At 30.1% G+C, this 72,089-nt stretch overlaps 1 protein-coding gene and 1 long non-coding RNA gene across 4 annotated transcripts; both read left to right on the top strand.

Moving 5' to 3' along the window:
* Positions 1-27,586: 27,586 nt before the first annotated feature.
* On the top strand, positions 27,587-41,050 carry LOC139890519 (wall-associated receptor kinase 2-like). The gene is made up of 3 exons (XM_071873392.1): positions 27,587-28,499; positions 39,436-39,597; positions 39,718-41,050. Exons 1-3 carry the CDS (start codon positions 27,677-27,679, stop codon positions 40,761-40,763), a joined length of 2,031 nt encoding a protein of 676 aa, XP_071729493.1. The 5' UTR covers positions 27,587-27,676; the 3' UTR covers positions 40,764-41,050.
* A 10,913-nt stretch (positions 41,051-51,963) lies between these two features.
* Positions 51,964-53,957, top strand: LOC139890520 (uncharacterized). Of its 3 annotated transcripts, none has more exons than XR_011773352.1 (5): positions 51,964-52,015; positions 52,089-52,219; positions 52,310-52,418; positions 52,627-52,738; positions 53,692-53,957. It is a non-coding gene; the product is annotated as an uncharacterized lncRNA (long non-coding RNA). The 3 variants fall into 3 exon arrangements; XR_011773354.1 differs by having other exon boundaries at positions 52,089-52,204; XR_011773353.1 differs by lacking the exon at positions 53,692-53,957 and adding an exon at positions 53,413-53,455.
* Positions 53,958-72,089: the final 18,132 nt, after the last annotated feature.

The following is a 72,089-nucleotide window of genomic DNA, read 5'->3' on the forward strand; positions in this document are numbered from 1 at the left end:
ATCTATATATAAATATATATGATTTCATAATCATACATGTATATTATAATTTATAGATAATAATTAATCAATAAAAGATATGATATAATATTATATGATTATTAAATACTACAAGTTAAAATATAGTTATTATAGTAATATTATTATTACTTTCATTATTATCAATATTAGTTATATTATTACAAATAATATGTGGATATGAAATTTAATGCATTTAATTTGTTATCATTACTAATATTATTATTAATCTCATTACTATTATTAGAATAAATATTTAATATAAATATCAGTGTGATTATTATTATTATTATGTAATATATTTAAATATGAAATTTGATACAATTGATTTGTTTAATTATTATGAATAATATTATTATCCATGTTATAATTAGTAGTAAGATTACAATTGTAACTATTATTAATGATTATTTATTATTATCTTATCAATATTATTATTAATAAGTTTATATTTATTATAAATAATAATAACAAATATATATATGAATACAATCATATAAATACAACTAAATGGATAGATATATCTATACAAATATAAAAACCCAGTTATATATATATATATATATATATATATATATATATATATATATATATATATATATATATATATATATATATATATTTATATCTACAGAGAAATTAAAATTCAGTTCAAGGATATATAATATATAATACAGTTATATATACGTAATAATAAGAGATTATGTTCTTTATTTTTTCTTTCCTTCTGTTACTCTCGTGACCTGCTATCGAGTCACATCCCTTTTATAACAATTAATAACATCAAATTTATGGAAACATTAGTCGTACAGTTTATCAAACATACACTGCTTCTTCTTCATTTTTTTTTTAAAGTTAAACAGATTTTTTTTTTATTAAAAGGCTCGATAAACTGTATATACACTTTTTTGTGAAAACTTGAATTCGAAACATTTTTAAAAAAGTAATAACGCAGACTTGTTTGAAATCTTTCACTCAATATATCTGCAAAAGCTCAATGTCAAATTCTTCCTATTGATTCCTAATTTTGAAGTCAAAGGTTTTTGAAATAAAAGTCAACTTTTGTTCTTGAGCCAAATTCGATTTTCTTGTTTCGATTTGAGTTAAATTGATGTTTCCAATAGTTTCTAATACTGATTTGTAATGTGTTTCGTGTTATGACTTTTGTCTAATACACTCAAGAAATCGAAACACAATTTTTTTTTTTTTACAAAAGCTGCGACAGCAGCTTGCTGTCTTTCTTTTTATTTTAATTTTTTTTTGTTGTTGTTTAATCTAACTAAATCACCCAACTTAAGTTATTTATAAATTCATTTTACAGTCCAAAGTCGATTTGTTAGGTCACGGTTAAGGTGTGGTTTGATTTTGACTAATTGTGTAGAAGAAGAAGTAGAAACAGAAATAAGAGGGATTAAATACAAGTAGATGGCATATAATTTCAGAAAAATAGACTTGGAGGAATGGTTTGAGGTGTTTGTATATGAGCGGGAGGTCAAGAGTTCGAGTCTTGGTTGAAACTTTTCTTTTTACTCAAAGTTTCAAGGGTATACACTCTTAACATTATTTCTATTATTATTACTATTACTAGTAATTATTTTGATCATTATTATTATTTAATGTTATGATTATTATGATTTTAAGTATTAATGTTATTAAGTGTTATCATTGTTATTATTATTACTAATATTAATATATGGATTATTATTATAATTATGATCATTATTATTATTATTATTAACATTATTAATGAACATAATACAAAATTATTTTTATAAATATTATTATTAGTATCATTTTATAAATTGTTAGTAGTATTATTGTTATTATTCACAAAAGTATTAGTGACAATATCATTATTATTATTAATATAATTATTAGTAGAATTATAATCAAACTTATCATCATAACTAACAAATAGATATTTTTATAATTATTAAGGATTTGGTATCATTATCAAAAATTAATAATTTCATGACCATTACTATTAAATTAATCATGTTATTTAAAAACTACTGATATTATCAATATTATGAGATTGATTAATGAAAACTATCATTAATATATTTATTAATAGAATTATAAATAATATTATGATTTTTTATTAATATTAGTATTAACACTATTATCATTTAAAATATTACCTTAGTATTACTAAAGTACTGTTTTAACTAATAAATAATATATATAAATATATAAATATATTTATTACATATAACCTAACGAAACTTAATATTTTTATATATAAAATGAATATAAATTATTAAAATAAGAATTATATCACTAATAATAAAATATATCTTTGTTCAATTACAAGTATAGATATTAATATATATATATATGGATGATATAGGTTCATGAATCCGAGGCCAACCCTGCATTGTTCAGTTGTTAAATATCGTCGTATGTGTTTTTACTACAAAATACAGTACTGTGAGTTTCATTAATCCCTTTTTAAATGCTTTTGCAATATATATTTTTGGGACTGAGAATACATGCGATATTTTTTTATAACTGTTTTACGAAATAGACACAAGTAATTGAACTACATTATATGGTTGAATGATCGAAATCGAATATGCCCCTTTTTATTAAGTCTGGTAATCTAAGAATTAGGGAACAGACACCCTAATTGACGCGAACTCTAAAGATAGATCTATCGGGCCCAACAAGCATCATCCAAAGTACCGGATGCTTTAGGACTTCAAAATTTATATCATGTCCGAAGGAGGATCCCGGAATGATGGGGATATTCTTGAATGTATATTGTGAATGTCGGTTACCAGGTGTTCAATCCATATGAATGATATTTTTGTCTCTATGCATGGGACGTATGTTTATCAGAAATGGAAATATGAAATCTTGTGGTCTATTAAAATTATGAATTGATTATTTATGATAAACTAATGAACTCACCAACCTTTTGGTTGACACTTTAAAGCATGTTTATTCTCAGGTATGAAAGAAGTCTTCCGCTGTGCAATTTACTCATTTTAAAGATATTACTTGGAGTCATTCATGACATATTTCAAAAGACGTTGCATTCGAGTCATTGAGTTCATCAAGATTATTATTAAGTCAATTATAGTTGGATATATTCTGAAATGGTATGCATGCCGTAAATTTTTGTTGTAAAGAAAGTTTTTCTTTTAAAATGGAATGCAATATTTGTAAAATATATCATATAGAGGTCAAATACATCGCGATGTAATCAACTGTTGTGAATCGTTTATAATCGATATGGACTTCGTCCGGATGGATTAAGATGGGTCTTTACATGATTATTGTATCATCATTTATTAATACTTTCTCAACTCGACATCATCTTTAACCTCATTTTCATCTCGTTAAACAGCGATAACCGAATTGTATCATTGCTATAGTTGTAACAGTATATCAAGCAGCATTTGTCGCCCCCTATATAGTAGTTTAGTTCTCGGCCCATAACACCAATAAGATCTCGGCCCAAACGTAAATTAAATTCGCAGCCCAAGTTTTGTATAAAGTAAGCCCAAGAGCATGTTAAGAACATTTTTCGTTGGATTTGGGTGTGAGACCCGTTCGGTAACAGAAACAAGGGGAAAAAATTATTTAACTTGGACACCATATGTCATAGTTGTCGGCCATATTGATGGAATTGTCCCACAAATGAATATAATAACAAATGTGTGGCTTTTGCTTTTAAAAGAAAAATGTCGATCATAAATAAATGAAATGACGTGGTGTAACAGCGACCGGAAAGTTTAATGGAGGGGTCTTCTTCATATTTATTTATATCATACCATCGCCATCATCAGGGGTCATCACAGCTTATTCGATATCCTTTTTATATTCTGTAATTGGAGTTGTTATAAAGCAAGGAGGAAAGGGTTCCATTTTGTTGGCCATTATTCTAATGCTTGTCCCACATGCACTAAAACGTTCCAACTTATAATGCCTAAATTCATAAAGAGGCTTTAATATTTTACTTGATATCTATAAGTTGTGAACTTATTCAATTTGTTTTGTTACCTTAAATAGCTCAGACAGAATAGGGAAACAAAACTAAAATCACAGGTTTAAAAGGTAGCTTGGAGACAAAGTGGTGTACGTTGATGAAGAAAAAGGTGTAGCGAGGGGTGGAAATGAAGGGTGGCGGTTTGTCTTTTATTTTGAAAGAAAAATGGCTGTAACAATGATACTGGGTGGTTGATGATTCGTGGTGGTGATAGATGAAACAGATATATACGTTGCAGCAGTGGGAGTGTCAAGTTCATGATGGTTGAGGTGATTCTTGTTGACCTTTAACGAGTAGCAGGAACAAGGATAGTAGCAGCAGATTTGATCTTCGAATGAAGATGATGGTGGCGAGTCTGTGGTTGTTGATGATGAATGTGGTGGTGCTTAATGTTTGTTCACGAAGAAGAATTAGAGAGGAGAGGATAAAAAGATTGGTGATCAATAGTATGGCTAAAAATATCAAGAACAGAAGTTAAACGGGTTTTTCTTAATTTTTCTTGATAAGTTTGATTAAATTAAAAGCTGTAAAAGGTGTTTGATAATGTGACTCGTTTTTGTTTCGTTTATAGCTGGATTTAATCGAATTTTATATCAAAATCCATTGACGGAAGGAATCATTTGTACGTGAAAAAGAGAAAATAGAAAAAATAAAGAACGATAAAGTCTTGTACTGGATTTTGTATTGTTTTGCAATCTGATACTGACCTCTAACAAATTTTGGATTTGAGATCTGATTCAGTAATTCATGACATCGACTAGTATCAATAAGGAAGTCAATTTATACATTATGATGGTGATATGCAATCCAATACGTATTTATTCTGTATTTATATATGTACATACAGTATTATACATTTATATATATATATATATATATATACATATATATCAGTATATATGTATTTATCTATATATATATATATATATATATATATATATATATATATATAACTGGAATTTGTGTTTAATTCATAGTTAATAAGTATTAATATTAATTATATTATTATTAATAATAATACTAATAATAATTATTATTATTATTATATTTATAATATTTATAAGATTTATAGATAAAAATAAAAATGATAATAATAGTATTATTAATGTTAATAATAAAATGTATTATTTTCTAATAATAACAACATTAATATCAATAATAATAATAATAATAATAATTTATAATAATAATAATAGTTAATAATGCTAATAATAATATTAATATTAATTATAATAATTATAATTTTATTATTAATTATAATAATAATGACATTAACTGAAGCGACCCGTCCTAATCCATAAGGACGAATACAATAACATATGATTATATTGCGAGGTATTTGACCTCTATATGATACATTTTAAAAATATTGCATTCGTTTTAAAAGACAAACTTTCATTACATTGAAAGTTGACAGGCATGCATACCATTTCATAATATCCAACTATAAATGATCTAATCTGTCATTTACTTAATCATAATCTTTACTGAACTCAATGACTTGAATGCAACGTCTTTTGAAATATGCCATGAATGACTCCAAGTAATATCTTTAAATTGAGCAAATGCACAGCGGAAGATTTCTTTCAATCTTGAGAATAAACATGCTTTAAAGTGTCAACCAAAAGGTTGATGAGTTCATTAGTTTATCGTAATCAATCATTTCCATAATTTTAATAGACCACAAGATTTCCTTTATTTAATAATCATACACTCGCAAGTGTTTAAAAATCATTCATATGGATTGAACACCTGGTAACCGACATTAACATCATGCATATAGAATATCCCCAAAATAGAAATCCATCTGTATAATATAAACTCGAAGTACTAAAGCATACCATTTTCTAGTATGGGGGGGTGTTAGTGCCCGTAGATCTACCTTTAGGATTCGCGTCAATTAGGGTGTCTGTTCCCTAATTCTTAGGCTACCAAGCTAAAAGGGGTGATATTCGATTCAATAATCCAACCATAGAATGTAGTTTCGATTACTTGTGTCTATTTCGTAAAACATTTATAACAGCAGCGCATGTATTCTCAGTCCAAAAATATATATATATATTGCAAAAGTATTTAAAAATGGAGCAAATGAAACTCACAATATTGTATTTCGTAGCAATTGTGCATATGATGGCACTGATAAGTATAGGGTTAGCCTCGGATTCACGAACCTATATTAAGTATATATATATATATATATATATATATATATATATATATATATATATATATATGTTGGTAATATCAGTCTAACAATTTAGGTCAGGTCGTAGTGTATCACAATCCTAATGCTCGAGATTGATATGCAAAAGTCAACAAAAGTCAAATTGACCCAAGATGATTTATAAAATCTATACATGTTTATTTTATAACTTAAAAGTCGTTATATATATATTTAAATATATTTATCAGATTTTATTAAAGTAAACAAAATAATACAAGTCATTTATTAATAAATAAAAATTTATACTAAAATTTATATATGATAAAAAAATACTTTTATATATCTTAAATAATATAATTTATAAAGTTCATTTAATATCATAAAATATAGTAGTATGTATTATTAATGTAATTATATTACGTGTGATAAAAATATCTTTGTATCACATATTTGATAAAATAATATTGATAATGAGTAAAAGTTGTATTATTTTGTGATAATAATAATATTAATTATAATAACAATATTTATATTTACTAATTTTAATAATAATTTTGATAATTAATAATAATCTTTTATAATAATACCAATTTCATAATAATGATATTAATAATAATGATAAAAATGTTATAATCATGTTAATGATAATAATAATGTTAATAATACTGTTGTTATTAATAATACTAATAATAATAAAAATGATAATTTAAATGAAAATATAAATTTTAAGATTTATACTGATATTTTCTAACCATCATGATAATTATAATAATATCGATACTTTTTACTATTAACTGTAGTAATAATAATATTTTATACAAGAATAATAATCCTATTCAAAATGATAATTTTAATAAAAGATGGTTTTAATATTTAATGATACTTTTATTAATAATAATGACGATAAAAATAATAAAATGATAGTTTTGATAAAAAAAATATTAATTATTTTAATTTTAATACTAATAATAATAATAATAATAATAATAATAATAATAATAATAATAATATAATTGATTCTTAGATAATAATAATAACGATAATAATGACGATAACGATAACAATAACGATAATGATAACGATAACGACAACGATAACAATAATCATTTTAACAATAATACTTTAAAATTATAGATAATTCAATTGACGATATCTTTTAATTCGTTCATCAAAACCATATGATATCTAAATGAAAAGTTTATAGTTTTTCGCCAACTTTCCAACGACATACATATCATATACCTTATTTCAATCGCATATGTATCAAATTCATAATTTATCATAAGTTATCTAATGACAAAATTAAACATACAAGCATGCATAAACATATATACTCGAGCACTAGTCAGGGATACACTAATAATATATAAAAGTTAAGTTATGAGTGCTCACGTATCAATATTGAGATTCAATATTGCAGGAAAGTACGTGGATGCAACGGAGATGATAAACACTAGGTTGACCTCATGATCATACCCTCGGACAATACCCATAACCTCCATAGTAATAACCCATAATTTCCTTAGCTATATCCCTCTCATAAAACCCGTCTTGAAAATAATGCACTCATGACCTCGTCGTAGTATTTTATGTATAATACTACTAATAACACTACCTAATAATAATAATAATAATAATAATAATAATAATAATAATAATAATAATAATAATAATAATAATAATAATAATAATAAATATAAATATACATATAGAGAATGCAAGAGATAGATAGAAAGTGAATTGAATGAATCAAAAACTGAAACGAATTCGATTTAAAGGAGTTTCAGCCACCTACCCCCTCATGCGATCGCATGAGATCCGAGTCTCATGGCCATGCGATCGCATGGCCTTCTTTTTCCAGTACATCACGTTTTAATCTCAAACTTTACACTTATTTATATTATTTAATATATAATATATTTAATCTTTAGAATTAATTAAATATTATATTATATTCACGTGCATAGTTGACTTGTAATTTTTGCACCGATGAATTGTACGTTGTCGCTTGACTTACGTACTGGTTCCGGTTTTTCGAACGCATTTTCGTACGCTTAGAAAACTGGTACTTTACGTTTCGTGTAATGTATCTTTATCAATAACAAGACTCAAATCAATGAAAAATTATCCCACTCAAAGTATAACTTATTCATTTGAGTGTTTTGGTCATTTGCTTCTATAAATCGACGTCTCATTATTTACCAATATATATTATAATAAAACTATTTTAAATCCAAAACGTTTTACGACTAAGTTAATATTATATTTTATCACTTTGTCAAATAAAGATATTATTATTTAAAATTATAAACTTATATATTTTAGAAATAGTTACTTACTAATATAATGTTTAGTTTTTTTTTAAACTAATTATATTTCAATCGTTTAATTATTAGTTATTATTATATCACCTTACGTTTTACGCTCTAGTACATAATTTGATATGATTCATTTATGCGCCAACATTTAATTTAACTTCTCAAACATTCTAATTAACATATCTATAAATCAATCACATCAATAAACAAGTGTTACAATCGTTTACTTAACTTATCGATATTCATTTTCTAAGTTATCTATATTCCTCAATTTTACTTTTACATTAAATAATATAAAGGTTAAATAGTTTATCTTATCAAAAGTCACGAGGCAATTATTGTAAGGCATGTATTGAAATTCAACAGGAATTTCCACCAATCTGTCTAGCTCTCGCTACTTGACACTTTGTCCTTACTCAAAGATCACTTTACCATTTATTCTGAATATCGTTAAAAAGGAAAGGTTTCCTAAATCAAAGTGGACCTCTCAACAGAGACCCGTAATCATATCACAATGTATCTGAAAAATCAATCATTTGATCTTATCTTCTAATTCCATCGATAAACATATTGAAACAAATACGTTCATGTAAAGTATTATACGTCTAGTACTTTGTTAACGTTTTTAAGTTATAATATGTACACATATATACATACACATATAATCATATTCATTTATATAATGGTTCATGAATCGTCAGAATTTGGTCAGGGTTAAATGAATGTACAAAGTTTAAAATTTTTGAGATTTAATTTAACAAACTTTGCTTATCGTGTCGGAATAATATAAAGATAAAGTTTAAATTTGGTCGAAAATTTCTGGGTCGTCACATTAACAATGATAATAATAATATTAATAATGATATGACAAATCAAATGTATTAAATTTCATATAGATATAATATTATTAATAATACTGATATTAATATTAATATTAATATTTATACATGTACTAATATTAATATAACATCTGTATTTTAACTTGTAATATTTAATACTCATAGATAATATAATAACCTTCATTTAACATTTATTATTTATAAATTTTATGTATATACAATATACATATAATATTAATTGTGTTTAAGAATCATATATATTTATATATGCATATATATATATATGTATATATGTGTACATATTTATTTACAAACAATTGTTCATGAATCATCGGGCACAGTCAAAGGATAATTGATTAAATGAACATAGTTCCTAAAGTTTTTGAGAGTCCAATATAACAGACTTTGCTTATCGTGTCGGAACATATAAAGATAAAGTTTAAATTTGGTCGAAAATTTCTGGGTCGTCACAAACTATCCTTAGCCAAATTTCGGGACGAAATTTCTTTTAACGGGTAGGTACTGTCACAACCCAAAAATATCGATTTAAATTTAAACTCAAACACTTATATTTCTGACAAGATAAGCAAATTGTTGTGTTGCATTTAAAATGTTTTTATACATTTAATTACTCATTGGACATTCCCAACGATTCACGAGCATATTATTATTTATATAGAAAATGGAAACCTGCTAATAAAATATTAAATGACTTAGTTTTCTAAATATGAAACGTATAAACTTATATTACAAAATGTTAATATATATATATATATATATATATATATATATATATATATATATATATATATATATATATATATATATATATATATATATATATATATATATATATATATATTTGACTACGTAACAAAATATATTGTTAGAATACATTTATATATACAATACTAAAATATAAAATGTTTTAAATATATATAAAAAGAAAAAAATTCTTTTTCTTTTATTAAATAGATATATATATATATATATATATATATATATATATATATATATATATATATATATATATATATATTGAATAAAATGAATGAAATTAATAAATTTAATTATATATTTAAATATATTTGAAACGGGGATTAGTCACAAATTTTTAAACTTTAATTTTTGTAAAAATTATAATTTTATAAACAATAGATTTTATATAAACATTTTGAGTGGTATATATTTCTTAAAAACGTATATAATATTTTATAAATATTTAGAACCACTTTTTACAATTCGTTTCTTAGCTGCCATGACAAAAATTAATATTTTAACCTTATCCTAAAATATAAAAATTTTATATAATTTTTTACCATTTATTATTGGTACAGGGCATAAAATAACGATCCGTGATATAAAAAAAAAAGAAGATGGATAAAAAGTGTCGGTGGCATGAGACAAACGAATATGAGCTGGAATATGGTCTCATGTGATTGCATGAGTTTAACACACTCAAGCCATGCGATCGCATTTCAAACATTATCCAGAAATATTTTTTTGATCTTTTACGCATGTTACTGATTAATATATATATATATATATATATATATATATATATATATATATATATATATATATATATATATATATATATATATATATATATTTATTTATTTATTTATTCATATATTCATATTTCAGTCGAGAGATTGAGATATTACTCCATATAACATTAATATTATTATTATATTATTATTATTATTATTATTATTATTATTATTACTATTATCAAGATTATTAATATTGTTATTATTATTATTATTATTAATTATTATTATTATTATTATTATTATTATTATTATACATAAAATAATACGACGGGGTTATGCTCTGGTGATTTTCAACATAAGTTTCAATTGATTTTAATCTGAGGATATTATGGGTATTAATTAGAGGTATTGTTCGTGAATCAAATGCCAAACTTGTGTTCATTACTATCATTTCAGCTGCATACTTGTCCTGCAATATTGAACTACAATATTGATAAGTGAGTTTTCATAGTCCACTTTTTAAAATGCTTTTGCAATATATATAAAGAAGTGAAGATGGGAGTTATGAAAAATAAAGTTATGAAGGTGGTAAATATGTAGTAAAAGTATCAGACAAAATAATCGAGACAGATAACCATATTTAATTGAAGAAGATCTTAATTTTTCCTTATTCCGTAAATTAAATCCTACTTATACGAGGAGATTCTAATTTCCTTGATTACCGAAGAATCTGATCCTATATTAATTATGAAGATTTCTTTTTAATTCCTTAAATTTGAAAAATCGACAGGTTTAAATTGAAAGGCATGGCGAATATTTATTTCTTGTTGCACTCATTTGCAATCATATCTCTCGTAACTTAATCCTTTCATACATATTCTTAAATTATGAGGAATTATATACTCATTTGATTCATAATTATTTCAAAACGTAACTCGACCCAACTAGGGTGTTCATAATACTCTATATATCAATCTTATCATTTTCTTTGATGATAAATGTGTGAACAATCGAATTCATTTTAAGAATTCAAGTTATATCGGATTTCATGATACGAAAATATTATTGTTTTCGATCAACTATCCTTAGCCAAATTTAGGGACGAAATTTCTTTTAATGAGTAGGTACTGTCACAACCCGTGAATATCGATTTAAATTTAAACTCAAACTCTTATATGTCTGACAAGATAAGCAAATTGTTGTGTTGCATTTAAAATGTTTTTATACATTTAATTACCCTTTGGACATTCCCAACGATTCAAGAGCATATTATTATTTATATAGAAAATTGAAACCTGATAATAAAATATTAAATGACTTATTTTTCTAAATATGAAACGTACTAATTTATATTACAAAACGTTGATATATATATATATATATTTGACTATGTAACAAAATATATTGTTAGAATACATTTATATATATAATACTTAAATATATAATTTTTTGAATATATATAAAAAGAAAACAATATTCTTTTTCTTTTATTATATATATATATATATATATATATATATATATATATATATATATATATATATATATATATATATTGAATAAAATGAATAAATTTTATTATATATTTAAATATATTTGAAACGGGGATTAGTCACAAATTTTTAAACTTTAATTTTTGTAAAAATTATAATTTTATAAACAATAGATTTTATATAAACATTTTGAGTGGTATATTTTTCTTAAAAACGTAAATAATATTTTATAAATATTTAGAACCACTTTTTACAACTCGTTTCTTAGCTGTCATGACAAAAAATAATATTTTAACCTACCTTATCCTAAAATATAAAAAATTTATATGACTTTTTACCATTTATTATTATTGGTACAGGGCATAAAATAATGATCCGTGATAAAAAAAAATATGGATAAAAAGTGTCGGTAGCATGAGACAAACGAATATGAGGTAAAATATGGTCTCATACGATCGCATGAGTTTAACACACTCAAGCCATGCGATCGCATGGCAAACAGTATCCAGAATTATTTTTTTGATCTTTTACGCATGTTACTGGTTAATATATATATATATATATATATATATATATATATATATATATATATATATATATATATATATATATATATATATATATATATATATATATTCATATTTCAGTCGAGAGATAGAGAAATTGAGATATTACTCCATTATTATTATTATATTATTATTAAGATTATTAATATTGTTATTATTAATCTTATTATTATTATTATTATTATTATTATTATACGTAAAATAATACTACGGGGTTATGCTCTGGTGATTTTCAACATAAGTTTCAATTGATTTTAATCTGAGGATATTATGGGTATTAATTAGGGGTATTGTTCGTGAATCAAAGGCCAAACTTGTGTTCGTTACTATCATTTCGTCAGCATACTTTTCCTTCAATATTGAACCACAATATTGGTAAGTGAGTTTTCATAGTCCCCCTTTTAAATGCTTTTACAATATATATATATATATATATATATATATATATATATATATATATATATATATATATATATATATATATATATATATATTTGGGATGAGAATCAATGCAATGTTTTATAAATGTTTTACGAAATAGGCACAAGTGATTAAAAATATATTATGCGGATTGAGATGAACAATTACAAATATCCCGTAGTTGCTTGGTAACTTAGTTATTAGTGAACGCCAATAATAAACGTGAATCCTAAAGATATATCTATTGGGTTTTCCAACCCCATTCTGGAAATTGGAATGCTTTAGTACTTCGAAATATTGTACACACACGACGGCGGTGACAAATCATCTTTGCGATTTAAAGATGTGATCAGGGATATTTTATATGCATTTGTTAATGTTGGTTATCAAGCAATCAACATAAGTGGAATATTTTTGTATACTAGATATGTACGGTTATTTATGAAAAATCGTGAGGCAACCTACGGGGAGAAAAGGGTATGTCCCTATCTCTGCCAAAGTAAAAAATATTTGAAATCTTATGGTCTATTAAAATTTATTGAAAATCATTGTTTATGATAAACCTATCAACTCACTAACCTTTTGTTTGACACTTTTAAGCATGTTTATTCTTAGGTTTCAAAGAGCTTCCGCTGTCTATTTGCATATTTGATCAAGATGACATATGGAGTCTTTTATGACATATTTTCAAAGACGTTATTCAAATTATTTGAGTTCAAAAAGATTGTTATTAAACAAATGACAGATTAGTCATTTATTAATTTGGAAACATATCTATATCATTTGTATTGGATTTATATATTTTGGAATGGAATGCATATTTGAAAACTTTCGTTGTAATGAAAGTATATCTTTTAAAATGAATTCAATGTTTACAAAACATATCATATAGAGGTCAATACATCGCAATCAAATCAATGAATGATGTGCCATGTCTAAAGGGATTTAGACTGGTCGTCACAATGAAAAATGGTAGAATCAAATTTCCATGGGTTTTAAATCCCGCCTGGAATTCAATTTAGGCTCTAAGAGACAATCAAGTCGCTAATAAATTTAGTTTTGGGATTGTATGTTGATGAATATTTGAGAAAACCAACGGGTAGCGATATAGCTCGTTTGTATAGCACTTATGAAGAAAGGTATGGTTTCAAGGGAATGGTTGGAAGCATCAACTGAATGTATTAGAAGTGAAAGAATTGTCCGACTGCTTGGAAAGGGCAATATACTAGTGGTCATCAAGGTCACCCCACCATCGTTCTTGAAGTAGTTACTTCATATGATATGTGAATTTGGCATGCATTCTTCGGTGTTGCGGGTGCGAACAACGATGTTAATGTTTTGAATCAATCTTCGTTGTTGGATGACATCAAGAATGGAAATGCACCATTTACTCCATTTACTGTAAATGGTAATGATTACACAAATGGTTATTATTTATCGGACGGTATTTACCCATATTGGGGCGGTTCGGGTGATTCTACGAAAATATCCTGGGTATAATGGGACACGGACTTATTGTCATATGATGCGGGCGGGCTAAATATTGGGTCCTTGGCTAATAAAAACCATGCACTTCTTGGAAAATGGTGGTGGCGTTTTAAGGTTGAGCTTAACTCTTTATGGGTCAAAATTATAAAAAGTATCTATGGTTCCGATGGTGGGTTAAGTCACAACTCAAATATCAACTGTAAATACTCAACTTGAACATGGTCAGGTATTATAAAAAATGGTAAACTGCTTGATGCTAAAAATATCCCTTTTACCTCGTCGTTTAAAAGAGTAATAGCGGATGGCACACTAACTAGTTTTTGGAATGAAAGGTGGCTTGGTGATTTTCTTTTAAAAGATAAATATAATCGGCTTTTTCGTTTAGATCATAATCAAAACGCCTATATCTTTGACCGTGCACGGTGGGATAATTGCTCTTTATCACCCATTAGTGTTGGTCCCGTGAAATCTCTGGTAGACTGATGTGCGAGCGGAGGTGTACGAAATACTATTATTGTTTACTACAAAATATGACGAAATATTATACAAGTTTTATTAATTTACGGATGGAATATACCTAAACCTTGCTACAACACTATAGGCAGTGTACCTAATCGTAGAGTAGTGTAGTTTTTAGTAAGTCCAGTTCGTTCCACAAGGAGCTAGTGAATACGTACTATATTTTTAACAACTATATTTATATAATATATATATAATTATATATAGTAATATTATTATTATAAAAGGGGGTTTTATCGTTTAATGACCGATTTGTCGATTTTAAAACTTAAGCGTAAAGATAAATGACGATAATTAAAATGCGTAAAATAAATAAAAATATTTAAAATGATAATAAATAAATGACAGTAATAAAAGTACGATGAGATATAAAATAAAACAATTATGCTTATTTAAACTTTCGTAACCATAATGTTTGACGTTTTGATTTTAATTTATTACTCTGGGTTAATTGTCCTTTGTCCCGGATTATTTGAAACCTATTTGGTTTTTGGCCATAATAGTTCATCGGTCATAATTATAAAATGCTCGTCAAATTAACCTTATTCCCGAAGTCAAATATTCCAACTAATTAGGAATTCGAACTGTAACAAGGTTTTAATACTTTGTTAATAATTACATCAGGTTATCGACTGCGTATAATCTAAGGTTTTAATACTTTGTTAACAATTACACCAATTACCCTTGAATGTAATCCACTCCTGTTTTAATGAGATATGAATATTAATTTATTCACTTGATCAGTTTGAATAATCAATTACCTAACCCTAATAATTAATTAAATGATTTTAACAGATGTCGTATAAACGTCACTAAATAGAACATACATAATCATTTTAATAGTTATTAGATTAACTAATTTGAAGATAAGGTTCGACAGATTCTAATGAGTTGTCATTCGATTTGACAATATCCCCCATCTATTAATAGTCAATAGTCCAATGTCCACAAGTGTCGGTCTTTTGTCCAAATCCAAATTATGGTACAAAATTCAATTACCCCGTCTTAATATTTAGCCCAACATCACGATTACTTCGGCTAAAATAAGCATAGTAATAACTTATTTACGAGACATTAATTTAAAAAGGAAGAACATAGCTTACAGTGGTGATTAATCGCGCAGCGTTACCAGGGCAGAGTTCCGACTTACAAAACCTTAAAACATTTCTTACATTAACCCAAATATTATTAAACTTAATTTAAACTTAATATTATAAATATAAATATATATGTTTCTTTACAGAGGAAGAAAGAAAATATGGTGTACACAACTCGCTGAATTCGTTGCAATTTATAGCACCTGGCCTGACTTTGGGTACTATGCGATCGCATGGGTTATGGGCATGCTGGCCATGCGATCGCATGGCCAGCTGGATCAGCTCACATATTTTTTTCTAGTTTACCGCCGTTTTATTTAAATATATATATATATATATATATATATATATATATATATATATATATATATATATATATATATATATATATATATATATATATATGTATGTATGTATGTATGTATGTATGTATGTATATATATATATATATAATTTATATTAATTATATTTATATTATATTATATTCTTGTGCATAGTTGACTCGTAATTTTAGGACCATTGACTCGCGTGCTGATACTCGGTTTATGTCTCAGTTCCGGATTTTCGAACGCCTTTTCGTATGCTTAGATATCTTGTACTTTGCGTTCTGCGACTTGTACTTTTTATCAATATTTAGACGTTTCTTATCAATAATTGGAACCACTTGGATTGTATCTTGTACATTTGAGCTTTTTGGTCATTTGTGTCTTCAAATCTTCATTTGCGTCTTCAGTCTTCACACTTATTTATTTAAACGAATATTACATAAAAATAGAACAATTGCAACTAAAAGCTTTACATATTGGAAGGATATTGAGCCTAAATATATGTTCATTTGGAGCACTATCATAGACTTCATGGGGATCTCACCGATTTAACTAACGAATTGTCTAGTTTTGTTGTAAGCTGCAAGGAAAAGGATGACTGAATTTGGAACTTGTTAGTGCACGGGAATTTCTCGATGAAAGAACTAACTATGTTCATAGACAGTGCGGTTATGTTACATGATGATGTTGTTTGTGAAACGTTAATCAACAAAATGGTGCTGTTAAAAATCCTTGTATTCATTTGGAGGGTTAGAAGAAAAAGAATCTCGGTCCGGTTGGAACTAGACAAAAGGGGAATCAACTTGGATTCCATACGTTGCCCGGTGTGTGATGACAACCTTGAGTCGGTTGACCATGTCTTGTTCTCGTGTAATTTTGCCAAAGAAGTGTGGAGGCGGATTTTTAACTGGTGGGGTGTCCCTTTTCCCACAATTTTGTCTCCGGATATTCTCCTCGGTAGTTTGGGGCAACCTTCTGATTCACACATATCCAAACCCATATGGCAGGTGGTTTTATGGGTAGCTTGTTATGTTATTTGGAAAAATAGAAATTATCGTGGTTAGTAAATTGAACAAGGGTGTTGCGGTATTGACAAATGAAATCCAACTAAAAAGTTTCGACTGGATCTCAAATAGAGTAGCCAAAGCCCACATTGATTGGCTCGGGTGGTTAAACACACCTGCTACTTTCGTATGCCCAAGCAACAATCGAAGTGGTATCGGCTAAGAAAAAATTGAAGAGCTCCTTGCTTCGGATAGCCGATGTTATTTATTTTAGATCCTTTCTGCCTTCTTTCGGCTTTTGCAGTTTCTGAGTTTTTATGTTTCGAGTTTCTTACTTTGTTCATCTTTTAAATCGTTGCTAGCCGAAGCCGAAATCTCCAGCCCGCTGATGCATAAAACCTAAATGGGTAGCTACATGAAACTTTGTCGTTGAGTCCTCAACACTGTTTCGGTGTAGCTTTCCAGCTTGTTTTGTCAAGTCAGGTTGGGTGATTTTCTGGCATGCTGGTTGTTTTTCATCTTTGTGCTGCAACTGATATGTTTCGTCTACAAGTATTGTATATATTGTCGTGCTATGTACATTCTATTCTATCAATAAAAGTTTTACTTTCTTGCCTTTAAAAAAGAATGAGCCACGTGCAAAATTTAAAAGATTTCAAGAAAGTACATGTAAGGATGTCGAGAGAACATTCGGTGTTCTTCAGGGTAGATTCTATATTTTACAAATTACTGAACGACCACACCGTGTCAAGAAGTTGAGATGGATATTGTATTGTTGTGTGCTCTTGCACAACATGATAGTCGAGGATAATGGCCACATAATTACATGGCTCGAGGAAGAATTAATTAGGACTGATGAAGCTAATCCAAACTTTTATAAGGAATCGATCTACAAATCATGAGACAAGAGACAAAGAAATACGAGATAGGGACATTCATAGTCAACTCTGACATGATCTCACTGAACACATTTGGGGCCTTCCACCAAACTTTCGAAGTTTTAATGCTTAACTTTTCGAAGTTGCAATTTTTCGTTTTTTAGGACTTTAAATAAATTGTAGTTTTTCATTTTTAGGACTTTGAATAAGTTGTAATCGTTTATTTTTGTGATATATTAATTTATTTTATATTTTAAAGAATTAATAAATAATAATATTAATATTAATATTAATAATTTCCAAACGGATAATTTTTAAACCTAAACGGATACATCAAACGGCTACATTTAAACGGATACTTTCAAACGGCTACATTTTCCATTATATATACACTTTCTCAACTCAAAATCACATTCAACCACTTTCAACATTTTCAAAATCACAATCAAACACACACTTCACACACAGTCAGCTTAAAAAATGTTGACCATTGCCTAGTGATTGTCTCATTCGACGTCTATTACGGAAGTGAATTCAATAATGATTACAAAGTTTACGATTACAAGCGTTCTTCAAAAGTTTCGTTTGCAGAAATTGACATTGGTGACTTTGGTTTAGAAGCCTTGTTAGCATTTTTGAAACAAAATGTACCGTTTCATTGTTTCAACACACATACGTGTTATATTATGAAGACGTATGTCTTCCGGAATTGTCCGCTAAGTATCTTCGTACCGACGAAGCATGGTACGATATCAAAGAAACCCTCCCTCTATGTTCAAATCGAATATCTATTAATTTGGTATTTAAGGAAGAAGAAGATGTAACCTGTCAGTATGGTTACAATACTGATTGCTGTTTGTGGGATTCAGATTTCGAATTCGAATAAATAACTTATCCTTATTTTACTTTAATTATGTCGTACTTTACTTGATGTAATTTTTAATTTTTTAGGACTTTTCAATATGTCGTACTTTAAAAAAAATGTAATAGTGTTTGTTTTACTAATAAAAGTGTTGTTTAATAATAACAATAATAATAAACAAAATAATAAAATTAAAGAAAATAAAAGGTGGGATCTATTTTTTATCACAAAACTATTACGTCATACCATTACAAAAACCGTCATACCATTACAAAAACCGTCACGCCATCAAATTGTCAAATCAACACTATACCCCACCCCACATAAACAACTCATCACGCCATCACCACTACAAATAGTCTAACTCAAAAGTCTTTTATATTACAAAACTTCAAGCTTTATTGTCACTTGGACTTTTAGTTGTTACATTCAAAACACAAAGTATATTTCTCGATGAATAACAACAACAAAACTCAATCCCTCATATACAAGGTATTGGGAGGTGAGATGTAGACAATCTTTCTCCTATCCTAGAATAAAGATAAGTCATTTCTCTACCCGAAGTGAAACACTCTCAAGATTAGAGAAAGTCCTCGGTCAACTATTATTTCACAGCGAGACAGAGCTCCGACAGTGCGTCAAAAGTCAGACGGATGGGACATAGGTTTTGTTGGGTTCGTAAAATGATTTTGCATTTAATGATGGTGGAGTTGAAATCTAGTTCGTCCCGAAACGAAGTTAAAAGCTTGTGGTAGTGTTGTATTTTTAAAGGGAGAGAACGCAAAGTTTTTTTTGGATGTTGTTGTATCTTTTAAAAGAGAGAATAATAATTCAAGTAAGTGTTTGTTGACTATTGACCCAAAAAAAATTATAACAATCACATGAAGAGAAAAAGACAAAAAAAAAAGAGTAGCGGAATTTAAACCCAGACACAGATGAGATGAGTGTGAAAATTTAATAAAGTATTTCATTATTATCAGTAGGGGCAAACACTAATAAATATTTGTTTTAGTGTAAAATATTTTAATTTTTTTTATCCGGATGGACGGATGCCCCTCACCACCCTTACTATCTTTCGCCCTTGAGTTTGTTGCCGTTTAGGTAAGTCGGGTGGCAAATTTGTGAGAGATGTCTAGTGTATAAGGATGAATAATGTGAAGGGCTTTTATATTCCTACCCTAAATATTTTTGCCTTCTTTCCTCTCATATCGTCTTTTTATTCTCTCTTTTTTTGAACAAACATACTACTCAATTCTTCTGTGTTTAAAATTGTTAATTAAATTATCTGCATTTTTGTGTAATTTTATGTCAGAAAATATATAATATAAAATATTGTACTAAATTACACACTCATTAACCTATTCTGATATTCATGAGTCAGTCAAATGTCATCAGCCGTGACCTATTCATAAGTAAGTCAAATGTCATCAACCGTTTTTACTTTCTATCAATATTACTATACTAATACTCCTAAACACAGTAACCGTTGTCAAAACATGATTGGCTAATTACCCCCACTAACTACTATAGAAACCGTAATTACGCTACTATTACTGTAGAAACCAATTGAGAAACGGGGCTATGATTTGACCCAACATTTTTTTCCCATTATGCACCGCAATTGCTTTTTTTGGGCAAAATTATTATATATATATATATATATATATATATATATATATATATATATATATATATATATATATATATATAAAAATAGATCAAATGATCGGTGGTAATACATTGGGCATATCCTAACGATCTCTATTGAAAGCACATGATCATAAACGACCACGACTAATTGACATTCACATCGTACGTCCTAAAAAAACCGGACGATATTGAAACAAACATTAAAATTACAAGCAACCAGCACCACCTATCAAAAACCTAAGACATACATATAACCCCGATCTCGTATCCAATCCAGCATTCGTAATAACCTGTAAACCGCTCAACTAAAAGCGTTCACACCCGAGGCCTGCAAACCAAAGAGCCCTCTCGTATCCGATAAACCCCAAGTCCACCCCAAGTAAAACCAGAGAAACACCGAGCACATCGAGTAAGTACAAATCACCGTTCGGGCACACAATACGACCTCGAGAGAAAACCCTTGTCCACATCAATTTTCTGAAGTCAATCAAGGACAACGTCGGCAACGACACTGAGCCCACCCGAATAGACTCGGCGACGGGAAAGATGGTATGAACGAACCAGACGAGCAGCAACCGACCGGAACAAAATGCAAAATCACATCGTAAAGAAACCGAGTAACTTCACCAAATTTTCTAAGGACGATAACAAACCCCCAGACCCAAGCAACCAACAAAACAGCACCCAGCTACCGCCGGTAGCCACCAACAGCAGCCAATGACAACCACCACAACTGACCACTATAATTCGCCGCCCGCAACCACCAAGAGTCCGACAGCCACTGCTAGCAGCCACCAACGGCCACCAACATCAGCCACCAACCCTTCAACGTCTCTGGCTGCATCACGACCACCGATTACCGCCGGGCTTCACATACAAACACACACCACCGTCACCAATCCCAACAACCTCAACCACCCACCAAACCTGAAGCCGACCGAGAAGGTTGTAGAGTTCCGCCGGAACTCGCCGCCTACAACCACAAAAGAGAGACCACGATGGCGAGGGACGGAGGACCGTCAGATGGCCGAAACCCACCCAAAAACCCCATAAACACTTGAAACAACCCGATCCTGAGCAAGAAACGTTCGGAATCGCCGCCTGGTCCCCTAGAGTGAAACTGGAGAAGAAGATTGGGTCCAAAAGCAACGCTGGACAAGGGATAAGGGACGGAGGTACCTTATTTAAAACGAAAAGCACGAGTAAAATCGAACCACCGGCGAGATGCCAGTGGCCGGAGAGAAGGATGTACCTTGGGTCTACAAAACGGCGAAAAAAAGAAGAGGAAGAAGATTGGAGAAGCAGGCAAGAAAATTGGAGAAGCAAAGTTGCACCGCAATTGTTGACCAAGGATGTGATGACCCGTACAAATCCATTTGGACGAATACATAATTCATTGATTTCACAGTGAGGTACTGACCTCTACATGATACGTTTTGTAAAGATTGCATTCTTTTGAAAAGGCACACCATAATTGAATATCAAATTCTAAGGTTTTTGATGTTTGATGATTTCTACATATAGACAATCACCGTAAATAATAGTTTACAATACTACATCCGTTGATAATGCAGTCAAAATAAGATACATGGTGAGGATTTTGTGAATGCAACGTTTTCTTGAATAAAGCATGTATGACTCCATGCACATAGCTTGTATCACATATAAGCAAACAGCAGAAGACTTCTAGGAACCTGAGAATAAACATGCTTAAAAGTATCAACACAAAGGTTGGTGAGTTCATAATTTTAATGTTGCGCATAATCTGTATGTAAAGGTGGATCACAAGATTTCAGTTGTTTCATCCAGAAACGTTTATCAAAATATTCTACAAGATTGAGCACCCTGGTAACTAAACTTTAACGTATATATAATAAGTACCCCTGTTTTAACATACATGCAACCAACATGTACAATACACGCAAACCAGCGTGTACTAAACTCAAATAGCATACGTTTGTTTTATAGTTCAGGCTAGGGTTTCTATACCTGGAACAGACGGGGATGTCAAGCCCTATGGATCCATATATAACTACTCGCGCCCACCAGTTCTTATAACCGGCAGTTACTAGTTACCAAATCTAAGGGATTTTCGGTTCAAACTCGGTGTAGAATTTAGTATGTACTTGTATCCATTGCGTTTAAAATAAAGTGCATGTATTCTCAGCCCAAAAATATAGATTGCAAAAGCAATTAAAAAGGGAGAAAATGAAACTCGCCTTATCAGTACATAAATTTATTCACCGAAATGTGACCGAAACTTGGAATGCAAAGTAACCGTAGATCTCAACCTAGAGAATATATGTTGGTCAATAAATGTCTAACAAGCTAGGTTGAGTCATAGTGTATCACAATCCTAATGCTCGAGACCGACATGCAAAAGTTAACAAAAGTCATCTCAAAAGTCAATTTGACCCAATATGATCTTTAAATCTATACATATTTATTGTATTAACATAGTATAAGTCTTGATAATTGAACGAATTTATAGTTTATCAAACTCAAAATATTATTTATTTTAGGAGCTATATTATATTTGAATTATCATGGCAATCGAAAATATTTTATTATTTCACATAGTTTTCCAATACTTGTAAAATCAGACTATAGTGTTTATAAAGCTTTAAAACATGATAAGACAGTCAACTTTGACAATTGTTCAACAAAACGATACGTGCCTTATATAGAAATTCATTTACTCGATTAGTAATATCTAAAAATTCAATTTATCAATCTCATAGACAAGTTGTTTAAATATTAATTTACAGTTTCAAACACAATTTCAATTAACGTCAAACATAATTCAGTTGACCTTATCTTTTAATCCGTTCATCGAAATCACGCGATTTCTAGATGAAAAGTTATTAATTTTTCGATAGTTTTCCAACGACATGCATATGATATACTTTATATCAGTAGCATATGTATCAAATTCGTGATTCATCATAAACTATCTAACGATAAAATTAAAGCATACAAGCATACATAATCATAATACTCGAGCACTGGACATGAATACACTATTAATATATAAAAGATAAGATATGAATGCTCACGTATCAATATTGTGATTCAATATTGCAGGAAAGTACGTAGACGCAACGGAGATGATAAAAGCTAGGTTGACCTTTGACTTATGATCATAACCCCCAAGCAATACTCATAATCTCATTAGCTATAACCCATAATTTTCCTTAGCTCTATCCCGCTCGAAAAGCTTGTTTTGAAATCGTTTGGGCATAACCTCGTCGTAATAATACTAATAATAATACTCCTAACTATAAGATTAATAATAATATTAATCTTAATTATATAATAATAATAATAATAATAATAATAATAATAATAATAATAATAATAATAATAATATATAAATAATAATATAAATAACAGAGGGAGTAAGATATATGAATATGTGTGTGTGACAGAAACTGAACTCGATTGAATTTATAGTGATATCCTGAAATTGCACCCCATGCGATCGCATGGGATTATAGTGTAAAATCCATGCGATCGCATGGCACTCCTGACCAGCTCACATTATTTTACTCCGCGATTGCGATATGCTTGTGTGTAACGGGCTCCGAGATCACGGGCCTGTGATTTCCAGCTCACCAATTTTTGGCCACTTCCTTGTCGACATGTTATTATATAATATATTTAATTTATATTAATTAATTATATATTATATTATATTCACGTGCATAGTTGACTTGTAATGTTCGTTCCGAGGACTTGTACGTTGACGCTCGACTTATGTCTCAGTTTCGGTTTTTCGAACGTCCTTTCGTATGCTGAGAAAACTTGTCCTTTATGTTTCGCGACGTGTACCTTTATTAGTAATTAGACCCATTCGCCAATAACTTATTTAAATATCAATCGAATTAATAAACGAATGTTACGATTGTTTACTAAATAATTTGAAACTATAATATACATAAACACGTTTCATTACTTAGATATTTATTTGAAACAAATAAATATAACGTTATACGTTTAATATTTTGTTAATGTTTCTAAATCATAATGTATTTCATTATTTTCATATCAATCAAATCGTTTAGTGTTTTATTAACATTTCTTAATTTATTATACCCAGACACACACACACACACACATATATATATATACATATATATATATATATATATATACATATATATACATATATATATATACACACACATATATATACATATATATATATATACACATATATATACATATACACACACACACACACACACACACACACACATATATATATATATATATATTAAGATTAAAGTTCGTGAATCGTCGAGAGTAGTCGAAGTTAAATGAATGTATGAAAATATTTCAAAATTTTTGAGACTCAACATTACAGACTTTGCTTATCGTGTCGAAATCATATAAAGATTAAGTTTAAATTTGGTCAAAAATTTCCGGGTTGTCACAAAGGAGTATTAATATTACTAATTCCCTAACAAGGTGGGCCAAAAACTATCTTAATTCCTCAATAACGTGCGGACCCACACTAGTTATTATCTATATCTATATCTATATCTATATCTATACTATTACTATATTACTATAGTAGGTTATCCTGCCACACTAGGTTTTGATCCATTCACACCAAAAATCATTTAAATTGCCTATTTCACCCTTATAAATGGTAAATTGACTTGAGTAGTTTAAGGATAAAATAGAAAGTTTGTGTTTGTTTGGTGTGAATGGATCAAATTTAGTGTGGAAGGATCATCTCCCTATTATTATATACTATAGATTAAAATAAATAAAATAATATATATTAAAACTAGGTTTTCAGCCCGTGTGATGTACGATCGTTGAAAAATCAATTAAAAATATTAGTTATAATAAATCACATTCATTATATTATTAAGCTCGTCCGATACACGACCAATAAAAATAATTAAACTATTAATTAAGTTTTTTAAAAATAATAATATTATTTATGTAAAATAGTGTAAGTACAAATGTAAATAAATTGAATAAGTAGCAAAATAAACACACTAAAGGTTCATTAGATATAAATAAGACTTAATGTTCTACATGGATTATTCGGTCAACAAGATGGTTGTTTACTTGAGATTTAATTATTAAGTTAAATCGACGCCATATATTATTCGATCATTTCAACATTAGATGTTATATATTCCATTTTGTCAATATATTTTCAATATCACTCGTTCTTCTTTTTCTTACATGTATCATCCACCATCTACCAAAAATAATAATATAAATATATCTAAAACCTTCCAAATATAAGTGATTAATAAATGATAAATAATAATGTAAATATATCTAAAACCTTCTACATATAATTTACTAAGAAATAACAAAATAATAATGTAAATATATCTAAAACCTTCTAAATATAAGTAATTAAAATTTGTTTTCTTTAGAAAATTGACACGTCATCAATTTTTGCTATATATATATAGGCTGATTAAGGGTGTCACTTAGGATGTTTAAAATCTTATTTTATATAATGTATAGATAAATAGATAGATAGAAATTTGATTGATGATGCATCCTTTCACAATTCTTCGCCAACGTCACACGACACATGTCACTTCTACCTTAATAGTGATGATATTACTTCTACCTTAATAGTGATGATATTATAATTTCATAATCATAATTAAAATAAAATTTGATCATTATTATTATTATTATTATTATTATTATTATTATTATTATTATTATTATTATTATTATTATTATTATTATTTAATTAATATTAATAATATAATAATAATAATGCATCTTTTTAAAAAAATGGAAGTTTGTCAATTCGGATATTAAATTTTAAAGATGATTTAATGCGTAAATGTATGTATAGGCTTTAATATATGGATTTTAGTTGTCAATGTGAATGTGAATGTGAATGTCAATGTGAATGTCAATGTCAATGTCAATCTCAATTATATAGGCTTTATTTAATATAATAATAATAATCTTCCCAATAATTCAAAATTTTCACCTATTTCAATCATCTTTAGTCTTCCGAATTAATAGATTAAATTGTTATATTTTCACCTATAAGGTGTGAATGAGTTTTTTATTTATTGCCGCTTTATTTCTCATTTTCTCCTTATATTTGAGCAACTTACATACATGTTGTTAAAACACAGGTAAATTATTCACGTTTCAAAAAGTCATCATAACTAATGTCAAATAATAAATCTTTTTAGTCTATCTTTCAACTTATATATCTATATCTATATCTATATCTATTGTCAACATTGTTATTAATATATCATTAAAAATAAATTTGTAAATTCACCGTCATTCAATTATATAAACAATGAAATGAGTATATGAGTAACATTATACATACATACATATATATATTACGTATATATTGATATCAACTGTTTTGAAACACTCGAGTATCTATCTATCTATCTATAAATACTAAAATAGCATACCTACCACGGACCACCATCTATATAAAGTCTAACATCATTTTAATTTTTTAACCAAATCTATCACAAATCACAAATCATAAAAAAACAAGGAAAAAAAGGTGAAATTAAGAATGCTTCTTTATATTATTATTCACTTTCTGCTTACATTCCCTTGTACAATGAGTACGAGCTACAACATATCAAAGCCAGGATGCCCACCCCAATGTGGAAATGTAACAGTTCCATACCCTTTCGGTATCGGAAAAGGTTGTTACTTAGACGATTCATTTGAAATGACTTGCAACACGAAATCTCAACCTGCACAGTTGTTGTTTGGAAGCCTCAGAATACACGACATTGCTGACTCAAACTTACGCATCTTCACCCACTTGTCATACCAATGTTACAACAAAACAGGTGGTTTAAGTGCAGATAATAGTTGGTCGTATCGCTTAACAAATTTCACTTTTTCAGAAAAGAACAAGTTCACTGTCGTTGGGTGTGACGATTATGCATTGATCACAGGGGAAAACAATAAGAATTATTCTAGCGGTTGTATTGGAGTATGTAGCAAAGCACTTGAAGTACCTGATGGCAAGTGCACGGGAGAAGGGTGTTGTCAGACATCTATAGCCAAAGGTCTCAACTATTACTCTGTTAAACTTAGAACCTTTAAAAAACATACAGATGTTTGGTCCTTTAACTCATGTGGCTATGCGTTTCTTGCTGAAGAAGGAAGTTTTCAGTTTCGAGGTATCAATGATTCATCTAACCTTACAGCGTTTTTGGAAAGGTCAGAGTCTACCCTCGTTGCTGCGATAGATTGGGTAATTTTATCGGGCGAAAGGGGTTCTGCATGCAGAGACAATAGTAACTGGTATGATGTAGATGGTGGCGGCTATCGTTGTAGCTGCAAAGATGGTTACGAGGGTAATCCGTATATAGGCTGCCAAGGTATGTTTCCGAGTTATATCCAAAGTCAGTTAAGATTTAACTTCGAATTTTTTAACATACAAATTATCAGCTCAATAGTTCAAGTAAAACTAAGGTGTTAGTTTATGTTGCAGACGTTATCATGTCTTATTATTTTATTTTATTTTTTATTTTTATTTAAAGCAAGATGTTATATAAAAAATGAAAGGGAATTGATATTTTCACCCCAACATTTACTATACCCACTTGAATGTACTGAATTACCCTTAATGATGATTTACACAATTTTCTTATTATAATCAAGGGATATTTTGGGAACAGAGACAAGAAATGATGTGGAAGAATAAATTTTGAATGTCAAAATATCACCTCCCAAAAGCACATAAGAGTACAAACATGAAAGAGGGGCAACACTAAAACCCCAAAACACACACACACACACACACAGACTAAGCATACAGGAGATGAGATGCAAAGAAAGCAACCCAAAAACTAAACTAAATCAACTCGAGATACACCACCGGATTTGAGAGCCACGTTAGCCAATCTAACTTTCGTCCTTTTAATTTACGAGAGATCCAATCAAAAGATATCACTTGTATGTCGTTTAGAATCACCGGGGCACTCCAACCTTTGTTTTGAAAAGTCGTTTTGTTCCGGTTTTTCCAAATTGAATAAGCACACATCCATTCAACGGCTTCCATAATTTCACACCTAACGTTGACATCCTACATGTCGATTTATCTCGAAGTATATCACTAAAGTTTAGATTCGAACAATCCCCTAGCTTCCACCACTTGAAAACCCGACACCATACATATGAGGCATGTTTACATTGCAATAAGGAGTGCTCCACCGATTAAATGTCTTATATCTTTTTTGCTGCAGACATTTTTACCGCAGACAGTTTATTTTTTTAAAAACATAAGATAAAATAATGTTTTTACTTAGAAATGTGCTTCTAAGTGGTGCATACAGATTAAGTTATTTTGCAGACATAAAAACAAACAATTTTCACTATTCATTAGAAATGTGTTTTTAAGTGGTGTATATAGATTAAGTTATTTTACAGACATAAAAAACAGTTTTCACTATTAAGCATACATATTAAGCATACAGACCACATCTTCTTTCCAAACATAGTCTTCAAATATCAAAACATATAAAAAAACAAATACTTAACCTATTTGAAATATCTCAAGTCAATTAGATCTTTGATGTTTGGAAAGAAAAATCATTTAATTTGTTATATATGTTGATATGTTGATGTTGAATATACTAGCTAGTTTGACGACCCAATTACCTATAGTTTTTATTAGGGGTGTTCATGGTTCGGGTAGAACCGAAAAAAACCGAGGACCGAGGAGGAACCGAACTGAAACCGAAATACCCGAGAATATTTGGTCCGGTCCTTGGTCCACATATTTGGATTATTTCGGGTTTCGGTCCGGTTCGGGTATGTTCGGGTTTCGGTCCGGTTCGGGTCATACCCGAAAAACCATGATTTTGGACCGAACCGAATAAACCGATATATATGTACATAATCATCTTCTCTGGATATATAACAACTCAGTTCCATTATAGAATTTGCATCAAATAAAGATTCCTTAGTATATAAACACTCATAGTAATAAAGTTTTTCCTTGCTTTTCACAAAAAATAAAAATAAAATAGTTTGTTGGTCTAAAAATATTTATATATACATATTTTCTTCATACAATTATTGTCTCAATAATTAACATATTACGTATAAGTAATTTGTTTTGCCTCAATACTTGGTTAAAAACTCTAAAGTTGGTATATATCTTCTCTTTTTCTATACAACTGCGAATTAAAGCATACAATTTCTTAATACTATATTACTTTTAATATGCATATATCTTGTATTCTTGTGTTTCTAGTTTTCTTCCTTATTCAATACATCTTGTTGATAGTAGGTTTTGAATAATCAAAACTCGTACGTGATAACGATTGTGAACAAGTATCATATTAGTTATTATGAAAGGGTAACTTTGATTTTAAACTTGGATTAGTTTTATCTGTATGCTAAGTTTTTTTAATTTATGTATGTATATATTGATAATATGGGAATATATAAAATTATGTATATTATTTTTTCGAAAGGATATAAACGGGTCGGGTTTTTACCCGAACCGTTTGGACCGAAGCTAGAACCGGACCGAACCAAACCATATATTTATGGTCCAGTCCTCGGTTCCTATTTTCATGTTAATTTGGGTTTCGGTTCGGTCCGGGTATTGTCTGGTCCGGTCCGGGTATGGACCATGCACAGCCCTAGTTTTTATTTAGTTGGAAAAGTGTATACATATTTACAAATCTTATTCCCATTGTTATTATGCTACTACTATGCCTTTAACCTATATATTCTCTCTCCTCTGTGACTTTTCTTCCAAATTAAATTAAATTTATCTATAATATAATATTTAATTTTCATTTATTTAATTAATTAAATTAAATACTCCCTAATTCTTTGTCGTCTCTGTATTTATTTATAATAAATAAATGCTTCAAATTAACTTCAAAACTTAACAATACCCAAGTTGCCTCAATCATGGAATTAACAACCTGGGTGATTAGACAAAAATATCATATAATATCAATACACATACACAAACTTTCGGACTATATTTAAGCTATTGATATATATATTTTAGTTCTATTTAACTCAGCTAATTCTATGTAGCAATAATTAGGTATAAGATATGGTTATCCATGTTAAATTTTCATATCGGGTTAGGTTGAGACCCATTTTTAGTTTTTAGTTTCATTCACGTTCCGGATTTCAATTTTCATAACCAGCGACAAGTAAACGTAACCCGCGACAAGTAAAACTTAACCCGCGATAAGTAAATGCAACCCGCGATACGCAGCCCCTCGGAGTCGTGAAAAGCGAAACGGAAACGAGAAACTAAAAGCTAAAATTAGATATGTAATCGATGTTTGTTGCGTTTCTTTCATTTATGATTTTGTTGCTTTTATATGTTTTGCATGTTTTGTGATATTTGTATTGTTATCAACGAAGGTCTGGAATTCAATGTACAAATGAATTATAAATTCGAAGTGTTTTGTATTTGAGGCTGATCATGTGAAGCATGTAAATTGTCAATGTCAATATAACCAAGTGCTGTTTATTGTCAACTTTAGCATTTTTTTTTTTTTTTTTTTTGGGGTAGGCGAGGAAATCCTCAACGAGCACAATGGCATATTGTCTTCATATTAAAAATATAATCTTGTTTTTTAAAAAGAAACCATAGTCAACTTAATACAGAGTAGTTAAAAGTTGTGAAGAGATAAAATAGAAAAATTGTAAAAAGTGAGACAAGCATACATCAGGAATGTTTATAAAATGGTATTTAAAACTCGTGAAAATTTGATTCTATCATTTCTATGGCGTATTATTTTTTTTATTTTTAATTTTTCTTTTTTTAAAATTTTTCAATTTATAAGTCAAATGTCTTTTTGGAAGCAATCTCTCTATCCATAGAACATTGAGAGAGAATTTTCTCTACTTTTGAGAGTGTTTCACTTCGGGTGCAGAAATAATTTTTCTATATTCTAGGATAAGGAAATGATTGTCTACATCTCACCTCTTCATACATCACGAAAGTGAGATTGAGTTTTGTTGTTGTTTATAAAATGGTATATACTTTCACATTCCTATTAAAAGGTACCAAAAGGTAAAAAAAAAAAAAAAGGTAAAAAAAAAAAAAAAAAAAAAAAAAAAAACTTAGTTTGACCCCATCATGTGATAACACATATCATCATGTGATAACACATAAAAGAATGAAAGAATTAAACTTCAATATTCATTTTTCTTTCTTTTTTGAAAGCGCGTTTAGGAGTTACTGACGGGGTCCGAACGCGATGTCGTAACCCACTGACCCGATCAGTTTTTTAATTATTAATTCTCATTGATTGAAAACTAATTACAAAAGGAATTGAAGTAACGTCGATTACATAGATCAATTCTATTTATAGCTTGAACAGCTAAGACGCTCCCCAATTTTGGAATAACAAAAATAATAGATTAACAAAGAAGTTACCAACTGCACCCCTGAACTTTGACAATATAACAAATAACCCCTATAGTTCACTAGACCAGTATTTGACCAATACTGAATCGTTGACTTATGTAGGCCCCCTTGACTCTCCTAACGTCGAGCTAAGTGATTTCGTAACCTTTTCATTGTTTAGTATAATGAATGCGCCGAGACTCTCTTTTTATTAGCCTATGCGTGAATATAACCCATAATGCTTCACACTCTCCACCTTTATAGAAGGTCAACAAGTTACAATTGACTAATCTCCTCTAATCTTCAAAATTCTCAAAACATTTTACATATATATCAATTAGTAAGCATAAGCATATCTGCTGCATTCTCAGAAATCAATCTTTTTAACAACTACATCACCTGCACTAATCACATCTCTGATGAAGTGCATCTTGACACTAATATGCTTAGTACGTTCATGATATACTTGATTCTTAGACAAGAGCAATTATCACATTATACTATAGGTTGCTCCAAGTTTATACCCAACCCAATTACCAACCCCTTAAGCCACATTGACTCTTTTAATGCTTATGTCAAAGCAATAGAGCTACCACATGTTGAAGACTAGCTTTCCAGGTGACAGCGGAACCAAATATTATAAGAACATATCGACTTATGGACCTACCCTTATCCATATCTTTGGCAAATTTTGAGTCTGCATACCCTTCAATATCACTATTCTGACTACTATGACTACCATATACCAACCCAAAGTCTACTATACCACGCAAATACCTATAGACAACAACAATAACAAAATTCAATCCCGCATATGCGAGGTATGAGAGAGGTGAGATGTAGACAATCCTTCCTTTATCCTAGAATAAAGAGAAGTCATTTCTCCACCCAAAGTAAAACACTTCCAAGAGTAGACAAAGTCCTCCCTCTCAATATTCTATGGATAGAAAGATTGCTTCCAAGAGAATCTCCGGCCTATAAGTAGGAAAATTTTTGAAAGTAAAAATTAAAAATATAAAAATAAAACTAATAAAAAATGAAACGTCATGAAAATGGTATAATTAAATTTTCATGAGTTTTAAATCCTATTTGGAATTGGAATTCAATTTAGACTCTAAGCGATAGTCAAGTCACCAATAAATCGATGCTTGTTGTTGACTCGATTAATAGAGCCAAACCACTCAAATACATATGTATCTACTTTATGGCCTCCCAATGTTTCTTTTAAAGACATGATAAGTATCTGCTAACCATATTAACTGCATAGGCAAGATCAAGTCTAGTGCAAACCATTAAGTACATTAGAATACCTACTACATTAGTATATGATATTTTGGCCATTTCTTTCTCCTCATATGTTGTTTTTGGAGAAGCCAAAGTAGACATCTTAGAATGCTGATCCAAAGATGTTTTCACACTTTCGCACTTCAACATGTTATAATTCTTTATTAAGCGCTTTTCTTGCATAACCACTTTGAGACAACTTGATTTGTTTTAGACTCATGTGTCTGTGATTTTCCATGCCTAAAATCTTCCTGGCATCACATAACTCATTCATATCAAATTCACTATTTAGCGTATTCTTAGTCTCTATTATTACTGCTTCATCCTTGCAAGCCAACAACATATGATCAACATATAGCAAAAGATATATGAACATGCCTTTCTCATACTCTTTAAAGTATACACCACTGTCATAGTTTCTTTTATTAGAACCGTATGTTGAGCAAACCTCTTGTACCATTGCCTTTTGCTTGAAACCATATAAAGATTTTTGAAGTAAACACACCTTCTCCATTCCAGCAACAAGAAAACCTTTAGGTTGTGCCACGTAGATCTTATCATCTAGATCACCATGTAAAAAAGATGTTTTTACATAAAGTTGTTCCAATTCAAAATCATTTGATGCAGTCGGTGTTAAAATGACTCTAATAGAGTTATGTTTCACAAATTTTAACGCCATTTAAACAATAGAAAAATATATATATATTTTTTTTTAAAAGTTAAGTGTCTGTCCTGACAAAGGCAATTGCCGCGGCGCGGCTCCTATGGTCGCGGCGCGACACATAACTAAGTTTTTGACATTTCTTAACAGCCTTTCTGTAACCAAAACCTGACCAATGCCGCGGCGCGGCACGCTTTGTCGCGGCGCGACAATACACGTGATCTGGGCTATCCTGCAACTTTAAACTAAAACCACATTTTACCAACTTTCTTAACTCAAAACACACCAAATCATCATATAGCATATTTAAACTTGATGAAACCAGTTTCTAACATCATTCGACACTACAAACATCCCTTATGTCAAGAAAACGCGTTTACACATTTCAAATACATCATTAGGTTCCAAAACTTGACGACATCATAAATGACAAGTACAAAGACTCGGCGTTGATAAGCGGTACCAATAAAGCTTGATTCAAAAGAGACTTATTACCACTTACTCTAATGTCAATGCTCCTCTAACCTCAAACGAATCATCATATAGCATATTTAAACTTGATGAAACCAGTTTCTAACATCATTCGACACTACAAACATCCCTTATGTCAAGAAAACGCGTTTACACATTTCAAATACATCATTAGGTTCCAAAACTTGACGACATCATAAATGACAAGTACAAAGACTCGGCGTTGATAAGCGGTACCAATAGAGCTTGATTCAAAAGAGACTTGCATTACCACTTACTCTAATGTCAATGCTCCTCTAACCTCAAACGGGTTCCTTACCTTCTCGATGACCTTTTGTTCCTAAAAACATAAACAACACGGGGGTAAGCTTTTACATTTAGTGAGTTATAGGCGAATAATGAAGCATAAAACATTGGGCATAACAATCACATTACTTGTCTTTCAACCTAACAGTTGCTTACTTACTTTCGAATCCGACTCTTACTTACCATAGACATGACTTACTAGGCCGACCCTAGTAATCATGTCTAAGCTAACCATAGGCATACTCTTATGCCTAAGCTACCATAATCTCATTTCATTCTCATAAACATACATAGACACTTAAAAGTGTCTAAGCTAAATCATACCATAGACAAGATTACTAGCAAAGTAATAATCTTGCCTAAGCTACACATCAACCATAGATACAATTATTAGGTGAACCTAATAATTCTATCAAAGCTACTCAATTAGTGCACTTAGTCGTTACTCTCTTGCACGGATGCAATCCGAGAACACTAAGCCACTCTTGACCCGCCCATTTTACCCCCTATAAACTCACCTTGATTAAACGGATTTTCTTGATCACTCGAGGCTCCTTTACCTTGATTAGCACCTATACATGAGCTAATCTCATCAATAACATAACTCAATCAAAATTACAACATTCATAAACTTTCACACCTTCATACACATATACATATAAACACTTACATACATAGCATTTTAACTTACCTTTTCCAATATAACAACATTATCAAGCCAACATCATTTCCTTAATCATACAAATCTCTAGTTCATCTCTTATAATCATAACATGCAATTCTTTCAAATATTCCATTAAACATCAAAATGTGCATAAATCTATTTCCATAACTTACAACAATAACAACAATTCATACATGAACTTTCTTCTTCATAATTATCAACTAGAACACATAAACATTTCATTGAGACATTTCATCAAACACTTAGTGTGCATGACTTGATTCTAAGCTAGAATATCACCAATTTCACCACATTCATACCATACACTCAAAATGTAAGTTCATACATGAACTAACTTCCAAAATCATTAACAAATTCGTTCTAAATCATTCAAGTGTGCACAATTTCAACAAACAACAACCTTTAAGCTAGAGATCCATCAAGAACATCCAATCTTAGTGATACATAGATACAAAAGTTCATACCTTGCCTTTAAGAGTTCAAGAACCCTAATTGTGCACAAAGAAGAGAAATTTGAAGAGTTAAGACTTTCTAGGATGTTTAGAATTGCCTTAGATTCCACTAATTTATGATTGCATGAACACAATTTCATCAATTGATGAATTCTCCTTCTCCTCTTGAAGATGTCGACACACACACACACACTGATCAATTTTCTGTAAATAAAATGATTTTCCAGCATTTTCACTTCTTTTATTAAAATAACCTTGCCTTATTTGCACTTTCTACCCACCCCATCAAAACTCTATTATGGGAGGTCCTTAATCCTAACTTTGCACCTTTAGTCCCTTCTAACTTAACTAACAAACTTAACTCTTGTCCATTTATTTATACAAAATCATTCCATCCATGTATATATAAAATAATAAAATTACATAAAATAATACCTTAAATAATTGGGATGTTACACAAATGGAGAAAATATTTCATTAAAGTCAATACCAGGCCTCCAAGTAAACCCTTGCCACCAACCTTGCTTTAAATCTGGGAATATCTTCACCAGTAATAGCTTCACTTAACTTGAATATCCATTTACTTCCAAATAACTTCTGATCACTTGGTTTATCAACCAATATTTGGGTGTCATTCTTATGTAGAGAACTCATATCTTCTTTCATAGCATCATAGCATTTACTCCTTTCATTTGAACTCATTGCTTCTTCAAATGTCAAAGGTTCATAATAATCTTCACATGCTGAAGGAGCAAAAGCAAATGTAGATAAATCCTCCTCATCATGTATAAGTTTTAGGTGGAATAATCTGTCTTCTGCATGGGTCTTTCTCTTGCTAAACGGTAACCAGAACTATCATTTTGACTACATCACTCTCCACTTCTCCAGCTCCACCTGAATCAACATTACTCCCCAGCTCTACCTCAAAATCTAACATCTGACTATTACCTCCACTGATTGTTAAAATATCTGTATACATCATGTTTTCATCGAACCCCACATCTCTACTAGTTATTACCTTTGGCTTATCATTTGTGCACCTCCATTACCTGTACCCTTTCGCCCTATCAGGATAGCCAATAAAAGTACACTTTTGAGCCCTGGGTTCAAATTTACCTTGACTTATGTGAGCATAAGCCACATAACTAAATACCTTAAAATGATCATAACTAAAATTCTTCTCAGCTCACATTTCCATTGGAATTTCACAGCAGTTAAGGTGATATGTTAACCAAATAAGCAGTTGTAAACTGCTTATTCCCAAAAACTATATGGTAAGCTAAAGTTTGCCAGCATACATCTCACCTTGTTCAACAAGGTTCTATTCATCCTCTCAGTTACTGAGGTGTACCAGGTATAACTAAGTGTTTAACTATCCCATTAGACTTGCAAAAACTGATGAAGTGGCCATTACAGTATTCCAAACAATTATCGGTCCTTAACTTCTCAACTGTTTTACCTGTTTGATTTTCTACTTTTAACTTCAAGAATAAAGAGATACATATATACATATACATACATATATACATATACATACATACATACATACATACATACATAGATACATACATATGCATAGATACATACATACATATATATATATATATATATATATATATATATATATATATATATATATATATATATATATATATATAGAGAGAGAGAGAGGTGTAAAAATCTGTACAAAAAATGTAATTTGCAGTTCATTTTGGTATGTAAATAGCGATACTAAAAAATAAGAATAGTACAACAATTATTTAAGAGCCCGTGGTGTTGACAAATTTTAAAAATTGTGTGTTGCACGGTGGGTAAAATAATCGTGCAAAATTAATTGATTTTTTCAAACAATTATTCTTTTGAGTTTAAGAACCTGTGGTGTTGACAAATTTTAAAAGTTTTCTTGAGTTTAAGAGTCTGTGGCGTTGATAAATTTTAAAAGTGGTTTTGGTGTATATATATATATATATATATATATATATATATCTGTACAAAAAATGTAATTTGCAGTTCATTTTGGTATGTAAATAGCGATACTAAAAAATAAGAATAGTATAACAATTATTTAAGAGCCCGTGGTGTTGACAAATTTTAAAAATTGTGTGTTGCACGGTGGGTAAAATAATCGTGCAAAATTAATTGATTTTTTCAAACAATTATTCTTTTGAGTTTAAGAGCATGTGGTGTTGACAAATTTTAAAAGTTTTCTTGAGTTTAAGAGTCTGTGGCGTTGATAAATTTTAAAAGTGGTTTTGGTGATGTTAGTAACTTAATATCTACAATTTTTTTCCTCATCATTAATATCTTTTTAATTATATATAAATTATATACTACGTAATATTTAGAGAAAATTTGAGTATATTGAAAAAATCAGTTAATTTTGCACTATTATTTTATCCACCGAACAACGCACAGGCTCTAAAACCTATTACATCAAAACTACAAAGTAATTTTTAACTACCGTGTAATGCACGGTTTCCATACACTAACTAATTTATAAAGTGTTAACAATTTAATAATTTTATCAATTATTATCATTTTATTAAAAATATAAGCTCTAAAAAAATTGATTAAAAAGGTTGATATATCAAGAAGTTAATGGCTTTATCATCACTTTTGATTCATGCATTGCTTGATTCTCATTATTTTTAACCATGGTAAATTGTAAATAAAAAATTTAGGCATTCTCACTGGCTTTATCATCCGACTTTACCATTTTCCATTGAAGTGACTCCCAACGCCTTTTACCTTACAAGAGCTATCATCATCAAGCATAATAGATCCATGACTCACTTCTTGATAGTCTAGCAAAAATTCTTAGTAAGGGTAAAACTGGAAAGTAAACCGAAAGTACGAAACTTATATGACATTTTTTTTAAACTGCGTATTTTTTGTCTGATGACAATTAAATAGGGACGGAGGGAGTAACAAAGAAGTTACTAACAGCACCCCTGACTTGACAATATAACAGAACAACCACTGTAGTTCACTTAACCAGTATTTGACCATTATTGAATATCGTTGACTTGAATATAACCCATAATACTTAACATATCATTTGTAGATATCAATGAATGTGATGATTTGGAGAAGTTCCCTTGCAACGGAACTTGTTTTAATACTAATGGGAGCTACAACTGCAAATGTAAAGACGGGTATTCTGGTGATGGCAAGAGTAAGGATGGTTGCCAACGTAAATCGTTCCCCGTACTCCAATATTCATTAGGTACGTAATCCCTTCTTTTCTTTGAGTCCTGGGATATAGGAATTCATTACATGAGATTTTAAGTGCCTTATTCATATCGATTTAATGTAATCAATGGTAATTTGCCCATAAAACATATAGGTTTTGGGTTTGCATTCCTCGTAGTACTGATTGGATCATCTATCATTTACTATATGACCAAGAAGAGGAAGCTACTTTTGAAAAGACAAAAACTCTTTGAGAAAAATGGCGGTCTGTTATTGCAAGATAAACTGAAAACCAATAGTGGTCCTGGTGTTGCTTCCATGAAAATTTTCGGAGTTGAAGAACTCGAAGAAGCGACCGATAATTATGCAAAAGAAAATATTATTGGAAAAGGATATAATGGCATTGTGTACAAAGGGATACTAGCAGATAAGCGCATAGTAGCAATCAAAAAGTCTCAAAGATTAGATGAAGAAGAAAGGGAGCAATTTATTAATGAAATGATAATTCTTACACAAATTAATCACCATAACGTTGTTCAACTTTTGGGATGTTGTTTGGAGACTGATGTTCCATTGCTAGCTTATGAATTTATTTCTAATGACACTCTTTATCATCATATTCAAGATAAAGCAAGTGATACGGAGAGATTATCATGGAATAGTCGTTTAAGGATAGCACATGAATCGGCTGGTGCACTTGCTTACCTTCACACAGAAGCTCGAATGTCCATCATACATAGAGATGTGAAGTCCACTAACATTTTGTTGGATGACAATTACACCGCAAAAATTGCAGATTTTGGTGCCTCAAGGTTTGTCCCATTAGGTCATCATCTAGTCCCTACGCTAGTCCAAGGGACGTTAGGTTACTTAGATCCTGAATATTTCCATACAGGTATACTTACAGTTAAGAGTGATGTGTATAGCTTTGGTGTAGTTCTTGCGGAACTCTTAACAGGGGAAAAGCCCCTTAGTACTGAAATGTCTCCAGAAGAAGATAGAACTCTAGCAATGTATTTTGTGAAGGCTAAAAAGGAAAACCGATTGTTTGAGATTGTTGATCATGACGTCGTAAAAGAGGCATCTAAGGAGCAAATAATAGCAACATGTGACTTGGTATACAGGTGCCTTGACCAAGTAGGTGTGAGCAGACCAAGCATGAGAGAAGTGACCATGGAGCTTGAAAGAATCTTAGGGTAAGTCAAGATTCCTACAACATGCTAGAATAGCATCTTAATGATTGAAAGTCAAGATATGAATCTTTATCATGTACCTCTAATACCTAATAGTGATACTTATGGTCTGTATAGTTCAAGTAGCACCACCTCAATCAAAGAAATGATGATCGAGTTACAAAGTCCGCGTTAAAAATATTAGGAATGAATAAAATCTTTTAGATAAATTTTATAATGTCTGTATTTTATTTTTGTGTATGTATGTACCATCTAAAAATGTACTTTACATTTCCTTATATTATATAGATTACTCCACAAGTATTGGTGTATATTTCAATTTTTTATGACAGTGAAGGTTACCGTTCAACTGGTAAAATCACAATGAATAAACAGAACTACACGAACAATTACAGTGAAGCAGGTTCCAAGCTATGTTAGAAATCGGGTATGAATTGACTGCCGGATTCGTTCTTGAATCGTGTAATCACTATCTCTATAAAGTATTTCGACCCTACGATTGCCACGGTTGCACGAAATCTTTAAAGGGATCAAACAAGAACGCAATCAGTGTTTTGGGCAACGAAATCACTGATCAAATTGTTAGAGAATATGTGTGTGTTTCTGTTGGTTTTTATGAATGCAGAATAAATGAACAAAGACGTTCATAAACTGTTTATAGGAAAACAGTTAAACCGAAAGGGTGTAACCCTTCAGTTTTGGCGGGAAAATCGGTTATACCAAAAGGCATACCTGTTCGCTGACACTTATTCGAACGCAACTTTTCTAGTTAACGAATAGTGCAATTTCTGTTGAGGTTTCGGAGCGCTGTCCCGAGCCCCGCGAGGGGCGCTGCCCCCTCAACCCCTGCCCGCTCACCTGGGAGCGGGACCCCAGTCAGGGGCGCTACCCCTTGGACCCCGCAAGGGGGCGCAGCCTCCTTGACCCCCGCATTTTACGCGACAGTTAGTAGCCAACTTTTACGGGCGTGTAATCCACACTCTCCGAACCCGTTGGTAAGTATTGCTAGCTAACACCTGCATTCAAGTAAATCGCAACTAACTAAAATGCACGTTGGATGACACTAAAATCACCAACAAGCTATACACTTGACAAAGGATGTTTCATTTAAAACAATAGGAAAAAAAAACTAACTATAAAGGAATTTTAATTAATATCACTAACCAATGAAAGTACCAGAATAGACATCATTCATGACCATATGTATTATTTTCTTATCAGGGACCATCTACTCAAGTTGATCTTTTAAAAAAGGCTTATTGTAGTCTGTAAAACTTATATCTAAAATCAAAGCAGAAATACCTTCCTTTTTTTTTTTTTTTTTTTTTAAGGTAGGGGTTGATAGGAAAAAGGTTAGGGCATTTAAACAGGGGAAAAGGCAGTGAATGTAACGTGTATGTTAGAAATTGAGTGAATGAATAATACATGATCATGATGCCATTTAGAAACCATCACTAAGAGCCTCGTGCTTGGACCCTGGTATCCATGCAAATGTCTCAGGTACAAATCTTGTGGGGTCATGGAAGGGTTTGAAAATGATCACAGATCAATCATGTTAGGTAAAACTCAGTAACCCGAATAGAGAAATCATTATCACTTGAATTGTTGCAATTGAGGATTATTTTCAGATAATACTTCTAGTCTCCATTGCTATTTATTCATTTGCTTGATGTAGCTTATGAAATATGTGAGTTCACGCCGAAGTAACCATCTTAGGACAGCTTATTCTTCCAAATATTGTTAGTCTTTGGGGGTATTTTCAGATAAAACACATGAAAATTTGATCCTACAATTTTCATGGCGTCTCATTTTTGTTTTTAAATTTTTTCCTACTTATTGGTCGGAGGTCCTCTCGGAAGCAATCTATTTATCTGTCGAAGAGAGAGTGAGATGACTTTCTCTACTCTTAGAATGTTTTCACTCTGGGTGGAGAAATAATCTATTTATTCAAAGATACATGAAGGATTGTCTACATTTCACATCTCTAATATTTCGCATATGCGAGATTGAGTTTTGTTGTTGTTGTTGTTGTTGTTGTCTGTTTTTGTTTTTCAAACATAATTTTATATCATTCAAAGAACATTTTAATTTTAGTCATAATATAAAATAAATTATAAATATTAATATATAATAAATATAAATATAATGGTTCTCTACATAATATATTTTTGTCACTGGCAGCTCTTAAGGGGATAGGAATGGTCTTGGCTCTCAGAAAATTGAGCTATCCGTATGATATATATCTATTCTAATTCTCCGTATGTAATAATCTCTATATATTGAACTTATAGTGCTATAACTAAAAACTAGTTAAAGACCCGCAATTTCGCGGATTTTATGGAACAATGAAAATTTAAGATAATCTTCAACCATGATAATATAAATAAACAATCAGACAGTACAAAAGTTTTAATGTGTAAAAATGCAAATAAAAAAATCATGCTCAAACTAAAGTAATGGACTTATATTCAAAAGTAGTACTAATAAGTAACTGTTCGTATAAGGTAATAGGTTCGATGTATAAAGTTGCGGGCAGTGATGATGTAACTTTTTTGATGTTATACTCATGTCTTCAATCGAGTTTTCCACATATTCGTCAATGTGATTAATCTTTTGAAGTGGTTATGAATCGTGAATAGTGTCATTGCGTATTGTCTTGTGGTTAGTATCGTTTGGATCTCTGACAAAGCCTTTTCACGTAATTGATTATGTATTAGGTAGCGAGGAATCATGTTTGACAACCAATGACATAATTACCCCTGGCTACAAAATAAGGAATCCAAGACATGGCATGACTTTTCTAAAAGAAGAGACAAGATGAAACTTAAATATCAAATTGTCTGTTCAGTTTCCACAACAATTGACAGAAGAATGACGATAGAAATGTTTTAACATCTTAAAAGATGCATCCTAAAAGCGACACTATTAGTATAATAAACCAAAACAAGAGTTGATGCTTAAAGTTATTTCAAAATTATGATTAAAGTGTCAATTTTTAACCGTTACTATTGAAAGTAAAGGACTGAATATCTCCTCGGTCATAATTAAGGAGTCTTTTGGCACATCACATTAAACAAAATACTAGGAGAAATCTTTCAAAAACAGACAAAAAACAGCATTAGTTACAGGTGTGGTTATCTTTACAACAGAAAATTTGGGCAAACCCAACCTGGTCAGGTCCAAGTGGGTCGAGTCATTTTCAAATAATTGTCAACAATTTTCTGGCCATTTTTTAACTACGTAATTAACAAAAGTACTAAATTAATAAGATAACTTTTTTATGAAAGTGTTTAAGAGGTTTTAAGCATTTGATATAATTATTTAAGTGATTTCCGGCCCATTTCGTTTTACCCATCTTTTTAAACTTTTGTAAGTAAAGTTGTTCAGATACAAATAATACAAATATGGATTGAACTTGCCACCTCTACCCTAATAAGCTTAATTGACAACTACCAAACAAGTTGTTAAGCATGAAATGAAACTCACAAGCTGCTTTTGTCGGTTTGACCTCCAACAATTATCTTTCCAAAAAATTTATCATCCAATATCTGTTTCAACCTATCAAATTGACTGGAATTCAAATTGAGACATATCTTGTGAGTTCATTGGATCTTCTCCGAAAAACCTGACCAGTTGATGTTTTAAAGAGTCTATCTGCACAAGTGAAATTAGCAGAGAGATTAAAACTTTGAAATGTTTTAGCTTCCTTAAAGAAAATCAAACACACCAAGATGGGAGCATAATCTTTCTTTGTAATTATGTAATCGGGAGCTACACAAGCTTGATGTCAACTCATAGATTTGGTTAATGAAAAGTCAAAAGTTATTTAGCATATGCTGAATTGAAACATCGATGGGCTACAGGTTCATTGAAGTAAGCGCGACAAACCCACAGTTGATTGCTTGATTGCTGACTTGAGGCCCTATTGATTGAATATAGCCCAATACAAAAGTAACATGAATTTTACGTACAACACATCATAAAAAAAATTTGTAAATTACATATATTGTCTAAGTACGACAATGGATCTATATAAATAAGTCATCACTATCTAAAATATAAGACATACGTTACCATATTGGCACAATATATCTAAATTCATGCCTGACCATAGGCGAGCTTAGAGGTTACGCATTAACATCATATAACCAAACTTTAAGTTTGTCAATGCAAAAAAGGATCAAAGGCTAGAAACCTGGTAAATGATTTGCATCCCCCAACTCAAGCAATGATAACCTGAACTCGTTCACGACCAGTGTTGCATAAGAAAAAACCAGTTCAGGTGTTCGATGTGCTGTCAATATTCTAACCTGCATCAAACTTTATGCTTTAAAATAATGACGACACAGGCTAACTGTGATAAGGTAAATCATGAATTAGCGCTAAGAGTCATTTTCAACCGGAGAGTAAAACGGTTACACTTAGAATTTATGAGCTTGGTAAACATAGTTTAAGTACATGCAAGTATATTTCTAATGAATATAACCTCCCAAATCAAGATATTTATTAGATTAGATTATTAACACACTAATCATACAGACTTCAAAACACATGAAATCAGTGACTAACTGAAGCTTCAAGGCCATTGCATGTACATAACAAAATTTCATCATTTTATTGTAAGGGTCTACAAGACTCTTTTTCATAACTATATGGTAGAGCTGATTAATGCATATGACATAAGCAATATACATTGATGAAAATAGGATTATTACCGGATAGTGTAACATAGTAGAGATATGGTCGACAACACATAATTGGAAGTGTAAAAATCACTAAAAATTGGACCTATATTTCAATGTTAATGGAAATAATTAACCACTCAAAGAAAGAAATTATCAATCAATGAATATGTCAAATAATTAATACTAATGTCAACAACTAAATTGACAACAATACCTTATGATCAAGTTCTATGAGAATGTCTGTTTATACTAACATAAAATCTTTAAGTAAAAGAAGATGAGTACCAATACACCAGCAACTTGAAGCACACCGAATGCTCTTCAACTTCCTTTCTTACACATTTGATGAAGTAAACATATCTTGAGATCGTTAAGCAAGGCTATGTCTCTAAAATTGGGAATTCAACAATTATTTACAAAGGCATTTTATCAAACACCCGGAGTGCGTGTGATGAATACTTCAAAAACATTTTATCACTATGTCTAATAGAAGACTACAACTAAAATAAAAACAAACAGCCCTACAAAATACCAAACATGATGAATACTTGCAATTAACTTGTTTAGATCATAAATCACAATTTAATCATAATCTCTGTATGAATACAAATTGAAAACGCAAAATAAAAACAATCATAAATCCAAACTCAATCATAATCTCAATATGTATAATAATTCAAAAAACCAAATGATCGAAGCCTTAAATCAGAAATACTCACCCGTGATTAATGTCAGCTGATTTCTGCGATTGAATTGTGAATTTTTTTCTTGTGACTGCGACGTTAGGGTTTTGGTTAGATGGATGATAGGAAATAGCACAAAATCAGAGAACATATATGAAAAACCTAATGATCGAAGCCTTAAATCATAGATACTCACCTGCGATTAATGTAACCTGATTTCTGTGATTGCACTGTGAATTTGTTCACAATAGGGTTTTGGTTCGAAGAATGAGTGCAGTAGCTTTTTGTTTATGGAAATTTGTTTAGATAGAGAACCAATGTTTGATTTTAGGGGTAGAAAAAAATAGAATTGTGTAGAGGTATGAAAGAAAACCATGAAATCTATAAATAATATTTTACCCTTCCAGATCATTAAGAATAAGTTGTAGTTGCAATAGCCAACAATCCCCGAAACTTAGTAACTGAAAACAGTTGAGTGTAATGCTGCTATTCATTGAAACTCAAAAGGTTCCTATAAAGTTTTAGTCATTTCATTACTTCCACAATTAATCAACATTATTCACAAATCAAAAACATAACACGTCTTGATAAATTTCTTATCAACATATGACAACTACAATACAAAAACTGCACAAATTAAACTTTTACCTTTAAGACAAGAACTGCAGGGTTTGCTTTAATGGAAGCCCATCAAGAAGAATTCCATAGAAAACTGCAGGGTTTTCTTGGTGAAAGCCCACTTAGCCATTCATTGGAACTCCAATGCTTCCTATATACGCTTTTAATTTTATTAAATGATTCATGCCCATCTTGTCCAATTGGGTTGAATGTATTGATGCCACCGCCCACTTGTTAAGAACCTTCGGATTCATTTATCTACATTTCCTCTTCGTCTTTTCTTCCATCTTCATTTTCTCCATTTCTTCATTGATGCTAGTGATGCTACCATTCCAATTGTTGAGTTTTTTTATTGGAGATGGACCTAAAGCGCGAAAAAGAATCTTCAAAGCATTGTTAAGGTAATCATTTACAATCAAACATAGTAGAACAGAATTGAACAAAAAAAATGTGTTTGCCAACTCACTTGCTGGAAAAAACCATCACACTGGGACATCCAAAAACACACCTTTGCTTTAAATTCAACAAAAATTATTTAAATTCAACAAAAATTATTTCAACTATCAAAATGAGAGTCACTGATCTTTAAAAACAATTTTTAGAAAACTTCATTTAAATTATACTTGTTTGACCCAACGATACAAAATGTGCACAACAATTGCAAGATTTATCGGAAACAGCTAGGCATAAAGGATCATAAAGCTTAGATTTAAAAAAGTACTTTTTGTATTTGGAACTGTGACCAAGACATAATTATAGTAGATAAACAACATATTAGCTAAAGGCAAGCTTCTAACAAATCTGAAGTTATTAGTGGCAAGATTTAAATAGATATTACAGTTAGCCCTTTTCACACACATATATTTAATGAACCACTAAGCTTTTTTGTCCAGCGCATATAACTTCCACCATCAAGAAAAAGACATACTTGGGTCAAAATTATAAACACGTCACCAAAACCATGTAATTACTTTAAGAGAATTAAGGGTATATTCAAGTTGTAGAAGATTATTTATAGTTACTTTTTTTTCCTGGCCGTACTCGAAGCTAAATGACATAGTAAATCGACCAGAGTTGGCTACCCTTTTACGGGGTTTAGCATCAAACATAGACATTAGACTACAAATAACAGAACTGAAAATTTATATAAAAACATCAAATTTTCTTTAGGCAAATGGAAGGTAGGGACGGCATACCTCTGGTTCAAACGTTGATAAGTTCTTTCTTTGTTTCTTTTATTCTCTACTTGAACAGGTTTCTCTTTCTTATTGTTTAAGTTTCTCTTTCTTATTGTTTAACACTTAATCTGATTTTGTATTTAAACCTATGGATGCAACAATTTTTCATCTATAAGTTTCTCGAGAAAGACTATGGATAGCTAATTTAATTAGAAATTGAAACCTTAATTTACACCGTGTATTTTAATTTGCTGAAGGGGGTTTAGGGGTAACTTAGGGAGATTAATGTTAAGGATGTATTTATTACCTAAAACATACATAAATAAATAGGAAATGATCATTAAATATAATCTCGTAACTTTGAAAACTTGTGCCAGGATCCAAATATCAACTTAACTAATAAGAGTGGACTCAATTTAACATAAAACTGGAAAAGTAAGCAACTTTACCAAATTCTCTGCACCAAGTAAGTTTCCACGTTTTGCAAGATTGACAGCAAGCTCCAGGTTGTTTAACTGCAATAACATATATAAAATTTATACACAAAAAAAAGTAAAACTATCATATCATCCATTGATGGAAGCGTTTAGAAACTTACCTGTCCACTAACAAAGGGTACAATTGTTGATTCATTTACAGTAGCGAGTAACACCTGACCACGTCTATTAACAGCATAGAAACCCTCAAGTGAGGAAGCTTCCGATTTAAGGAAAATTGGACCCGGGCTAATCCTATTTCTATATACTGTAGTAGCGGTTTCAAGATCATATACAAATAGAAGTCCGAGCTTGGTGATGACATAAATCAAACCGTACTTGTGGGATATCTGAAAATTCAGAAATAAGTTTGTCAGATCTTATTGCAGCTCACTATCTCAAAGAAATCAACGATGATAAGTACCTGCATGGCAACTGGAAAATCATCCGCAAAGGCGGGAGGGAAAAAGAGATCTGCTTGTTTCTTGGTAAATGAAGGCTTCCCTGCACATTTAATTGCAATTTACATACAGCAATAGTAGAAGAGAATCAAATCCTCATAAGAAGACCAACAACAGAAGGATACAACATTTTTCAGGACTAAATAGAAATATAGAACTATAGAAGTAAGTCAAATAGACAACTGTATGCTGTAACAAATGAAAAGAAGAGTAGATAGAAGAGAACCTGGCTGGGCACCAAGTTCGATGACGTGTAGCTTTGATGTAACCTGTCCAGCATTAGAACTTTTTGTTGCAAAAGATATGAGAAATGAAGGATTCTCATTGCCTGGAACCTGTATGAGACATAACAGTATATGATAAATATTGATGGCATGAAGTGATCTATGATTTCCAAGTATGATATACTAAAAAATATATATATATATTCATACTTTCAAGGAGGCAAATGATGCTGCATGAGCTTCTAGAGCTTAACTTCGCTGCTGATCAACCGAAAAAAGCTGCATATTTCCTTTCGATAATTGAGGTCTCTGTAAAATTATAAAACAAACAGAAGTTATAGCAACCACAATCTACTGCAAACTACGTTTATAATGTATAAAAATACAAATCGTAGAATCAAAATCACAAATAAAGAAGATGAAGGACTACATTATTAAATATATATATATAAACTACTGAAGCATGTGACAAGTTTAATATTGACATGGCCAAAATCCAACGTGAAAATAGTATTAAGATTTCCTTTCTGAAGAATATGCCGTTAAACAGAGCGGGATATCTAAACCAATATACAGTATCAAGTCTACATATATCCCTAAAACAGAGCAGGCTATCTAAACCCACAAAACATAGAGAACACGGGTATCACTAAAATCAAATAACGTGGAGTGTAAGATGCTCTTTAATTTACAGGGTTGGCTGGCTATTTTTATATTCTTTTGCAACCGCCACATAAACCTTATCATTATCGACTACTACATGACGCGTTTCAGCAGCAATTTCATCCATAATTTCCATGATCTGTTAATCAACAACATGATACCTAATTTTCTGCTTAAACCTTCGTGCACCTTCTGATGATAGAGAACTAATTACAGCCATCTCAAACATAATAATATTCATATGCTATAATCTATGCATACATATATTGATAATTCACACATATATTTTCATGCTTTAGACACATGTGTGAATTATCAGTTAATAAGAATTCAAAACCCTAAAATTCGATCACACAATATAAAATCTGAAGGCCAAAAAAAACTTGAAAATGATCACGAAGACATAAAACAGATGTAATTGGAGAAGTGAAATCATTGATATCGAGAAAAAAAGTTAAAGAAGGCTGTAATTACTGAATGTCGCACCCTACACTTACGTATTTACCCAATCATTGATTCTTCAAAGAATGGATGTCTCAGCCGATGAATGCTTGTAACAATCAATATATAAAGATTTCGATTAGCTAATAAACAATCGGAGGAAATTACTGAAACCCTAAATCATGTACATATATTTATCGCAGATTTGTTCTATGAAAACTAATTTTCTTACACAATTCAAACTATTTTCTATCAATGGTGAAGCCTGCCCTAATAGTCAATAACAATAACTAAAAACTAACCCGTGAATTGCAATTGAAGAATAGTAAAACCATAAAATTAAAACGAAAATCAAAAAACCTAAAATAGTAGCCAAAATTAAGGATCGATAAATACAATGGGTCTTCTTCTTGTTTTACAGGCGCCAAACAGGATTAAGATTCGTGTGACACCTTACCATAACGACGTTGAAACATAGAAGATTCGTGTTACACCACATTGATAACAAATCAAATACCGTAACAAATAAACGAAATCAATCACTAAAAAACCAAAACAAATTCAACAGAATACAAGTATGTTATGATATGATTGGAAACCCTAACCTTTTGCTCTTCTATGCGTTGTTAGGGTTTGATACAATTATCAACTTAAATCTTTTAATGTATAGTACAGTAGTATAGTATTTATAATCTATCTACCAAAAATGTCCTTAAAAATAATTATGTAATCATTTTTAATTAATAAACAAAATTACGTTTCCTTATCTATAATGTTATTATTATCTAATTTAATTTATTTCCATTACTATATACACTAAATATGGACAACTACATTCAATCAGAACCAGACACTAAATATGGACAACTACATTCAATCAGAACCAGACACGTATCCAAAATACTGTTATACTGTAGCTACACTGTAGAGCTTATTTTTTTATTACTATATATGGACAACGACATCCAATCATTACTATATATACTAAAATATGGACAACCTTGTTATACTGTAGCTACACTGTAGAGCTCTTTTTTTTTTTTTTTCCCCTAACCCGTAATCTCCATCTTCTTCCAGATAAACCCCAAACTCTCTCTCTTCAACACCTCCACCATCTTTCCACAATCGATTACGCCAAAATTACACCGTATTACTCTATGGCATCACCACCAACAAATCCGTCGCGAAATTCCGAAAACCACCGTACACACTTTTACAGATCTTGCATTGAAAGCGTGTCTCCCCGCGGCTCAACGGTTAGGGTTCGTTCCAAATCTTCCTGAACGATTGTTTTTTTTTTTGAATGATAGTCATCTTGAACGCCTGTTGACAAACTAGGGTTTCAGTTTCAGGTTTGCTCTTTTTAGCATTAGCAATATACAGAATCTATTTACAGATAGAGTGAGTAAACAATTTTGAATTTACTTATTTGTTAGTAAGAATTTTTTTTCGTTATTGATTGCATTGCTGCAGCTATTTGACACATTTTATATGAAGAAAAATGGTGTTATTGAATATGATGAGTTTGTACGTTCGCTAAGCATCTGTCATCGTGATGCTCCCAAATCAAACAAACCTGATGGTGTTACACTCTGTTTTCAATTGTGTGTGTGTGTGTATATATATATATATATATATATATATATATATATATATATATATATATATATTAGTAAGAAAACACCTACTTTTTTTGTTGTTGCTGATATATTTAACTATTTTTAGACTCCATTCGAATATGTATAATAAGCATTATCATGATTATTATGCAAGGTGGGAAAGGATTTCATGGAGTGATGTCAAAAGATGTACATGATGCAAGTTTGCTAGGTTCGAGTTTAAAAAATGAACTTTTATATGAATTATCTTATATTCGTTTGACGATCACCCTGCTTTCGTGCAGGAACTACGACTAGGAAACGGTTTTGGAGACATTGCTTTAAAGTCATTTGAGATAAAACATAAATCGAATTTCCACATTCAATTACCTAACGGGTCAAAATGGCCACCTTGATAACAGTTTGGCCACTTCATGTCACTATCTTCTGACGTCAAAATATAATATTCAGCAATATAACTGTTGACAATCATCCCATTATAAATGATAATATGTGTGATATATAGGATGGGCATGCTCGACGACTTGGAGAATATGTCAAGACGATTAAATATCTGTAGCAGTCGAATTTATGATCATTGAAAGCTATTTTTGCTCAACTTTCTCTCTATATTGGTTAGTCAGTCCTTTCCTAAATATATTAAAAGCATTACCTTCTTGCAACCATAATATGACCTTATCATTTATTAGGGCATGCCATTAGCACAAGATTTATGGCAATCATCTTTGTTTGAGATATAAACTCTTTTACATCTTTGTTTCGCCACTAGGTATTTAATAAACTAAGTAACTCATCATTATTTGCCATTTTATGTTCTAACAGATTTACACCGAGTTGATTCATATACGTATAAGGTTTGGGCTAAGTGAGCCAAAGTGTTGCTGCTGGTTTGACATCGAAGTTCGATTGATGGCGTACACCTTATAATATTTCGGTAATTCAGTTAACTTTGGTAATTGCCATTTGCATTACCCACTTTAGTATAGATGAAACAAGTCTGTAAATGTAGCCTTTCAAGCCCATTGTTATGTTGATTAGAACATAGATAGATATTATATGATCATGTCCAGTGATTTGAGTTAAGTCAATTTGCAAGTGTTTATGCAAATGCTTATTGTGTCTGTTTTTTTGTGAGAATAGATTGAAACTGACCCATTTGGTCCTTACATGACTATGAATACCCATATGCGTTTTAGGTACAAACGAACGTCAACAACATTTAAAAAAAGGCTAAAATATACTTGTGGTATCATAGTAGTGACTCCAGGTTGTTTAGTTTCTGTTGGACTTACTAACATAACTTTGGAATACATTGTGATAAAAGTGTCAAATGAGACACTACATATTACTAAATGCATAGAGCATAGATTTTACATAAGCCCTAAGTTTCAAACTGTAGCTCCTAATAGTCGTAAAAAAAGTTCGACTATAAAGAAGTGGGAGAGCATACTTTGCAATGGAACAACTCGAACATATTATATCGGATTGTTATGAAACAAACCCGAATCCGTGTTGCAGTCATCAATAATATTGGTGGTTTCTATGAATTTTTTCATAGAAATTAGGAGTGGATCGTGTTAATAATATTTAAGTTTTTTGGTTAATCAGCAAGAGAAAGCAAATTGGCTATTGTGAGATGGTGATTCTACAAGTGCACAAAAGGTGTTCGCTGATATTTTTTCAAAGAAGACATATAAGTGGACTTTATATGAAATCCTCCCTATTTTTAAGAAAAGGTTGTTCAGAATGTTACAAAGAAAAAAGCTTTTGTGTTATATGTATGTATGATGCTATGTGAATCTTCAGTTTGAAATGCTTGATGAACGATGATTAAAGGATTGAGACAAATTTGCAAATTGTGATATATTATCCGTTATTAATGTGCAGGTGAAGCTCTTTGTATAGCTTCTGGCCAAAGGGGTATATTCGTTACGGTTGTTCTTAGTACTTAACTGCTACCACATTTATGTCACAGACAATCTCTGTTGTATCGTAAAACTGGTGATCCCACATTTTGGTTAAAGTTTATAGAAATTGTTGTTTTGGCCTACACCTGTTGGTGATGGTTCTGGACAGTTTTCCCTTGAAACAGGTAGGCTTTTGGATTTTGATATTTATTATTTGATATATATCGATATGTATACATGCCTTACTAAAAGTCTAAAACTAATTGCATTAGAAAATAGGAACTTATGTATACTCATTGCAATGTCAGGTTAACCATTTTTGAGTCATGGTGAGCATGTCATTAGTATCTAAGATACAAATATGTGTAGCAAGAAAACATTTTGTACATAACTAAACTGTTAGGCTATAAATGTTTACGCTTTATGCTTCAGATACAACAACTACAAACATCTGCCGCGAAGCGCGGACCTCTTCACTAGTTGTATATCTATATATAGTCTAATGACATCATCATTAAGTTAAATTATCTTTTATTTTTCATAATGATGATGTCATAATTATATATTAATTTAATTAAAAATTAATACAAAATCTTTTATAAAAGGAAATATTAATCTCTCATAAATTGTAATTTTATTTTTCTAAAGAAAATTAAAAGGCATTTATTATTATTAATTATTATTATTATTAAAAATATAAATAAAAATATTGAACTTTGAGCGAAATTTATATTTGTAAAATTAACGACAAGTTTCTTAGTCGGAATCCGTGGTTCCACGGGGCAATAAAGTAAATGACTTTAATATTTACATTCACTTAATACCTAAATATATCATTAAACTGTTTCCTTTAAACAAACCCGTGTTTTCACGGGTCATTACACTAGTTATATTCTAAATTTTTAATTGATAACAAAATTATGTATCCTTGTTATTTAATTTAATTTAATTACGTATCCTTATTTATTATATTAATTTAATCTATCTATATCGTATCCTTATATATTACTTCATACTAGTTTAATATCCGCAAATTTGCGGGATTACGAAAATAAACCTACAATATCAGCGTAATATAATTGAATGAAGTAATAAATCATTTTCACATCCCGTTAAAATGTGTATTCACGTGCAAGATCAAGATTAAAGTAGTTTATAGAGACTTAAAATTAATATAAGAAAAAAAGTAAGATGAATCACATAATGAAACGCTAGTGTATAACCAAAAAATATATATTTCAGAGAAAATATCTACCCGCAATAAAGGAATAACGCGTTCATAGTAATTGGATAGCAACGAACAACTACAAATGTTTCAAGTTTAGTGAACGGGGTGTCCATAAATTAGTTAAGTCATAAGCTTTAGTGAAATACTCGTGGATAACCTTATTGGGATTTGGGAGTGATTTTATGGTTGTTAGTAGTTGAAACATTTTTTTTTAAAGGTGCTTGCACCCAATTGATGGGCCTTGAAATATACATATTTGCGTAAATTTTGAAAACACACGTTTCATAAAAAAATAAATAGCCATGTAATTTCTTCGTAAATTCATGTCACTCTTATTACTTATATAGTTTAGTATTTATAATAGGTATAACTGTATAAGTATTGTGTTTGAAATCTTAAATCTTACCATTCCGCAATTTTAAATGAATTATACGGGGTCCAAATTAATTGCAAAATTGGCTATGGTTGTTAAATTTCAATTCTTTATCAGATTTTGATTATATTAGAACGTATTCATTAAAGACGATTAAGAAATATGTACCTATGATTGTTATTCTACCGTTGGAGCCTTTGGAGGCACATATAAAATGCAACTGCCTTTAAAGACGACTATACCAAGTAGACATGTGGTCTCTTTGAATACCATCGAAGTTAAAACATACGTAATCTATCTTCTATCTATACTATCTTATAATTGGCTAATTAAGTGATGTCATAAAAACAATTTAACCATTCATGAAAAAAAAAAAAAAAAAAAAAAAAAGTCTGAGATAAGGATAGATATGTCATAAATAGATTAATATAATTAGTTTTTTTTCAAATAAATTAACACAAAATAAATAAAAAATGACTTTTTATACGGAGTAATAGTTAAATAAAAAAAATTTTGAACTCTTCTCTCCTTCTTTAAACTGCACGCCTGCTTTTACTGTCAACATTTTTCAAATACTCATATTTCAAATTTTGGAAGTGTTTTGGATTCTAAAATCTTGAGATTTGGACGTTTCACCCACATTTCTTTTCTTATTTTTCTTTTATCTGATTATTTTGTTCATGTCCAGAATCCTAACATCTTTTCTATCTTCAGGTTAAAAGCAACCTTCACGATACTCAGATCCTATGTAATTGAAATCGAGTTTGCAACTAAACAATTCGTTGACCAATTCATCTAGGTCGGAGATAGTAGCGAATCTGATTAGAATCTGCTTAACAAGAGTACCAGGTACACATACATCTGCTTTTGATGTCTTCCATTACTATATTTATGGTTGTTTACTTGAAACAAAGTGTTTTTAGGTGGATCTTATTTGTTTAGATTTATTTTATAATCAAACATGCTACAAGGTGTGAACTAAATTTTGCATGAACCTTTTATTTACATTTTTGAATTACACTGTAGTCGCTATCTCTCTTCATTGTTTATCAAGATTCAAGTACCTACTGTGCTCGATCAGTTGATGCATGCATGGTATTGAAAGATATGCACATAATGTGCTCGATGAAATGTCCTAAATTAATTTTAGGACATGATAATTCTAATTTCTAATTTAGATGTTAATGTAATTATATTATTTGTGTGATTGTGTTGTATGAAGCATTTTTTATGTTTTTGAATTTTTTAATTAACATTATCATGTAATGTATGCAAGCAATATCTATTCTTTGCTATATCCGAATTAAACTTACGTAAGTTTAATTTCTTCGTCTTTAGGTATAGAAGTTTTCACGAAGGATTTTGATGAGAAATATGTTGCTTCAAACAATACGCTGAGGTAATTGTTGTTGTTATCGGTTCCGTGCTGACTGTTGGTGGTGGGATCTCTCTTTGGATGGTGTTTATTATGTTGCAAAAGCTAGAAAACTTATTGCAGCTTCTGATTACGAACCTTATTCATTTCCAACGTTTTGTTGTAAATTGGTTCCAATCAAGATAAACATCTTCATGCGCCCGTCTAAGACTTCATAGACTTGCAACTCTTCGCAACTTGGAGTCTAAAAGTTTATCTTTTGAGAATTCATGTTGTTCCTTATGTGATGTTTCGGAAGAATCGCATAATCACCTTTTTGTTAGGTGTGACACTTCGTTCCAATTATGGTGTAAGGTTGGGCGTTGGCTTGGTGTTAATATCCCGATTTGGAACTCAGTGGAAGAGGTATGGGATTGGATGATTTCCTTTTCGAATGACGAGAAAAAGAAAAATGTTATTATAGTTGTTGTTTTCTCAACTTTTTGGAACATTTGGAATTTGCGCAATGGTATCATCTTCATAGACCGTAAGCATCAAAAATCTCAAGTGTTTGACAATATTGTTTCTTCGGGCTTCTATTGGTTGTTTTCGAGATATCACAAGTCCAAGATCAACTGGACGGAGTGGTTACAAGATCCCCTTAATTCTCTTTAATTTGGTTTCTTGGTTCATTTCTCATGTTTTCTGTTTGTTTCCTTGTTCTAGTGTCTTTGTTTTCTGCTTGTCAGTTTTCTTCTTGTTCTCTTTTCTAGCTTTTGTTAGCTTTTATTTATTGGCTGTTCAAAAAAAAAAAATTTGTTGTTGTTATCGTGTGACGTACTTGGACATGATTATATTTCGTATTTAGCTCTAAAATCGCGAATTGAAGCTGAAAATTATATGATTGTCGTTATCACTTACTCGGTCGTTTATCATAAATAATAGTGTTGTTCTCTTTATAATCTACTTTCATGGAGAGCTTGAAAAGGAAATTATACAGCAAACTTGCAGCAAATCTTACTCCACTTCAGCACAGGTATTCCTTGCATTTTCATGATTTATAAATTTTCATTTATAAGAAACTTCCCTTAAGATTAAATAATGTGTTATGTCTGTATGAAAAAAATTTAAAAAAGTCTTCCCTTACATCAATGGAACAAAGGGAGTAGGACAATGGCGGAAGGTAGTGTGGGCCAGAAGGGGCCTGGGCCACCCCAACTTATTGGCCCAGTAGTTTATTTTTCAAATTTTCATGGACTAAAATTTTTTTCCTTTAATTGGGCCTCCCTATTTTTTTTTTAAATCTAACTGGGCCTCCCTACTAAAATTAGTCACGTGCCGCCACTGGAGTAGGATGTGTATATCAAAAGAGAGTAAAGATTTTGTTGGTAGTAGTAGATAGTAGACGATTAGATGATTATACATTTAACAATTCAATGCTTACTTTTCATCAAGTTTCAGTAACAATTGGTTGAATATTTCTCTTTTGAATTCCTTTTAGTACATATCTTATAAAGTTAGTTTGAATCATGCAATGGTGATAGGAGCTGCACAAAATGGTTTAGATACCTCATGTGCTCTAACGTGATACTAAGACTATATCAAGCTTATCTTGAATTTTATTGATGTTTATAGGTGATTACATGCATGTGGTTTATAGTTGATTTATCTTGTGAAGGTGTAAAGATTGGGATATGAGCACGCCTAAAAGCCGAGTTTGGATGATGCCAAACTATGTTCTTTGTTAAGAAGTAAACAAAACGGTGTCTAACTATTCACAAAAAAAATTTATAATGATACGTGATTTTTTTTTTACGTAATTTTTTTTTTCAATTTTCATTTAACAAACTTGTGAATTCACGGGTCTTTTAACAAGTTTAGTATTTAATTATTTTTGAGTTTTGCTAACATATGTCATGATAGCATTTGTTAAGGTGCGTTAAATGAACTAAAGTTATTATAACAAATAAATGTGAGTAAAAGTATGTGCGATAGAATAAGCAATAGTGAACAACTGAACACCAACTGGCGATAACTGCTTTCATTAAGAATAAAAAATGAGATATGCATTCATTTAATGAATTTAAATTGATTGATTGACGATTCCTCCCAAAGCGTTGCACAAATGCTGAAATACAACTCCATCAATACGTTATCAATCTAATGCGCCAAAAGACTAATAATGCGCCAAAAGACTAAGAAAATTACACCCATCTTCCAGAAGACAATAATTTAAATTTTCTCATCCAAAGTATCATCAACCTTAATTTTTTTCAAGGTTGCAAAATACGCTAAACGGGGTCAAGACGGTAGAGTCCTAAAAGGGTCGAGACGGGGTCGAGACGGGGGTCGAGAGTCGAGACGGATGTTGACTAACGTTGACTTATATATATATATATATATATATATATATATATATATATATATATATATATATATATATATATATATATATATATATATATATATAACCACCAAAAATTATCCATACACCACCAATACTGCTTTAGAGGGTTGTATAGTACAACATTCTAATGCATGTTTGGTGGTGTACGGAAAAATTTAGTGGTGTACTCGGAAAATATATATATATATATATATATATATATATATATATATATATATATATATATATATATATATATATATATATATATAGTGGTAGGATCAAGAGGGAAGTAACCAATCGGGGGAAGCGGGGGGAAGCAAAATTTTTTTTTTTTTTTTTTCATTTTTTAAAAAAACTTTGTTCACGAACATTATAGATTTGATGAAAATATGAACATTTAATAAAGACACTTTGTGATAAATGTTTTTATTTTGGCTGGAAAATGTTCGAAGAAGTAATATATAACAATTATCGTGTTTTTCGAGCGTATGTTGAGGTTTTAGATATTATAGTTTAGATATTAGGGTAAGTAACCAATCGGGGGAAAGCGGGGGGAAGCAAATTTTTTTTTCGTGTTTTAAAAAAACTTTGTTCTCGAACATTATAGATTTGATGAAAATATGAACATTTAATAAAGACACTTTGTGATAAATATTTTTATTTTGGCGGAAAAATGCTCGAAGAAATAATATATAACAATTATCGTGTTTTTCGAGCGTATGTTGAGGTTTTAGATATTAGGGTTTAGATATTAGGGTTTATAGGGTTTAGAAATTTAGGGTTTAGATTTAGGATTTAGATTGAGTTTTTAACACGAACGGTTTAAAATTTAGGATTTAGGGTTTGGGGTTTTGGGTTTAGGGACTAAACCCAAAACACCAAACCCTAAACCCTAAACCCTAAACTCTAAATCGGGCTAAATTTTACTTCACAAAACATAAAAAAACGTTAACATTCTTCACGATCAATATTATCTTGAATGTTATTTTTTTTATCGTTTTTCCGCCTAAATAATAACATTCATCACGAAGTGTCTTTTTTAAATGTTCATATTTTCGTGTGTTCTTGATGCCTGAAAAAAAATGAAAAAAAAATTTGTTTTCCCCCGATTGGTTACTTCTCCATTGATCCTGCCCCTATATATATATATATATATATATATATATATATATATATATATATATATATATATATATATATATATATATATATATATATATATATATATATATGTATGTATGTAGTGGTAGGATCAAGAGGGAAGTAACCAATCGGGGGAAAGCGGGGAAAGCAAATTTGTTTTTTTTCTTCATTTTTTGAAAAAACTTTGTTCACGAACTTTATAGATGGGATGAAAATATGAACATTTAATAAAGACACTTTGTGATAAATGTTTTTATTTTGGCGGAAAAATGCTCGAAGAAGTAATATATAACAATTATCGTGTTTTTCGAACGTATGTTGAGGTTTTAGCTATTAGGGTTTAGATATTAGGGTTTATAGGGTTTAGATATTAGGGTTTAGAAATTTAGGATTTAGGGTTTAGATTTAGGGTTTAGATTTAGGATTTAGATTGAGTTTTTAACACGAACGGTTTAGAGTTTAGGGTTTGTGACGACCCGAAAATTTCTGAGCAAATTTAAACCTAATCTTAATATGATTTTGACACGATAAGCAAAGTCTGTAATGTTGAGTCTCAAAAATTTTCGAACTGTTTTCACAAATTCAATCACCCTTTGACTATTCACGACGATTCACGAACAATTGTTTGAAAATAAATATAATTACATAAATAAATGTAAGTATGTATATAATAATAATTGGAAATAATAAAATATAATTTAAACATTGAAAGTAAATATGTGAATTAAGATATCAAATAATTAAGCGTAATGAATCTATATATAAATATGTATGATTTCTATTTATGTATATTGTAATATATATATATATATATATATATATATATATATATATATATATATAATTTATAAATATTAAAAAAAATTCAAGTTATCATATAATATATAATTATTAAATAGTACATAATTAATAATATATAATACAAGTTTGAATATAACTGTTTTATCATTACTTTCATTATTATTATTAGTAATAGTATTGATATTGTATTACAAACATTATTATTTCTAATATAATATATATATATATATATATATATATATATATATATATATATATATATATATATATATATATATATATATATATATATATATATATATATATATATATATGAAATTGAATAAATATAACTTGTTATATCTTTCATGTTACTTGTATTATTATTATATATTATTATTACCTTGAACATTAAAAATCATTATTTTTATCATTAATAATATGATCCTTTTCATTTTTATAATTACTATTATAATTTATTATCATTATTATAAATTCTATTATTATTATTGGTATTATTCTGATTAATAACATTAATATTATGTCTAATATTATAATTATCTGTATTTTCATTAATCCTAATAATATTAATAATATTATTAATATTTACTAATTATTATTAATATTTATTATAAATAAATTTTTTTTTGGAAAATCAAATTTTTTATCCATCACAATCGGTCTTTTTTTTATCTTCTGTTCACGATTTTGTATCCTGTCTGATGATATTCGATTTCCATTCCATTACACAACAAATCTGTTAGCAGTCATAATCAACTTTTATTTTTTTTATTTATTCTATTTATTTTGTTTCTTCCTGTGAATCAGTCGACACGAGTGGTTATAAATCAAGAGAGTGTCATTTGTTAATCACACAATCATTCAATTATTCATCTTCAATATCAATTATCAATATTCATTGCTGCAATTCGAAAAATTAAATAAAAATTTCAAGAAAATGGCTGGGTCTCTCTGTTCTTGTATATTTTTACCAAAAACTCGATTTCGAATCAAATTTCAAAATATAAAAATACAGTTGTGTTAGGAATCCTTCAAACAAACTTTCTGCAAAATCCTAACTTCTAATTCTTTATATCGAGTTCGAATTTACGAGTCAAACTTAAATTTTCAAAAAGTCAAATATCGTGTTCATCATGAAATTCATAACCGTGTTGACGTTTTTGGATAAATTGATGATTGATAAAGATTCTAGGAGTGGATTAAAAACTATTTCATGTTGTGAGTTTGGTCTAAAACAATCGCGAAATCAAACTTTATTTTTTTTTCTCATAAACGTCGAACAGCAAGCAGGAGCACTCGGTGAAATTTTTTTTTATTCTATTGATTTAAGTCGACTAGAGTATCGTTTCTGTTCAATTTACAAATCCTAAAATCATATAAGAAATTAGTTATAAGTTAGATTTGATCCCTGGTTGATTTGCAAATTGATGAAGAAGATGAACACCAAGAATTAGGAGTTAAAAGAAATTGGTTTGGAGTTTAATCAGAAAAGCTGAAATGGTGGAGTGGTCTTGGGTGTTTGCGGGTTAGCTAGAGGTCGCGGGTTCGAGTCCGGTTCGGGACAATTTGTTTTTAAAGAGGACTTTTGAGGTAGTTTTTAAGTTCAAAAATCTTTATTATTATTATTATTGTTATTATTATTATTGTTATAATTATTAGCAATTGTATTATCATTAATTTGATTATTATCATTATTAGTAGTATTATAGTTATTAGTATTATTAATTAACACTTATTATTATTAGTATGATTATTACTAATAAATATTATTATATTTGTTACTAGTATTGTTTTTATTAGATATTATTATTATTACAAGTAATATTATTATTATTATTATTAGTAATGCTAAAATAAGTATTAAGTATCATTCATTATTTTTTTCTGGCTACTTCTTTGAGGTAGTATCACTCTTACCATTATTATTATTATTATTATTATTTTTATCATTAACACGACTTTTATTAAAATAATTATTATTAATATTATTTATTCAAATAGATATTAGATACATAAAAATATATTTGATACATAATATATATACATAAAAATTTAGAATAAACCTATTAACATTAATTATATAAATATTACATATAACAAACTACTGATTTTTACTAAATACTTATATACATACATTAATATAGCTATATGTATGAATATTAATTATTTTACAAAATAAACATTTACAACATATAATTAAAAATATAATATAAGTAAGGTATAAATATGTATATATATATATATATATATATATATATATATATATATATATATATATATATATATCTTAATTAGAATTGGATATGAGTATTATAAAATACTTAATAAATAAATACTATATAATTATTAGATGAAATTATGTGATTATAGGTTTTAATATATATTACTGATATAGGTTCGTGAATCCAAGGCCAACCCTGCATCGTTCAGTTCAGTTGTATGAATATTTTTACTACAAAATATCGTATTGTGAGTTCATTTGCTCCCTTTTTACTCATTACATTTTTGAACTGTGAATTCATGCATAGTTTTAATAACTGTTTTACAATATTTATATGCGTGAGTTCATTTGATCTCCTTTAACTCTTTACATTTTTGGGACTGAGAATACATGCGCTGTTTTTATAATTGTTTTATTAAATGCTTTTGAGATATAATTTTGAACTGATAATACATGAACTGCTTTTATAAATGTTTGACGAAATAGACACAAGTACTAAAAACTACATTCTATGATAGAATTATTTGGACTCAGTGGTTCGATTTCTATAAAGATAGCATTAGCTACCCTCGTTGAGAAATTTTACCGTTGGTGAGATTGATTAGCATTAGCTACCCTCGGTGAGAAATTTTTGCATTGCACGATGCATTAGGTACCGTTGGTGAGATTGATTAGCATTAGCTACCCTCGGTGAGAAATTTTTACATTGCACGATGCATTAGCTACCGTTGGTGAGATTGTTTTGCATTAGCTACCCTCGGTGAGAAATTTTTGCATTGCACGATGCATTAGCTACCGTTGGTGAGATTGTTTTCCACTTTCCGTATTCCCATCCGGTGTTCTTCATATGAATGATTTTTACAGCAGTGAGCAAACCTGCACATATTATTTTCGAAATATGTCTATCTTGTGGTCTATTATATTATTGGAAATGATTGATTATGATAAACTAATGAACTCACAACCTTTTGGTTGACACTTTTAAGCATGTTTATTCTCAGGTATTAAAGAAATCATCCGCTGTGCATTTGCTCATTTAGAGATAATACTTGGAGTCATTCATGACATATTTCAAAAGACGTTGTATTCGAGTCATTGAGTTCATCAAGAATATTATTAAGTCATTTATAGTTGGATATATTATGAAATGGTATGCATGCCGTCAACTTTCGATGTGATGAAAGTTTGTCTTTTAAAAACGAATGCAATGTTTGTAAAATTTATCATTTAGAGGTCAAATACCTCGCAATGTAACCATATGTTATTGTATTCGTCCTTTTGGATTAGGACGGGTCTTTACAGTTGGTATCAGAGTGGTGGTCGTAGCGAACCAGGTCTTGCATTAGTGTTAGGATGCATTAATGAGTCTGGATTTCGGCCTAGTAGTTGGTAGGATACATTAATAAGTCTGGACTTGAACCTGGTCTGCATGTCAAAAGTTTTGCTTACCATTCTTGTCGAAAAATATCAACCTATCGTTTTCAATCTCGATACATCTTATTGCAATGATTGCATATATGGTGTACAGACAAATTCATATTCCATCACAATAAACCTTGTCTGACACGTTTCCTTAATTCCCTCTGTAATTTACGGGATCTTCTGTACTATACATAGGTATTCTATGTAATTAGAATATCATCCGATAACCGAAATTCATTTCATATCGAAAACCCTTTATCTAACTGTACAAGATGGAACTCGCAACTAGTTCAAATTCCTTAGATTCCGACAGCCATTCCGATAGGGATTTCCACACGAGCTCCGAAAGCAGTGTAACCGAAATGGATCAACCGATTAGCCATCATCTATTCTGGATGAATTGGAGATGGGTTCGTAGCCTACTTAGTCATTGAAGACAAGAAGAAGGTGATCCCTTCCATCCACCACATTCCCCTCTTGGTGAAGAACCTGAAGCACTTACCGACAAACATGTTCGTAATACCATTTTCTCTCTCATTTCCAGAGTATCTCGTCATGATTATATACTATCTCAAATTCTAGATCTTATTCATCCGCTCGTCCGAACCGCCAATCATTCCGGAGTAACAGAAGAAGTCAACGAGCTTCGCGCTCGAGTAGTGACTTTGGAAAATGTGATGCACAACTTGCAGGCATCACAGACAGCACCATCCGTACTAGCAGCACCACCAGCATCAGCACCAGTACCATCAATGTCATACCCCGTCCTAATCCATCTGGACGAAGTCACCAACATCTGGTCCCATTGCGATGATCGACTCCAAATAATGTCTTTAAAATGAGCAAATGCACAGCGGAAGATTTCTTTTATACCTGAGAATAAACATGCTTTCAAGTGTCAACCAAAAAGTTGGTGAGTTAATAGGTTTATCATAAAATAATAAAATTCATTATTTTGATAGACCACAAGATTTAAATCCTGCATGGTACAAATGGGCCCGAATCCTATACTCACCTGTAATGTACATGCGATATCTTTTAAATACAGTACACCTTTCTCGTGTATGAAATCATCTTTCATAAATCTTAATAACCGTACACATATCTCGTGCACAAAAATAACATACAAATAACCTATGTATAAAATCATTCTCTCGATACATAACATTCACTTTTCATTCATTGCTTGGCTTGGTAACCGATCTTAACATATAATGCACATAATAATATCCCCAAAACAGAACATCTCGTCTGTATAATAATCATATAAACTTTGAATTACTAAACACCACGTCCACTAGCCCTTCCGTCTAGTGAACATTCTAGGCGAGGGTGTTAAACCCGGTAGCTACCTTTAGGATTCGCGTCAATTAGGCGTGCACTAATTCTCAAAATTAGTGATGTTCCCTAATTCTTAGGTTACCAAGCAATAATAATCAGGGGAAAAATATTCATATCAATTGTGGCAATTATCACGTCCACATAATTCAATGGTGGCAATTATCACGTCCACATAATTCATTCGAGGAATGTTTTTTCTTGTTTCTATCTCTTCAACCATTTATAAAAGCATTTCATGTATTCGCAGTTCAAAATGTATTTCAAAAGCATTTAATAAAACAGTTGTAAAAGTAGCGCATGTATTCTCAGTGCCAAAAATGTAAAGAGTAAAAGGGAATCAAATGAACTCACAATACTGTATTTTGTAGTAAAAATATATATGACGAAACTGAACAATGTAGGGTTGGCCTCGGATTCACGAACCTATATCATTTATATATAAATTAACACATATAATTGTAATCGCACAAATTTATATAAATATTATTATTAATTGTTATTTTATTAATAATTACTTAATTAGGTATATTTATTTTTGTATACTTTAAATAGATAATTAATATTTACTACAAAAATATTAATATAGTTATGTTTTATGTCATAAATATATTTTTATATAGAGAATCTTTATTTGATATTTTAATAATACAAATAATAATACTTTTAATAACAAAAATGATAATTTTAACAATAGTGATACTACTAGTAATATTCTTATTGATATTACTAATACTAATGTTAATAATACTAATAATCTTAAAATCATGTTAATACTAATGATAATAATAATAAGAAAAAAAATATTAATAATAATGATAATACTAATAATAATAATAATAATAATAATAATAATAATAATAATAATAATAATAATAATAATAATAATAGTTTTAATAATGATAATAAAAAAATGATTCTTGTATTGATAATGATAGTAATAATAATAAAAATGATAATTTTAATAATAATACTAACTTTAAATGATAATTTTAATAGTTTTAATAGTAATAATTATTTTAATCAACATGATACTTATTGATAATAGTAATATCATCATAATTATATTATTTGAATAAAACTTTCATTTTATTCCTAATCTTAATCATCTTTCATACTTTTATCATAACAAATTCATATAGATCACTATATCCATGTTTATAATTGTTAGTAAGTTTTTATCTATCTTTTATTTTATAAGCATAACATATTAACTTTATATTTTTATATCAAGTTCATAATAATAATAATATTAATAATAAAATAATAATAATAATAATAATAATAATAATAACAATAATAATAATAATAATAATAATAATAATAATAATAACTACCTCTCAAGAAAAGTTTCAAAAATAAATGCCTATGCCCGGACTCGAGACCTCTCGATTAAACACCCACATGCCCAACCATTGAACTGCTCGACACCTTCTTGTAATAAATCATATGTTTAGTTATTTAACACGTACTAAGCTGTTTATCGGTTTCATTTTAAACCATTATCAATTCATCACCGTATCATCAAATATCAATTAATCTCGTCATTATCTCATCTTCAATATCATTGATATCATCACATCATCATCTTAACAAATCTTTTGGCCCAATCAAAAAACTAGTCCTCAACCCAATCAACATACATAATTGTATTCTATTAACGGTTCATAATCCCAACTAGGTGAAGAATGAAACGGCCCAAGTAGAAGAACAATATCCCACGTTTCATTAATTAAGGTTTCGGTATACAATATTTTCCAAGTTGTGGCCGACAGAAATAAAGAACATACAGCTGTAACCTCGATCAACAGGAAAACATATAACAGTAGTGATTAACGATTGCTGTGGTGTTTTATAGTTATCAGAATAGACAACGAATAACAGTAGTTTACGGAGAAGTCTTGTTGAATGGTTATCGGTTAACTGCAGAAATTAAAGGAAAGTTGCAGGTGATGGTGGTCGAGGGTTTGCAGCTGAAACGGAAAAGGATTGAAACAATTGGGTTGTGCAATCACGGAAAAGATGGAAGGTTTGCTCTACCTAATAAACTAGTAAATTATTAGGATTGAGGTAGTGCATGTTTTAATTATCACATTTGCTTTATTGATTTTCTTGGGTGTCGGCCTTAAACTAAAAAGGAAAAAGTAGAACATACTTTAGCAGTAGCACTCGCCATTTGTTTTAATCATGACAGGCGTAGGAACCCACAACAATTGGGTGTTTGAATACCCATCAATGATGGTGGTGGTTGTTTATTTACAACAGGAACAGGAAAACGAAGATAGAAGGTGGGTTTGTGGTGGTGTGGCAAGTGGTCGTTTATGATTTACAGTGGTGATGGTTTTGGTTTACAACAACAATATATAACAGCAGAAAAATAATAGTATTGGCGGTTGTGATATGGGTGATGTTGGTTTCATAGATGAAACAGAAAACGAATGGAAGTAGTTAGTGATCGATGGTTGTTGCAAGAAGGTGATGATGATATGGCGGTTTGGGACTGGAGAACAAACAGAAATAGTATAGCAGCTGCAATAGTAGCACACGATTGGTTTCGTTGGTGATGGTGACTATTTAAGATGGTGAAGTGATTGTCTTGGTGGTGTTCTTCGGATATGGTGGTGATGCGTTCAGTTGGAGCAGTAAGGGAGCTGCAAAAACAGTCGAGTTTGGAGTGGTGATGTGGGTTTCGATTCTGGGTTTACCACGAAATAGAAGACATGAAACACAAGGTGGTGGTGATTGTATTGCAGGTAGTGGTTTCGTTAAGATGAAGAGTGTGATTCATAAAAGTGGCCGTGGATTTGGTGGGGGTGATGGTTTACAGCAGCTACAAGGGGTTGTTGTGGTGGTTTCATGATGGGATCAATGTTCGGAGGTGGTGGTGTGTAGTACGGTGAAGGTGATTGAAGATGGTGAAGAAGGAGAAGGAGGAATGTGTGATATATGCATAAAGGTGATAAGGATATAACTCTGAATATCAGATAATGCATAATGTATATGGTTATATATATAATATATACACTTGATGAAGAAAGTCACAAAGTGCACAGTAATAATTCATAATATCAAAATATCAATCGTGTAGATACAGTGAAGCAGCCCTTTTGATTTGTATTAATGTGCCGACAGTTTTCACGGGGTGTGTCTATTGCTAAACAGTTACAGATAATTTAATTCAAAAAAATTCCATATTTTAAAATTAAGTCCATTTATTTATTTCAGTCATTACGTGTTTGAAACCTGATCAAAAAGATTCAATAATTATTTATTTTTTGTTCCAATTTATATGTACGGAGTACAAAAACTTATATTGAAAAGGTAAAAAAAATAATTATCAAAACTATTATCTTTTTAATCAAATTTTGGACCAGTTTTTATTTTAAAACTTCATATATATATATATATATATATATATATATATATATATATATATATATATATATATATATATATATATATATATATATATATATATATATATATATATATATATATATATATATATATATTAGATCCATTTTAAAAATAATTAAACGTCAACCGAAAGTTACAGACATTTGCCATTTAAGCTCAAAATTAATTATATTTAATATACACTATGTATATATATGAATAGTTTTAAATAACAAAATTTACTACGCAAATAGATATATATTAAATAATTAAATTAAATATAACAATATATATATACAAGAAATATACATATAAAATAATAATTTTTATTACAATGTATTTTATTTTACATATTTGTTTATAACAATAAATGTATATAATAGTTTATTAATGTTCATGTTATTATATATATTATACATATATTTATATATACATATTTATAAATATCCACATATTTACAAGCAATGGTTCGTAAATCATCGGGGATAGTCAAAGGGTTACATGAAAATAGTTCCAATATTTTGAGATTCAACATTACAGACTTTGCTTATCATGTCGAAATCATATTAAGATCAAGTTTAAATTTGGTCGGAAATTTCCGGGTCGTCACAGTACCTACCCGTTAAAGAAATTTCGTCCCGAAATTTGAGTGAGGTGGTCATGGCTAACAATAAAAATGTTTTCATGACGAATATGAGTTGATAAATAGAGTTTTATCATCATTGAGTAATATGGATAAAACAATTCGATTATTCGAAGAGCACGAGTAAAGTTATCACAAAAGAGTGAAATAAAGAAGTAAAGATTTGTCTTAGCTTTTGGCGTAGTCAAGTTGAATTCCGGAATTCAAGGGATATAAAGAAAATCTTCGAAATCTAAAAGATTTGACTCTTCGGCGAATAAGGAAAATTAAGATCTCTATAATTAAATACGGTGATCTGCCTCGATTACTCTGTCTGATATTTTCATTATAAATTAAACTCTTCCGTTCCATTATTCTCAGCATTCCTATACTTTCTTTCTTAGTTCATACATCCAAAAGATTGTGAAAATGCTTAATCTGGTTCTAATGCTTGATATTTTCCTAATTATCATTTCTGTCATCCTTATTTTCAATCTTCCACTAGAAGAATCTGTTTACTTCTACTATTACCTTGGGATAATACTATTCTTAATTATACCGTGTCTTTATATTGCTATTCGTATTAATATCCACGGTTTGTAACCACCGTGTTATTATTGGGCTTTATATTTTCTCTTATATTTTGGAGCTCTTTGCTTTTTTTTATTATCTTCTCGACCTCTAGTAAAGCAAGTAATGGTCCAGAATTCGTAAATATGGAGTTTCGAAGAACTCCATGTTCTAAGCAAGAAAGAACGTGATCGCACGATTTGATTTGTCAAATTACCAGAATCAATGAGAATAGAACTATCAAGAACATATTTTCTTGATATGTTCAGAAGTTAAACAGAATGAAAGAGTTATGTAACATGACACATGATGATGTTATAGTCTGTGAATCATCATGTTTCATTAGAAACTCAGCATGACTTACTGTAATATAATCACGTTGATCAAGTGTCATTATATTATACTAATTCATGCATCAATTTCTTTACATTTCTCCAGAATTCATTCATAAATTAAACTTAGATTTTACAGAAGTTTCCAATATAATGAAACACATGATGCACGAAGAGGTATATAATCTCGGACGAGAATATTTAAGAAAATATCCTCAGAAATATCGAAGATATTTATGATGATATTTTGGAATTTCCAAGTTCGAAGGTTGATGAAAAACAAAATTTCCGCAAGATTTTAACATGACTTCGGAGCAAGATATTCTCTAAAGATTTCAACGGATCTAGAATTACCTGGATTCTTTGAATATAGGGTATGGTCCTTGTATTTGTCCTTGGTCTCCTTCGTGATTAGCTCAATCCATTTTCCATTTTCAACTTTTCTGAGCTTTTCCAACATACTATTCTTTATCATAAAACTTCCGATGATTAAGGTCGTTTACGGTTTTTGCTGCTTCATCAGCATTTCGAGGACTAGTTCGCAGTTCGGGGTATTTTTCAGAAACTTCACATTCAAGCATGTAAGTCCAGATGATTGACGTTATATGTACACATATAACTATTGGCATAGGCATGCTGCGAGATTTCAAAATACTGATTGCTAATTCCTGATGATTCGTATGGCAATTCTTGTTACAAGATGCAGATGAGTAAATGATGGGGTTTTGATAAATATAATGATTTTTTGAAAAATCCTAGATCATTACAGTTGCTGATAAGTTTACTGCTAATGTGGTGGAATATAAGCGGTTCTCCGGTAACGATGGCGAAAAGGCAACCTATATATCAAGGTTATAATAAGGCTGTTTCGACAGAAAATTCGAAGTTGACTTGCTGGAGCTGTGACAAAACTGACTACTTTGAAAAAGTATTGGAATGCTATTTTCGGTAATAACAATGCCAAAGGAGCTAGCATAGATACGTTTTAAACGTTTACTTAGGTTTCGAGTGTTTTTCAGGTGCATAACTTTATGTATCAATCTTTTCTTTCGTAGATGAAGTTCGGTTGGTTTATCCTCTCGATTGAGGTGTTTTCAAGAATCGTGAAAGGTTTGAACATAGATTGTAATCGTCAGGTTACAAATGAGGTTTAAGATGGAATCAAGTGGCAAACTTAAAGAGATGTTTA

The sequence above is a fragment of the Rutidosis leptorrhynchoides genome, chromosome 2 (genome assembly GCF_046630445.1).
Source record: "Rutidosis leptorrhynchoides isolate AG116_Rl617_1_P2 chromosome 2, CSIRO_AGI_Rlap_v1, whole genome shotgun sequence".
NCBI classification, from domain to species: Eukaryota; Viridiplantae; Streptophyta; class Magnoliopsida; order Asterales; family Asteraceae; genus Rutidosis; species Rutidosis leptorrhynchoides.

What these genes read in the sequence shown, in the direction of transcription:
- LOC139890519 (XM_071873392.1), top strand. Translation starts at nt 27,677, where the DNA reads ATGCTTCTTTATATTATTATTCACTTTCTGCTTACATTCCCTTGTACA. An exon ending in TCCGTATATAGGCTGCCAAG is followed by an intron (nt 28,500 to 39,435) that starts GTATGTTTCCGA and finishes TATCATTTGTAG; the next exon opens with ATATCAATGAATGTGATGAT. An exon ending in CGTACTCCAATATTCATTAG is followed by an intron (nt 39,598 to 39,717) that starts GTACGTAATCCC and finishes TAAAACATATAG; the next exon opens with GTTTTGGGTTTGCATTCCTC.